Raw genomic sequence first — 72,089 nt, 5'->3', positions numbered from 1 at the left:
CTCTAGCTCATTATGCCATCCAAAACTTATGGGACAGAGAAAAAGCAGTGATACAAGCTTACCTCAGGAAGAAGGAAAAATCTCAATTAAACAACTTAAACTTACATCTAAAGCAACTAGAGAAAGAAGAGCAAACAAAACCTAAAGTTACTAGAAGAAAAGAAATCCTAAAATCAGGGCAGAAATATATGAAATAGACAGTAGAAAAGATCAATGAAAGAAAAAAAATGGTTCTTTGAAAGGATTAAAAAAACTGATAAACCTTTAGTGAGACTAATCAAGAAAAAAGGGAGAGGACCCAAATCAATAAAATCAGAAATGAAAAAGGAGATGTTACAACCAACACCACAGAAATACAAAGGATCATAAGGCGTTACTACAAACAACTCTATGCCAATAAAATGTACAACCTAGAAGCAGTGACCAAATTCTCAGAAATGTACAATCTTCTAAAGCTGAACCAGGAAGAAATAGAAAATATGAACAGACCAATTGCCAGTAATGAGATTAAATCAGTAATTTAAAAACTCTCAACAAACAAAACAAACCCCTCAAAGTCCAGGACTAGATGGCTTCACAGGTGAATTCTACCAAATATTTAGTGAAGAGTTAACACCTCTCCTTCTCAAACTATTCCAAAAAATTTCAGAGGAAGGAGCACTTCTGAACTCATTCTATGAGACCAACAGCACCCTGACACCAAAACCCAAAGATACCATAAGAAAATAAGTTACAGGCCAATACCACTGATGAACATAGATGCAAAAATCCGAACAGAAAACTATTAGAACTCATCAAGAATTCATTAAATTTGCAGGATACAAAATAAATACACAGAAATCTGTTGCATTCCTATACACTAACAAAGAACTATCAGAAAGAGAAATTAAGGAAACAATCCCACTTATCATCACATAAAACATAATAAAATACCTAAGAATAAACCTGCCTAAGAACGTAAAAGACCTGTATTTGGAAAACTATAAGACACTGAAAGTGAAGACAACACAAACAGATGGAAAGATATACTGTGTTTTTGGATTAGAAGAATTAATATTGTTAAAATGATAATACTACCCAAGCCATCTACAGATTCAATGAAACCCCTATCAAAACACCAGTGGCATTTTTTCACATAAGTAGAATAAATAATTTAAAAGTTTTTATGAAAACACAAAAGAGCCTGAAGAGCCAAAACAATCTTGTGAAAAGTTGGAGTTATCATGCTCCCTGACTTCAGACTATATTACAAAGCAACAGTAATCAATACAGTATGATACTGGCACAAAAACAGACACATAGATCAATGGCACAGAATAGAGAGTCACACACTTAAGTTCAATTAATTTATGACAAAGGAGGCAAGAATATACAATGGAGAAAAGGCAGTCTCTTCAATAAATGGTGCTAGGAAAACTGCACAGCTGCATATAAAAGAATGAAATTAGAACATTCTCTAATACTATATACAAAAATAAACTCAAAATTGATTAAAGACCTAAATGTAAGACCAGAAACCAAAAAATCCCTAGAGGAAAATATAAGCAGAACACTTTTGACATAAATAGTAGCAATATTTTTTTGATCTGTCTCCTAAAACAAAGGATATAAAAACAAAAATAAACAAATGGGACCTAATTAAACTTAAAAGCTTTTGCACAACAAAGGAAATGATTGACCAAATGAAAAGAGAGACTACTGAATGAGAGAAAATATTTGCAAGTGGTATGACCAATAAGGGGTTAATATCCAACATATATAAACAGCTCATACAACTCAACATAAAAAAAAAAAACTTAATTAAAAAATGGACAGGAGAAATGAATGGACATTTATTTCCAAAGAGGAAATGCAGATGGTCAGCAGTCACATGAAAACGTGCTCAACATCGCTGATCATCAAGAAAATGCAAACTGAAACCACAATGAGATATCACCCCATACTTGTTAGAATGGCTATTATCAAAAAGAACATAAATAACAAATGTTGGTGAGGATGTGGAGAAAAGAGAACCCTCATACACAGTTGGTGGGAAAGTAAATTGGTGTGGAAAACCATATGAAGGTTTCTCAAAAAACTAAAAATAGAACTACTATATGACTCACCAATTCCACTCCTGGGTATATATATGAGAAAAACAAAAACTCTAATTTGAAAAGACACATGTGGGCTTCCCTGGAGGCACAGTGGTTAAGAATCCACCTCCCAATGCAGGGGACATGGGTTCGAGCCCTTGTCCAGGAAGATCTCACATGTTGCAGAGCAACTAAGCCAGTGCACCAAAACTACTGAGCCCATGTACCAAAACTACTGAAGCTCGTGTACCAAGAGCCCATGCTCCGCAACAAGAGAAACCACTGCAATGAGAAGCCCGTGCACCACAATGAAGAGTAGCCTCTGCTTGCTGCAACTAGAGAAAGCCCATGTGCAGCAATGAAGACCCAATGCAGCTAAAAATAAATAACGAAAAAATAAAGGAAAAGAAAAAGAAAAGACACATGCACCCCAGTGTTCATAGCAGTGTTATATACAATTGCCAACATATGGATGCAGACTAAGTGTCCATCAGCAGATGAATAGTTAAATAAGAAGTGATATGTATATATACACACACACACACACACACACACACACACACACACAATGGAATACTATTCAGCCATAAAAATTAATGGAATTTTGCTATTTGCAGCAACATGGATGGACTTGGAGGGTATTATGCTAAGTGAGATAAGTCAGACAGAGAAAGATGAATACTATATGCTATCCCTTATATGTAGAATCGAAAAAATACAACAAACTAGTGAATATAAGAAAAAAGAAGCAGACTCACAGTTATAGAGAACAAACTAGTGATTACCAGTGGTGAGAGGGAAGAGTGGAGGGGAAATATAAGGATAAAGGATTAAGAGATACAAACTATTATGTATAAAATAAACTACAAGTATATATTGTACAACATGGGGAATATAGCCAATATTTTATAATAACTATAAATGGAATATAACCTTTAAAAATTAGGAATTGCTGTATTGTACACTTGTAACATATTGTACATCAACTTAACTTCCATTTTAAAAGAAGCAGTTTTTTAAAAAATGGACAAAATACATGAATAAACATTTTTTTCCAAAAAGCACATACAAATTGCCAACAAATACACAAAAATCTATTCAATGTCACTAATCATCATCAAGGAAAGGCAAATCAAAACCACAATTAAATGTTACCTCAAACCTTTTTGAGTGACTATTATCAGAAAGGCAAGAGATAAATTCTTGCAAGGATGTGGAGAAAAGTGTACTCTTGTACACTGTTATTTGTTATAGCCACTACAGAAAACCATATGGTGATTTGTCAAGAAACTAAAAATAGAACTACAATATGATCAGGCTTTTGGATCCCACTTCTGGGTATTTACCCAGAAATGAAGTCATTATTTTGTAGAGATATCTGCAGTCCTGTATTTATTACAGCATTATTTACAATAGCCAAAACATGGAAACAACTTAAATGTCCATCAATAGATGAATGGATTGAAAAAATGTTGCTACACATACACACACACACACAGACACACACACACAGTACATTGGAATATTATTCACTGTAAAAAAGAATGAAATTCTGGCATTTACAATAATATATATAAACCCGAGGGTATTATGCTAAGTGAAATAAGTCAGACAAAAAAAGAAGACAAAGATCGTATGATCTTACTTATACATGGACTCTAAAAAAGCTGAACTCAGAGAAATAGAGAGTAGAATGGTGGTTGCCAGGGGTTAGGGATTAGAGGTAATAGAGAGATGTTGGTACAGACTTCCATTTATAAGTTCTAGGGATCTAATGTAGACCATGGTAACTATAGTTAATAATATGATACTATGTACTTGAAAGTTGCTAAGAGAGTAGATCTTGAATGTTCTTACCGTGACAACAACAAAAATTGGTAATTATGTGAGATAAAGTATGTACTAACTAATGTCTTTTAATAATCATTCTGCAATATTTATGTTTTTCAAATAATCACCTGTCACCTTAAACTTACACAATATTATATGTCAATTATATCTCATAGCTGGAGGGAAAAATTTGGTATGTACATACAGTGGAATATTATTCAACCTTTATAAAGAAGGAAATCCTGAATATGTGACAACTTAGGGGAACTCAGAGAGCATCACGCTAAATGAAATAAACTAGCCACAGGAGGAAAAATACTGCATGGTTCCACTCATATGAAGGATATCTGAATAATCAAACTCATAGAAGGAGAGAGTAAAATGGCCTGGGGGAGTGGGAAATAAGAAATTGTTGTTGAACAGGTACAAAGTTTCAGTTATGCAAAATGAACAAGTTCCAGAGATCTGCTGTATCACAAAGTGACTATAGTTAACAATTCAGTGTTTTCAACACAATATAAAAATGTGTAATATTTTAAAAAGCAGAGCAGGAGGGAACTTATCATGGATGTATTATATTAATAATGGATATATTTATGTCCTTGATTGTGATAACAGTATCTGGATGCATGCATATCTCCAAACTCATTAAATTGTATACATTAAATATGTTCAGGGTTTTATTTGTATATAAATTATACCTCAATAAAGCTGTTTAATTTTACTTAATAAAATTAAATTTTTAAATGAAGAAGGCTGTTTCATTTTCTATTATCTTTTCCTACATTTTGTTTTTGTTGTTGTTTTCTGGCTCTATATAAAAATAAGTTATCACCTTGGCAGGGGATGTTAATTAGGACATTATTATTTTAAGTAAAAAATTTTAAACCCATGTTAAAAAAAGAAAAACAAACTAAAAATGTACATGGCAAAATATGTTTACTCCATCATACTTTGCTGAATGCTTCATTTGTGTTATCTCATTTAATCCCAATGACAGCCATCTATGTTAGATTGTGTGTGTTTGTGTTTCCATACTTATTATACACATAAGAAAATAAGACAGAGTGGTTAAATAACTTGTCTGAAGTTACATAGTGAGTGTAGTCTTTTACACTATGTAATATTTTCTTCTAACTTCAGTGCCGGCCCTTTCTTTATAATTCACCAAACATATTTTGGTCTGTGAGGTCATGCCAAACAACCTTAGCACACAGGGACTCTGATTTACCTCGTGTAGTACAAGTAGGGCTATTCTCCTCTCATCTGACTAATCTGATAAATCACTGTCTGATTCTTGGCAGTCTTTTCCCAAAAAGAAAAAGCTTCAGTTGCTGGTTTAACTATATAATAGATATGAAACATCACGTATAACTCTGAGGAGGTAAATCAATAATTCTTGGCGCTTACCTTCTCCCCTAGGCATACATAGGTTCATATCTGCTTAGTGGGGAGATACACCTGGACTTTGCACCCCTCACAGGCACTTGTAAGGTGCCCGATTGTTACTTTTCCCCACCATTCTTACCTAATCATAATAATTATTTGACTTCACATCAAATTACTAGTCAATACCAGCAAGATCATTTATATAGAGAGCAAAGGAATTAGAAAAGTAATTTTATATTTCAAATCAAAATTTACAAGTGTTTGCTTCAATTATTTAAAATTTCTTCTTTTTTAAAAACATCTTTATTGAAATATAATTGCTTTACAATGGTATGTTAATTTCTGCTTTATAACAAAGTGAATCAGCTCTACATATACATATATCCCCATATCTCCTCCCTTAAAATTTCCTAAGCAAAAATAAGTGCAATTGTCTAAATTATTTCTGTATTGTAATGATCAGACTATCTTTCATGATAATTCTCACTATAAAATGTACCTTTCCTGATTCACATACCATCTTTCAATATATTCCTTCATTGACTTGAAAGATTCTCAAAAGTATCATGACACATAACTCTGATATTCCATACTGTTTAGAAAATTATTTATGATTTAGGGAAGGAAAAACTTTTTCTTGAGCCTCTTAGAGGCCCTGGCTAAGTCTGAAAATCAAACCGAAAAAGAGAAATTAACAGGAAAAAAGCATAAACATTTATTTAGTGTAAGTTTTACATGACATGGCAGCCTTCTTAATGAAATGAAGACTTGAAGAAAGACTGACCTGAGTAATTTTATGCTAGGTTTGATGATGGACTCATAAAACTGCTAGGTGGACATCTGTGGAGGATTGTGATACTTTGAAATTAAGAGGTAAGTGTAGTAAACCAGAGGAAATTTAGCGAGGTCTGTTAAGATTCTTCTTGTCCTCCCTTTGTCTTCTGAGATAAGGATATTTCTTTCCTCTGGTTATAAGGAGGGTACCTCTCACAGAAGAGTTTTATGATGTGTTTTGGGGAGAAAGTCAAGGGGAAGTCAGAGTAATCTTCTTGCTTCTGCTTTTCCTCAAACTCCTTCAACTTAAAATATGCAGTATGCCAACATGTCATATTTTGCGGTAGCATGTCCTGAACCCCATTACTGTGAATGTTTAAACTTACCTTGCCATATAAGGGAAATTTGTCTCTAGAAAATCTTCTCAAGTTTTAGCATTTTCCATTCATGACTCAAATATAAATTCATTTTTTTAAATGTAAGAATTCTCTTCAGGAATCATTTTGTTGTTATCTACTTTAAAAGAAAAAAGAAGAAATTATCAATTTTGTCAGTTATATCATAAACACACTCTACCTACTTGAAATCTCTGTTGGATAAATTTGCTGTTTATTATTCACATTAGATGAATATTTCTGAATACTCACATATGTGGTACACAAGATAATATTAAAGGTTCTGTCTTTGTGAAATTAAAAATAAAATGTTTCAGATCACACATTTCCTCTCATTCCTAGTGGTATATTCAGCTTTTTAATTTCCAGTCTTTCAACAACCCCTTTTCTTCACCACTTCCTACATCTACCCTTTGTTCTGCCAGTATATCAAATTGATTTACAAAATGTGCTTAATATATCTCAGTAATTATCTTAAGTCTACCCTATTTACTCCATCCTCCTTCAGTGCCTTATAATTATTTAATTGAAATATTCCAATGGTTTCCTTATGGGTGTCCCTTCCACTGTTTTCTCTCTACCTCAATTGGACCACTACACTTGTTTCAAATTTATCTTTCAATTAGGGGTAGGACTTTATGCTTTAGTAAAAATAGTCTGAAATCCCATTGCATACAAATCATTGTTGAATATCTAGATCTCATAGTTTTGAAAAACAAAATTTTATAATAAAACTTAAATGGAAATTCAACTTTTTATATTATCTTTATACATATATATATAAATAATTAAATATAAATATATATAAATTCTCTTTTTATATTATCCTACACATTGTCAATATACAAATTCTTATATTTTCTGAATAATTTAGTTTACATACACACATGTATTTCCTTCTTACAACAAAGCTTGTTTTCTCTTTTGAAGCCATTTATCTCCATCTCAACACTCTCAAATTTCTTTTACATTCTAACAATTATCAAACTTGCAATCTTGCTGAAAAAAAATTTAATCACACCATTCTCCTACTTGGTAAAGGAAGAAGAAAAAAATGGGTGTGAAATAAGGGGATGGGGAAAAGAGTTGAAGGGTGAGGGAGGGCTTCTCCACTTCAAAAGATAAAAAAACTTCCTGTGTTTAAAGTCCTTACAATTACTTTTTTTTTTTCTACATTTGGCACAGAATGGAAACATCTTAAGCAATCAGGGTATCTTCTCATGGTCTTACTGTCATAGACTTTCTCTTCCAACCCCTCCTTTTTTTCCCCCTAGATCTAATCCTTCCTCTTATGTTAAACTTTTTCTCAGTACTCCAAGCCCTTTTCCCTTTTTTTTTGTGAGAGACTCTATTGTTCATAGTGGATTCTAGTCCCAAGTCTGCTCACCTCTGAACAGAGAACCCTTCAGGCTATTCTGGAATTGAAATTACTCATAGTTCCTTTTAGCTTCTGGTATCACCTTGCTATTAGATAATCTGTAGGAAATAGAAGTGGAATGAAATGAGCTAGGCAGGAGACCTCTTCCTTACCTATAGAAAGATCTAGAAATACATTCCTCCCTGTACTTTTGTTTTTTAAACATTTAGTCGAAGTTATATACAAATTATTACAGAGTAAATGGTGGTAGCAAACAGCTTAAATATAAATGCTTGATTGCTCATTTGTCGTTTCTTGTTTTTACCAAACTTAATGAAAAAGTTCTTGAAGACAGGAATATTGTCTTATCAATTGAGGTATACAAAAACTAACAAAATATCTCTTAATTGAATCATAATTTTTTAAGGCTGAAAATTTAGATACCTAGCTACTCAGTATTTTCTCCATGGAATGTTTATATGAATTTTTCTCATTATCAGTGTTGTAACATTTCAAGGCTTAAACTCTTATAATACCATTTCATATGTTTGTTAAAATATTTATATTTATTGTGAAACACTTATTTGTATATTTTACACTGCTCAATAAAACTATTGATGAACTATTCATGGAAAAATTTGAAACATTAACCTGTAATATTTATGCCATTGCTGGCACTATAATTGAACTAAAATGTGTATCACAAAGCCTTCCATTTAGTCAACTATATTTTAAAATACTTTAATATGAAAGATCAGGTTTTCTCATACACTCAGTATTGAAATTGCAGCTTTAGGTAATGAACCTTATAACTAACAATGGTTTATGCAGTACTAGGGTTACAAAATAGAAAGATGTAATTTTTAAAAATTTGGTAACTAATAAAATGGAAGATATGATTCTAACAATTTAGAGCTTTCATTTTAGGAGATTTCATGGAGAAAATGGTTTTAGGTACCCAGCTCTGTTTTCTAAAAAGTCATTTATTTTCATTTAAATTCAATCTATCTTTACCATAATGACAGTGCCAGTGGCTATTTTATGAAGTTTCTTAGATTCAAATTACAATGTAATTTTCTAATTTAAAAGTTTAATTTCTTTTTAATAATAAAGAATAATTACGGTATGTGAGCTGTTAAAAAAAATCTTAGCTGTTTCCATACATTCACTCGTTTGTTAAATTCTCAGCTTTAGAAAAACTTTGATTAAGTTGATGCCAAGAATGCATGTATAGATTCCTGCATTAAATAAAGATTATTTCTTTGTAAGCTCAAGGAGTATTGTTCTTGGAATTTTACATTCTTTTTCAAAATAAAACAGCTTGGGAGGGAATGTATATATCAACTTATTCATACATAGTGATACCAGGAGTTGTTTATTTCCAGAAAGTTTTAAAATATTTTGAAAACTTTCTCTTTGAAGTTGTGGATTGATGAGTCTAAAGAAGTTCTCAGTAGAAAATTGGTCTCTCTGGCAAGGGCACATTTAGTTCCACTGATAGAATAACATCTGTCATACTTCTAATGACACAAAATAAAATGTCAATCTGGATTAATGTATACAAGTCTCTACTTGCTCTCTAATAGTTTATTTTGTACTACTGATGAGAGTACCTTTATTGTTTTCCCTTTATTAATATGATATACTGTAATATTTAGCAATTAAAATACACTTCAATTATATAGAGATAAGATTGTTTACTTTTTATATGGCAATTATAATTGATCATACCTCAAATTCTTAAATGTGTTAAAACAGACCTAGTGAAAACAGAATCAAGAACTGAGACTACCAAGGTAGTCCCTGTGTGAGCGAGAGACCTGGGTATAGTTAATAAGGAAATGTTCAGGTTCAGTTAATAAGGAAGTGATATGGAAACAGAGGTAACTGACAGCCTGGACATAAAGTAAGCATAAGTAAGTTCCAAAACAAAGAAAAGAGGTTGTCTGAGACAACCATAGCATAGCCCAACAACAGTGAACTAAGAATGATGATGTCAGAATTAATCAGACAAGCAGTTTTTCTAGCATGATTTCATTAACAATTAGTGGCATACATTAGCAATGTCCATCTGAAACTGGCTTACAACACAGCCCAGTGTCCTTCAAGTGAGAAAGGAATTGATGATACTTTAAAGCATTAAAAACACAGAAAAGAACCCAACAATAAAGACATGAAGTCACATCGAAGCAAGTAACATTTATGGTATATCATTAGTCTCAACATAATGAACAAAATCTCTCTTGTGCAAAATCAGTTTTATTGGGGGTTTACTGGTATAGCAAAAAGATTGATTCAAGGGCTGGAATTCAGACAAAGCCTGATCATTTTTATTTTATAAGAATGCTTCCCTGAAATGTCTGCTAAAATTTATCTGGGAAAGCTTAAAAACTAATGATTCTTGAGCCCCTTCCTTACCAGATCCATTGAACCAAATTTCATGAGACTTTTTTTTTTTTAATGATAAAACCTCTGCAGTTGATTCCTATGCAAACAGCTTTGAATGTATTGTCTATGGACCAACATTTAGGAATCATTCAATAGCCTTTATTTGATTAGTTTTGAAAAACAGGTAGAGTTGGTATATTATTTTCTTTAAATTGAAATGAAATTTAGTAATATATATTTTCTTTTGTAAATATTTTTGAGAAAACAGAATGAACAAAATGGCTATTTTGTTTTTCAAACCTACATAATATTTATAGAAAATTTTATGGGAAACAGAAAAAGTTTCCCATAATTCAATAACTACAGTTACCTGTTGATGTATCATTTTGATATTTGTATGAATAAATGTATACATATGATTAGATTGCATAATTTTTCTTGTAGGAACTATTATGAAAGTTTTTTTTTGTGAAATCTTTCCTCATTTAAGAAATGCTTAAAATGGATAAAACCCTGTCAGATATAAAATATGCATTGGCATGAATGTACAAACCCATAACATATTATTCAACCAGTCCTCCTTGGCCAAAGGAGAATTAACATTTCTAATAGAAAAAGAATTATTTTATCTATATTTCTAGTCCCTGGGCATAAAACCAATAGCTATAAACAATGGAAAAAAATGTTCCATAAACAGTTAACGCAAGTTGGTGAAATCTCTGTCTACCCTATGAGAGTGATTTTTAAAATGTGCACTCACTGATAGAGACTTCTAATGATTTTCAGGCTTCCAGGCAAATCGCCATGATTTTAGAGGCATAGATCTGAATGAAGAATATTTGAATACCAAAGTATTGTGGAAATGAATCACTTCTTCTAAACCAATGATGAATAGGAAGAATGAAAAGTTTCAGCAAGTTGGAAATTCATGAACCAGTTAGAACTAATTTCTAAATATTATTCTGTAACATATTAATGCAAACAATACATTTATACAGATATTAATAAGTTCAAAAACTTTTGTATATGACTATACATGTTTTTCATTTAAAGGTCCGATTTAGAATTTTAGGCCCTTCCAGGCTTCAATGTATAACAAATATCTGTGAGTTTAGTGATGAGTATTATGTAAGGGAGGGAATCTCACTGCATCCCTACCAAGCATTATTATTATTAATAAATTTACAGATTTTATAAATGCTTATCTCATTGCCATTTTAATTTATATTTCAAATGATTATTAATATAATTGAGATTGAATGCCTTAATATTTTACTTTATAGTATAAATTATCTGCTTACCTTGATAATTTTCTTTTTAATATTTATATGTTTGTCTTTTATTGAATGTGTTATATCCATATACTTTATTACATATACTTACCTTTTTTAGCAAAGATTGCTTTTAAATTTCTCTACTCCCTCTTGATCTTGGATAAACAATATTACTAACATAATGTGTGTCTTTTCTTCAGATTAATCTAGTTATAGTGAAGTAATATAGCTATAAATGTGTATGATATAAATACTAACAAATCAAATGCAAGTGTAAACATAAATGTAAATATAATGTTTGTTTCATTGAAAACAGATCATATTTTCAGTATATTGCTTCTTACTCTAAAAAGTTCAACATTAAATGCATCTGTTTACCTGGAATGGAGTTAAGGTATTCTTTTAAAATTTGTAGATTTTTCATGAAATCAATGTCCCTCAACTTATTCAAATTTCTTCTCCTGATTAGTATTCACTATTAAAAATTTTCTCATATATAAGTAGCATTTCACAAAAAAATCTTTTATTGTACATATAACTTTATGTATTAATGCATTTATTTATATGGGTTAGATTCCCAAAAAGAATTTGGTAGGTAAAAGTGTGTTGTCTTTTTTTACACATATGTTCCATATTATCAAAAAACTATTGTAATTCACTTTATTACCAGCTTTGAGTTTGAGTAAACTTTTACTTCATATTCTCACCAGCAATAGATGTTTATATTATTTTTAGTTTTATAAAAAAGTTTAAGGTGTATAAACTGAAATAATATCTCTAAGTTAATGTAATAAACGTTATTAACATAGTAGGAAATTTGGTCTTTTATTTGCCAATAGCTATCTGGATTTGCATTCTTTGGAACTGGCTATTTAAATTTTTGTCCATTTTCCTAATGGTTTCATTGAGTTTTATTTTTAAGCAGCAAATTTTTAATATATTATAGACATTAATATTAGGAGTTTTAGAATCAAGCACTGAAAAATATCTGGTTGAATTAAAGATATTTCTGGTAGAAAATAAACTGAAAATAAATGTGTAGGAAGTATTTTGAGTAGCTCAGAATTTTAAATGTAAGTGTGGAGAAATGGGCTCAGAGAGAATAGAAGGAACAGGGGAAGCTAGATATTTCAATAAATTTTTCACTGTGACCTGCCAGGCTGACAACACTGCCACTGCCTTTGAACGGCAAACTTAGAATATATAACTTGACCATATCTGAAACTGGACAGTGGCTATCTGGTCATGTTGCCAGCACAGTTTCTGGAACTTCTTTCATGACACTCTTAAAAATGAGATTTTGTTATTATAACTATCCTCTAAATGATCCATGTATTCATTGTATTATTAGATTCTTGTTCTGCACTGATTGAATATATCAGATCCATCAAGTCTAATTCATACTCTTGTGTCTGAACTTCCAAGTAGATGTAAGATTTTGTTCCAAGTAGAAGTTTTTAAATGTATTGCTCTCAATGTTGGAATGACCGATTTTATAAACCACCAGTACTCATTGGGTGGAGAATTATCCAATCATATAACGGGTATTCAAGTATCGTGCATATTTGATATTAAAAACATCAAAATGTTAATCAGAGATATTAACCTTTTCCTTGTTTCTGAGTTGTAAATTATTTCTCTGTATTTTATCATTTATCCTTGTCTTTTTTATGGCTTAAATCAATGGATTTCCTGAAAAGCTCAATTTCTAAAAACTGAATTAAATAATTTGTGCATAAAGAAGTAGAATCATGGTTTCCAAAGTGCTTCTGGGTTGTTTTCAAGCTTCCACTTACCTCATAGATATTTCTGACTTTATGGTAACAATTTATAAATTTGTATTATGAAAACACATTACAACTTTAAAATGAGCCAGGAAAGTTACTTGAGCAATATGGAAATTTATTTCTTTTTGGCATATTTTTATGTTATCATTTTATGTATCAAAATGCAAAGGATGATGTATGTTTTGACATAAATAAAACCTATGCAAGTTATCTACAATTTGTTATAAAAATAAAACAATGAAGTGCATTTTGGTAGATTATTTAGTGAGTTTAGGAGAAAGCTTACCACACAAAATAGAGCAGAATCAAACTTAATTTTCTCTGGCCATTGTCATTTTGAATCAATTTTTCTGTTATTTATATTGAGCAGTACAGTGTTTTAAATTTGCCACTAAAAGGTAAAAATCCACATCTTTTCCTAAACTATAATGGATCACACCATATAACTGCTTTTAGCAGATATCTACTTTTCAAAAAGTGTATTTGTACATTTGAAGCAATGAGTCACATCTCTGCTCCACTGACTAGCATTGCTTTAAATCTCTTGGATCCCATTATTTTGTGTTGTGTCAAATCACACTGGATTTTCTACGTGACAAAATATACAGTGATGAAAGTTGACAGAAGAAATGTAATACAATATGACACATCAGAAATTTAAAGGGTAATGAGATTAGCTATTAGATGTCAAATTAGATAAGGAATGCCAAATCCAAAATGAATCTGGCAGTGCTAATGGAGTGAAAGGTACATTGTTCACCTTATCTATGCAACAATGAATTCTTAACTTTATCAGCAGATATTTAGCCAACTCAGATACATGCTCAGGAACATCAGAAATTATCTTGGAAGATCATGGACCATTTCAAGGTCATTTTATGATTACACTAAAGATGATTTGACCTATATGATTCTTCTACAGAGAAAGCTAATATTATTGATTGTTGTTGATAATGCACATTTTTTTGCTGTATTTAAGAAATTATGTTTTTTTTTAAAGAGAAAGAGTAATACAATGGCATTATACTATGTTATACTTGATGTCTTTTTGCTATACAAACAAAGAAAAGCAATTTAAACTATTTGGAAAAGGACAAAAAGAATCCTTATACTCATGATAATGAAGATCTCTGAAGATTTAGTTTTTACCTTTTGGTATCTAGATTAAATTAGTAAGATCCTTGACATTAAAGGAATTTGACCCAGAAAAAGGACTGAAAAAAAGTTACAGATTTATTTCTTGCCATTTTAAAGAGGTCACAATAAGTGAGAATTAAACAAATACTAAAGAGAAATCATCATTTTTCTAGTCTCCTTGTTGGTAATATTTAGTAACAATGAATGCTTGTCATTTACCTGGTTTTGCCTGGACTGAGGACAATAATTTTCCTTAAATAAATCAATAAAATGTTTTGATTAGAAATCATACTTTTGTTTCTTTACCATATTATAGTTTACCATTTACAACTGCCAACTCTTTCCATTATAATACTTTGGAATAAAGATTATGAGGGAAAAAACACCCTTCTGTGTAACTGGTATTCACTTTCAAAGAATAATAGAAAGTATAAGAAAATGTTCAAATATTCATCAAATTTAGGAAAAACAGTCTATCTAACTCATCTTTTACTTCATCTTCCCCCTAATTTCTTTTCATGCCTTCTGGATTGTTGATACAAAACAGATGCTCTCTAATGGTCACCTTTAAGCATTTTTAAAAGACAGGATGACGCTGAAGCTCTGATAATAAACTGCAGAAAACGTTAAACCATTTGTTTCATCACCCTCCATAGATTAAAGGTGCTTAGTTCTCTCCAATGTGAAAGGCTAAAAGAATAATCTAAATGTAAACACCTAGAATGATTACTTGCAAATCTGCTACTTCCGTCTTCTATATTTTGTTACTCTACGTGAGTTTTTTTTTTTTTCTTTTGGAACCAGGGAACTTGTGAAAGGAAAGCAAGGATATAAGGTGATCTAAAGAATAATTAATTGATTTCTCTGTCACTCTGGAAGAATAATTGTTTTTAAGGCTATTAGAATGAATTTATTAAAGATTAATGAAGGGCATTGAGAGAATTAGAGTTTAGATAGACTATTTAAATTTTTCCTCCACTCTTCATCTCAAAATAAAAATATAATAAAAAAGTCACTATATAATTAAAACCCTTCTCATACCTTTCTGTCTGTGTGTTTCATAAAGCAATTTACCAAACAAGATTTACTAATAGGAGATTAAAAACTGTCACATAAACTGTCAAATTTTAAAACTTCCAAAAATAATATAAAAACCTCTTATCCAAGATTTCATTTTCAGCACTGCCAAATAAATTTCTGCAAATGTAGAAAATGCAATCTAAGAAATGTATTTAAAAACTGGGAAATTATTAATTTTTTAATATTAAAAATCACTTGTTCTTGTATGGCTGTTTCTCAATTTCAAGTTACATTCAAATAGTATTTTTGTTCATACTTACATTTATAAAATGTTACTTTGAACTTACCTAAAATTAATTATTCAAGCATTGTTACATTGTTTGGATATATATAAACAACTTACTCTGTTTATATATATACATGAAAGTTATACATCCATTATTTAACAATTTGTTACCAGGTAAAATATTTAAATGAAATCCAATCTTGGACCAAATTCTTCTGTATGTTTAAACATTTATATGGGTGCAGTATAAAAACAATAAACAAATTTTCTTAGTAAAGTACCTAGTACGATATGTTCTTCCAAGTGGCAAAAATGGCTTGACTTTTAGAGATTACAGATTACAAATAGGGAAACCTCAGATTACCCAGAAGACCCTTGTGAAGTGGGAGCACACAGGTGCAATGGAATATTAACTCTCACATTATATGCTGAAGGTATTTGGCTGCAGGGCTGGCGTGATTCAAATGTCTTGTTCATTAAATGAAGTTTGGCCCAGACAATCTTTCTGGTTAGCGGGTGCCTCCATGCTTGTCCCATCTTGTGGCTTTGTCATCCTGTGAAGATCATCTTATCATCTATGCTTGCAAATCAGAAGAGAAAAGAGAAAATGCAGACCTACTTTTTATAATCAGAAATTAGAGAGGAAAGAGAAAAGTCAGAGAATGTGAAAGTACTTTTTGAAATGTACCTTTGGCACAAAAAAGGTAGATGTTAATTTTTCTCACATTCCACTGTTTGAAAATAAGTCAGAAATTCAGACCAGAATGTGCACTTGTACCTACCTCCACAGAAACTGTATACTATGGCAGTGGAAGCATGACTTTGGTAGGCAATTGTCCATCTCTACCAGACCAGTCAAACACATCCATGAAAGCCTTACTTCTAGCTTCACTTGTATTATTTAACAAATGCTTGGGTATAGGTTTTGACAATTATATTTGTAGTGGTTAAACAACTACATCTGGTCTTGTTTATCCTTGATATATTAAAAACTAACTAACCACTAGCATAGTATAGATTTATAATTAGAGTAATGTACATCAAACTGAGTCTGGGATGTAGATTTTTAAAATATGCATACCTATTTCACCCTATGTATACTGAAGTAATTTTAATATAAATTCCAACTTAGTAACTTGACAAATACAATATTTACATACAATGTGCTCTTCATCTAAAACTTCATAAACATACTGAGTTATGCAGTAAGTAAATATTATATACTGATATTTCTTTAAATTTCATAATGAATGTGGAAAAGGCAATTAATAGCGTGAAAGAATCAAAGCTAACTTTTATCTTTTTTGTGGAAAAAAAGAGCTTTGGATTATAAATATGACTCCAAAGGGAGGGTACTTTCAAATGGAGCCCTGTTTATAACACATTTCAGAAACCCATAGAACCTTTTTTAATTCTACCATACCTCTACCTACTACATAGTGAACTAAAAATTTAAACTATTGCAATGTCTGTAATATAATTTTGAGTTAAGCACCAAAATCTCAACTGAAATAGAAGATTCTTCCAAGTATATCATTACAGCTTGATCCAAATTATACTCTAGTTTTTCAAAAATGCCATTCAAATATTCTTAAAAGCATTATTGCTTTTCTTGTTAGACAGATAATATATGATTATGTAACTCCATTAAAATAATTTCAGCCAAACTTAAGGCCAAGCTTTTTATAATGATTTTTAACTGGCATGTCATATATCAGATAATAGTCTACCTACCCCAGAGTTCCCAAAATTTGTTCTCCAAATTTGAAATATGTTAACAACTTCAGAGCTTTGAGATAAGTTAAAAATGAAGGAAGCCCATTGGTAAGTTTTATTTTAGAGGATTAAAAGACATGAAAGGGGGCTTCTCTGGTGGTGCAGTGGTTGGGAATCTGCCTGCCGATGCAGGGGGCGTGGATTCGTGCCCCGGTCTGGGAAGATCCCACGTGCCGCGGAGCGGCTGGGCCCATGAGCCATGGCCGCTGAACCTGCGCGTCCGGAGCCTGTGCTCCGCAACGGGAGAGGCCACAGCAGTGAGAGGCCCACATACCGCAGAAAAATAAATAAATAAATAAATAAAATAAAAGACATGAAAGGTCTTAAACATGTAGTCAACCCAAGCTGAAAACAAAAAGAAAAAACTGAGTTGAAGGCCAAAATTCACATGATCTAAGCGCGAGTAATTAGTGCATCCCTGAATAAAACTATGGAGATAAATTCTTTCTGGAATTCATTAAAATCAATTTCTTATCCGATAATTGAAAAAAATACTGAGAGTAAATGTATAAACCAGTTACTTAAAACTATAAATATTTATTTTCATAAAAATGGGGAGGGTTAAATTGAAGGCAGAATTGCAGGTATATTTTCAGTACACAGTATATTTTCTATTTAAAAGATATACATATATATCCTTAATTGCTGCATGTTCATGTATAATTATAATCAACATAGAGAAATATAGTTAGAGAATATTTAAGGACACCCTCTATAATAACTGTCAGTACTTGATAGTTCTGATCCATCTGAAGTAATGAGATGATTAAGCTGAAAATAAATATTGGGTACAAATTTGGCTAAAGTTTGCTTTCAAAAGGATCTGAATGTGTATTTCATGTGTTCTAAAATTTACAATGACAGCATTTGCTATTTATTTATTATCAGACTATTTTAAGTTGCTTTGAAAGGGTTCGTGAACAGCCCATCTGCCAGTGAGATGGGAACGTTTGCCTACAAAATTATCATTTTATGCACTCATTACAAAGTGGATAGTATGTCACACTTATCACTTGAATGAGGATATAAGAGGCTGTTAATCTAGACTATGTTTCAAATACATGTAATTTATGTAATGTGATAAAGTTAAATATTTAAGATACAGAAGGCTAAAATGGATTTTAAATCATTTTAATTTTCCATTATTTGGGCAAGTGAGGTAGTCCTAAGGGGCTTAGATACCTTGAAATTGATTTTGATTACAGTCATTATGATCCTGCATTGAAAAGTGACTTTGTTTGAGAGCATACTACCATCTATAGTGATTTTAAATGTAATTCCAATGGACTGGGTCATAGCAATACTAATCAAATCAAATAGATATTTTAAAATATATTATCCATCATTTATAGATGTTAACTAAATGTATGCTAATGGATTTTCTGTTTCATTGTGTAAACTGACATTTGTAAGGCTATAGTGAAGACGCAAAAATGATAATTTCTGAGCAATTATTTATTTTAGGAAACTAGTAAATCAATTAGGCTACCTGACACTTCATCATCTAATGAAAAAATGTATGTTTCTTTGTCATAAAAATAAAATGTATCATGGAAGATGCTAAAATTCTTCTCAAATAGCTAACATCACTGATAGTCCACTGTTCAAACAGTAAAAGGACATTTTGAACTTCATGTCAACAAAGGCAATCAAGGAAAAGTCAGCATATGCTTTTTATATTTCCCAAATATTTTTTTAACCTTTTTTAAATAGAAAGAAATGCAAATGTTAATGCTATGGCTCTCTGCAAGACAGGATTATATGTTGTTATAATATAACAAATATCTTTGGTTAACCAAAGATAAGGTACATAAACTTTCTTTTCTTTTCTTTCTTTCTTTTTTTTTTTTTTACTAAACCACTTGTAAAAGACCCATTAATAAAATTGCTTCTGACAGTTTCAGCTTCATATCAGCAATTTTAAAGCCTTACTTGTCACAAAACAGAAGAATCTGGGGAAAACAATATAATAAAGAGAGGTAAAAATAGGAAAATAGAGTTCAACATTGAGATTCAATTTATAAAGACCTTGAAAAACTAAGGTTTTGTTCATGATTTTTGCACCCTGTTCTTTCTAGACTTAACCTTTTTGCAATAACTTTCTTTTAACTTATGGTGAATCCATACCTTTTGATAGAATTTGCTAATTATATAGTTATATAACAATATATTGTTATATGCTGTAGTACTTGTTCATTTATAGAAAGGAGTGGCAAGAATCCGGTTGTAATATCTCAAATCATCTATTTTAGGGCACCTTTTTGAGAAATTAAGGGCTTGGAAAATACATTTGTAACCTGAGTTTTTGTTTCCAAAGTAAATTTTAAAGTATTTATACAGATGACTGATTGATTACATTATTTTTATAACTGTTTATAGGACTGGTGGTATTATTGATTATAATTATTCAATAACAATACAGGTCAAAGAATATTTTCTGATTATTTTAAAATGTTTTTATTATTAATAGAAGTGAGATGAACACATATTGCTCCAGTATGGGTCATTTTGCATAGAAAGCTAATTTTCTTTTTAAAATATCATAAATAGATAAAATTGTTTATATTTTATTTGTCTATTTAAAAATAATTTGAGTAGAAAATGAGACATTTTTAAAATATAGTCATACTTACTCACACAATACTCATGGTAATAGGAGGTCTTTCTCAGAGGGTCGGCTCACTTGATGTTGTAGTAAAGTGGCAAGAAGGACTTGCAATATAACTAAATCCTCTCAGAGCACTAATGAAAAATACTATACAGCTAAGCTTTCTGCCAATCCTGTATCTAGGCTCTCAAAGTATGTTCTAAGTTGAAATATCCCTACTCTCAATTTTTCTTAGTTTATTTTAGTATATATGTTCATGAGAAAGTGAGAACCTTCAAGAAGCTATATATTCTTTTATTTATTATTTTTATTTACGGAAATGTTTCCTTTACTTTCATTAACAAATATCTTTTCAATTTTTAGATATATGAAGCATAAACAATAAACTTTTGCATTTTTGTAATCTGGTTTGCCTCACCAAGTCCTTGAATTACACTGTTAATTTATTTGATAAAATAAATTTTCACATATTGAGGTATGGGGAAGTCATTCTGGCTTATACATGAGTTATCTTGAATTTTATTCTAACTAGAACAGCCTGTTGGTCACCTATCAAATATAAATTGTACATCTGCTTTAATTATTAAAGAAAAGAGCACACTGATCAGAAGTAAAGAATGTCCACATTAATTAAAAATAAAGATTAAATGCCTGCCTTCCCAGCACACCAATGTTAGTACTCCTTAGATGATAAGATTCTCTTTCCAGGTGCCACAGTCATAGTGATTCTCTGTGTATGTACTGATTTTTTTTTTCTTTCTTTTCTTTTTTTTTTTTTTTTTTGAAGTCTTGAAGGAAAGTATCCCTGACTTATGTGATGTTCTTTGCTCTAACAAGACATAAAGCTGTGCTGAAAACCATGTTTCTCGGGAATTGTTCCTCAGAGTTATTTGAGAGGCTGTAGTCCTCAGTTCGGTTCAAATAAAAAAGTATTTTCTATTCCTATTATAGATTGTTGATTTTTTTTTTGTCAACACATCTGTTTATTTCATAATTTATTTATTTTAGCTCAAAAATTTATGATAACATGGATTCAGTGATAGTATACACTTCCTATGTTTCTTGGGAGAAAGCTTAGTTTTACATTTTTGTTTTTAGCATCAGTGTCCTGAGTTGCATTTTTATAATATTGACAGTACTTATTACTGTTGTACTGCACCATGCCAAATATGCTGATACTGCTGAGAAAGACCTTCTGTTATCAAACTGATACTAAATTCAAGCTGTTAGAAGCAGTTTTTTATGTAAGTGTAGTAAATTGAGCAAAGAGTTTGAGTGCCCAAGAGTCATGAAAGGTCAGAAAGTGTTCTGACTATTAAATGATATCTATTAATTTTGCTCTGGAGAACAAAGCTATCCAGGTAGGCAGTGATAGAAATAATTGCTTTGACTGTGAAGCCATGAGGCAACTTTTAAGGAATTTTGGCAGTGGAAAGTGTATGACACCTAATTAATGCTTTAAGGTAAACATTAGAGTTCAAGTGAGAGGCAAGAAAACTCATATATATACAATTTTCCTATGAGACAAGCTCTTATAGAAAATTAAAGTCCCACCATTAAAAATATTCTGATTTATTTGCTTAAGAAACTGTGCTGTTTGACTTTTTAAAATGTAAAATAATGACTTGTAAATTGTGCCAACTTATTGAAGACAGATATTTCTTAATTTGAGGGATCTTTTCATGATAGAACAAAAATGTCCTTACAAAAATGTAGATAACTGAAATTTCTCAGGTAGTACAACTTTTAAATTTTATAACTTTCTTTCTCTCATGTTTTTCACTGTGTACTTTAAACCTGGTAAATCATTTCTCTTCCTCATCACTTGCCCAAGTCCAATAAGTCTTTAGTGCCCATCCCAAATGTTATGGTTAATCTTTTTCTCACTGTTTCAATTGCAAATGAACACCCTTTCCTAAAATTAGCTAACATTTAATGATTATACCATACTACATGTATGTTATGTATCTAAATTAATGTTTCTTTTTGCACATGCACATGTATATCATGTTTTCATTAGGAAGCATTGAATGGCTCTTAAATATGTTGAACATCATGGTGCAAAATTAGCTATGGAAACTAATCTATTTTCTCTGGTATCCTGAGAATATTTGGAGTTCATGGAGATGGTTTCAGAAGGAGAGAATGAGTATACAACATAGGAATGTGAGAGAAGTATAGAGACTCAGAAAGGGAATGAAAGACTATAAATTATATATATATATATATATATATATATATACATATATATATATATATATATATATATATATATATGTATTTTAAAAATCCACTCCTAAGGAGAATCTAAAAATTGTAAGCAAAATACAGTGGAGAAAACGTAGTTTTCTCTCTACCATTTTAGATTCTTGGCAGAGAACCCCCATCCCCATTAATAAGAAAACAGATTAACCAGGGAACAAATTTAAGTATGTATGTACACACATATACATGTGTCCCACAAATATATTAGACTCAAGGAAATGACCAAAGCAGGAAGCTTTTTGATAGTTTTAGATAAAGAAACAATAAACCTGTGATGAACTGATAAAACAAAGGGTAGTAAAATGTGAAGAAAGAACAGGTTTGTTTACACAGCCTTCTTGGTCCTACATTCCCTATCTCTGGTGATAAAGATATCTTCTACCTCCCTGTTACAGGAAGGGTTCATTTCACATGGGAGATTTTTCTCTTGCTTTCAGGGGGGCAAAAGAGGTTCAAAGTATCCTTCATGCATGGACTCTTTCTCAAGTACTTTCACTTCAAAATAATCAATATACCAAAGTGACATATTTTGAGGTGACATATTCTGAATCTTTGAAAAGTCTATTAAACTCAAAAACTTTCAATGAGACTATTTTTTTTTCTTTTTTAAACTAGGAAGATCTGAATATTACAACAGAGCTGTTAAGTTAAAGGATAAAGAAAGCTTATAATGAATCCCAGTCAATAAATTATGATAAAATCTAGGGTGATATACATCTTGGAGTTAATATCTTTAGGAAGAATTTGGAAGTCCATCTGCATTGAATAGAATATGTTCAAGGCAATATCAGCCAAATCTATAAGATGACAGAGCTGACAGCTAACATATGGGTTATCTATAAGTGACACATGGTTTATTTTCTTTTTGTGTACAATAACTGTTCTCAAATTGACAACTTCTGAAACTGAAACAGTATTTAAGCCCCAGTATTTAAGATGTGCTCTCAGTATATTAAATGTTAAAGAAGATAATCAAGCTTAGGCAACCATACTACATAATAGTCCATAAGAAGATAATGTATAACAAAGAAACAAAATACAAGTATGACATGATGATGAAACCTGCTACTCTGACCTGATCCATGAATCTCAGGTGAAGTGTCAAGTAAGGAAGAATAAGAGATTATACAGTAAGAGAAGGATGTATTAGAAACTTTAAACATCCTCTGAAAAATATTCCATCCTTCTTACTTCCCTAATAGTGTGGTATGTGGGTGCCTGAAAGAGTCATTTTCTTCTCAGTGAAGGTAAGGTTCTTGTCTCAACCCAGAAAGAATTCAGAAACAAGAAGGGGAGATCAAGAAAGTAAAGTGAGAATTTATTCAAGCAAGAATACACTCTCAGAGGGAGAGTGGGAAAGAAGGTGAGTACCTGCCTTGGGTTTCTTTGGCAAGCCAGTTATGAGTGACATACAAATAAAGGACAGAATGTTTATTGGGCAAGGAGGGGCTTAGGAGTTGTATAACCTGGTTTTCATCCCAGCTCTACCTTCCCAAGGGGAGGAGGGATTTTTTCATTATTTAGCTTTGATTGGAAGTGTCATGGCATCAGTGCACGATGGGTACTTCTTATCTGCAAAGCTAATTTTATTGTAATGAGGGCATAAAGAGCAAAAGGTTACACTCAAACACTGGAGATTCCTTTTCCCACTGTTTTTTGTCTGCCTCCAGGACACATCACCCCAAAATGTGTGGTTTCCTGTCAGTATGGAATGTTTCTGCTTTTTTTGTCTGCCCATGGTCCCTCACTGTTCACAAGATGCATGGTTGCCTGCCACCTGGCCTGTATCCCCATTTCTCTGCTCATATCTAGCTACCTGCCTGCTCTAACATTCCCCCCTCAAGGAGCCTGTACACTTAAAATCTTTTAAGGGGCAAAGACCTGATGGTCTGTCTTCTGTAAGTGCTTCAAGCTGAGCACAGGTGTTGTCCCTTCCTATGGGTCCAGGTCTCCTTGCTGTCTGTCAGAGATAGGGGTCTCAGGATTGTTTACAAGTGGCAGAGGTGGAGAGTGGGGAGTAGAAGGAGGCAGCAACCTTGTTCAGTGAGTGTTTATGGTCCTCATCTTCAGGTGGGATAGGTCGAAATCCCTGGAGTAGTATTGTTTGAAGCTGACGTTGTATTCTAGAGGACAGAAATTTAACTGAGCAGTTAAAAATACAAGGACCAAAGAGAAAGATGAGAAATGTAGTGTCTATGGAATCTAGAAAAGGGAGAAACAAAGTATATCCTGGAAACCATCCCTTAATTGTCTCGGTCCATTCTTGCTTCCCTGTGGAGCCAGGAAGCCTGTTTGTAGATTTCTTTAACATTTATTTGTACTTCTCCTGTGTTATTAATATATGCACAACATATTTTATTTTTGACAACCCAAACCCAACCCCCTCCCCCATTGGCTTGCTAGGAGATAGTCTAGGGCTCAGCAGTTGTCGAAAGCCACCCCTGCCAGGGAATCTAGGAATTTTTGCAAGATTGTGTCTCCAGTTTTCTTTAGTGAGCTATCTAAGGAAGAGGTTAGACCCCTCAAGGTTGCCTCATGGTAGGCAAATCCTCCCCAAGGGGTAGTTTCATCTACGGTCCCCATAATTCCTGCTAGCACCAGACAAAAGTCCCTTCTTTGTGTGTCACATGGGTTACACTGAGGATGGTTATTTGGGCTGGAGTCACAGTACCCAAGATGTAGTCCCCATAATGAAGTGTGTTATCTACGTGTGAGAGAGCAATGGCTTTGGTCATTGTGAAGTAGTTTTCTGGGATTCCACATAGCCATAATAATACAGATGGTGATGGTAAGACAGTGTGATTGGTTTGATTACACAGTTGCAGAAAAGTTCTGGGAGTTGGGAGACAGTTGCAGAGTGGTCCTATCTATATTTTGGATTTGGTCCATGGTTTGGAGTGTCAGGGTGTCTACATTCAAGGAGAGGCATTATCAGAGGATGTCTGACATAACAGCTGGCACAAGAAGTTCTGTTGACATTAGTTTGTGAGCTGTCATAACATACATGTGTGTTGTTAAGGGTGCAGGATGAAGTGTAAATAGGCTGGCCCACTATATCACTCCAATGTATAGGCTTAACTATATCCAGGACAAGCTTAGGTTTCTGCTGGAGAGAGCCTCAAGGACTAAAAAGGTATCTATGTTTCCCCTGTGCATATTGTTGTGACAAGGGGTGCATCCTAGGGTTTGATTGCAGATTAGGGAGGTTTTGGTGATATTTATATCCCTTGAGTAGGGAGGTGTGATGTGGTAACAAAGCAGAGATGACCTTTCTTATGTAACACTTCAAGAAAAATCTTGTTGAGAGTAATTAAAAGAAGATTGGTTAAAAGCTGAGAATACAGAGTGGTTGTCGACAGTGGTTGTCGACAGAGTGGTAGACTTTGAGGGTGATACTTATGCCTCCCAGGGTGGTGGGTTGGAGATGGCAAACCCAGCAGAAAGAGAGATTTTCTCCTTTAGTAATAATCTGGGAGTTATTCACTATTATGTTAACTTTTCATTTTAAGTCTTGGGACCAAAAAGATTGGATAGATAAGATGAGAGCAAGTAAGAGTAGGGGTAGGGCCCCCAGCATCTTTTGGAAACAGAAAAGAGAAAGCATAGACGTGTGGGGTGTCATATCAAACCCAGCATTGACAGAAGTGTTCCTTCTAGGCTATTAGGTGCAGAGTTAAAGCAGCACTCATAAAGGATTCCAAGAGCAGAAGGAGAGTGAGGAGGGCAATAAGTATCCAAATCGACCTGAGCATATTAGTTATTTTGTGGGTGGACCTGGGTATCAGAAGGCAAAAATGAGAATAACGGCTATGGGTACCCACCCTTGGATCTGTGAAGTTTCTTTGTCCTTTTTGAGTAAAATCCTCAGGTCCTGAAGAGGCTTGCTCATCTACCTGAGCTATTCTGGCTGTCCAAGTTTCTCCAAGTCCTGTGAAGACTCAGAGGGAGCAGCAGGTTTAATTATAGAAAGGTGCACCCAACTAGTGATCCCCTGTAGTTTTACCATAATAAGAGTGCTGAGATAAATCTGGTAAGACCCCTTTCACCTGCGCAATAATTGATGAGACCGGGACCCTTTCCTCCATGTTTTTAGAAGGTCAAAATCTCCCAGCTGAACCTGAATGGGGACATTTTCCTGGCTGAGAGCTGGAAAAACCTCATTTCCATATTCTGAAGTCACCTTTTAGACTTGTCCCGGATTAATTAGGTACTTAAGCTCATTGGTTTCAGTGTCCACCAGAATATCAGAGGATAAAAAGGGCTCACTATAAGTCTTTTCAAAGGGGATGAGCTTTAACCCCATTTTAGGTGTCACCCTGATTCTCAGGAGGGCTCTGGATAAAAGCTTTCTCCAGTGTTCTGATGTCTCTTGACAAAGCTTAGTCAGAATTCTTGTTAAAGTTTAATTTGCCCTTTACACTTTTCCCGATGATTGAGGCCTCCAGGCAGCACGGTGATGGTAGCAAATGCCTAGGGCAGTAGAGATTTGCTGTGTTATCTTAGACACAAAAGAGGGACCATTATTACTTTGTAAAAACCATGGAAGTCCAGGCAGGTAGCTAGATGTGAACAGAGAAAGGGGAGCATGGGCCAAGTGGCAGAAAACCACCCATCTCGTAAACAGTGGGGATGTCCATGAGCAGACAAAGAAAAGCAGAAACCTCCAGACTGACAGGAAACCACACATTTTGGGGTGATAAGTGTCCTGGAGACAGACAAAAAACAGTGGGAAAAAGGAATCTCCAGTGTTTGAATGTAACCTTTTGCTCTTTATGCCCTCATTACAATAAAATTAGCTTTGCAGATAAGAAGTACCCATCGTGCACTGATGCCATGACACTTCCAATCAAAGCTAAATAATGAAAAAAATCCCTCCTCCCCTTGGGAAGGTAGAGCTGGGATGAAAACCAGGTTATACGACCCCCAAGCCCCTCCTTTCCCAATGAATATTCTGTCCCTTCATTTGTATGCCACTCATAACTGGCTTGTCAAAGAAACCCAGGGCAGCTACTCACCTGTCTTCCCGCTCTCCCTCTGAGAGCATATTCTTGCTTAAATAAATCCTCACTTTACTTTCTTGATCTCACTGTCTCATTTCTGAATTCTTTCTGTGATGAGACAAGAACCTTACTTTCACCAGGAACATCTTGAAGACAAAGCCAGCCAAGAGAATTTGGTAAACCTCAGCTTCTCACCTCCCTTGCACTTGAGAGGCATTGCCTTACTTCCCGCCAACTCTCCCTCTATCCCTCTCTCTCTCTGTCTGCCCTTGTACCCTCACAGATTACAAGATTCATGGTTTTCTGCCACCTGGCCCATGCCCCCTTTCTCTGCTCATATCTAGCTACCTGTGTGCTGTAACAATTTAATTGTTTGGAATGTAAATTGAAGTGAACCTGTGACTATAAATCATTCAACAGTCAACAAAAAACTACTATGTATTTAGCACAAAAATTAAACAATGAAGCAGTGAAGCAGTCTTTCTCAAGAGCACATAGACAATGCACATCCATGTGCCTCTATTTAATAATGTTTATCATAATGTAGTACACTCCCTCACTTTTTAAATAAGAAAGATGAAGCTTGAGGAATTTAAATAAATTTCTCACTGTATTTTAGTCATGAAGAAGTGGAACTTGGATATGAATTCAGTTAGTCTAGTTTAAAATCTATAAATTTAAATTCTCTATTACACTGTTTATAGTGTGGGGGTATGTCTCTTCTCCACCCCGAACAATTCCCCCACCTTTTCTGCTCATGGATCCCGTGTCTCCTGTCCTCTCCATTTATTTTTGTCTTCTCCCTCCATCTCCACTTTCTTTTTCTCCCTTTCTGCCTTCTTTGCTTTCTTCCATTTTCCCCTTGTTCCTTCCTTTCTTTTTCATATTTGTTTTACATGTTTCTCAGAAACTATTTTAAATTTGTGATGGTTAGCAAAAGCTACAAAGTAATCTAGGTACCCTAGAAACTTCAACATCTCACAGAGGAACCCTTAGAAATGTTATACAATGTCCTTCAGCCTCTTTGGGAAGATGGAAACGAGAGCTCTTACAATTGTTAAATATGCTTCATGGCACAGGAATGAAAACAGGAAAAGGAGAAATCTGCTACACCCTACATTAACTAAGGAGGAGTACCTTAACTAAGATGTGAAAAAGACAATGGATGTCTTTCTTCAAAAACAATAGATAATTTCTTGAGGATGAGGAGGAATAATTTTCGGTGTTTCTACTGGTAACATTGCCGTGATTTTTGTGTATGAGAGTGTAGAGGGTGTTAAATAATAAGAAGAGGTTTTGTGTAAGAATCTATAAAGGTTAATAGGAGAAATGACTCTCAGTGATGTTTCAAACTATGTCACCACATATGTCAACCACAAAATGACTGGGTGAGAAGTAATCCAATAGAAAATTACAACCACTAAAATGAATGTTTGCTAATAACATTCAGTGAAACCTCATGGACATTATGGGAAAAGGAACAACATTTTATGGCTTGGATCATTAACTTTAATTAATATTAAATGTGTTTTTATTGCATTGCTTGAATGTCCTCAACAAGGAAATTGTAGAATGGAAATCAAGTGTTATATTTCATAAAAATTCTTCTAATCAGAGACTTAGAGCCAGTACATGTTAGATACAGAAAATGCAGAATCCTGTATTTGCCAAAGGGTAATCTCTAGAGAAATCAAAATATGTAAATGACCATCTGATAATGTAAAATTTGTTTTTTGTAAAGGTGTGATTGACTTTATTCTGTACTTTAAATGCAATTGTCAAATGAAGCTCTGTATTGCCTCCTTGAATAATATATTTATCATAATATCTTTGTAATTTTGCATATGCTTAGTTAACTGTATGCATTGTAAATGTGTGCATTGAGATTTTTAGTTGTATTCCCTGCTGACATATTTTATTATTGGTTGTGATATATCTTACTGGGAGTTAATTATTCTGTAAAAAGACAGGAACTTCTTGGAGTATACAGAGGAAACCATCAAATGCTAATACAGAAAATCAGTTTTTAATCCCCTAAGTGAATTCTAGTTGCTTCTCAGGGGTATATCTTTTAATGTCTTATCTCAGGCTATGGCGCTATTATCTCCATGGTGTCACATAAAATTCCCATGAAAACAAACGAGGTTGTTGAATTAAGCAGGAAAGAAAAAGAAACAGGTCAATGCTCAGAGCACCAGTTTCCCTCTTCTCTCACAATTTCAGACTGTGGTGTAATAAATGAGTTGTCATAGTTCTCCAAATTTCAGTTTCTTAGGAAAATTTTTAAATGCTAAAAGGAACATTTGTAAACTAATTTTGTTAAAAGTTACATCTTTTTAAATAACTTTATATAGTTGTTTTATTCAATAGTTTAGATATGAATAATATTTTTCTTAGCCATTTTTTAAAATCCTAACTTAATGAACTCAATTCCATGAAGCTTGGGCATGATTAAATGCATTTTGTCAGCACCAGGATAGTTTGCAAAAAATGTGTTTAGACTTCTCACCCTTTACAACTGTTCTCTTTGCACTTTGTAATTAAAGTAATACACTTGAGGCAAGGTGACATCAGTCAAGACATATTTATAGAGAAGAGAGAGTTCCCTGTGTTAGAATTTCCAGATGCACCATTCAACTTTAGCTGATGCAGAAAGCACACTTTAGTTTTTTTTTGTCTTAAATTATAAAATATGTAGAATAATTTTCTTATTATATCAAAGTAATCACATCCATGCCAGTATAACTCAATATTCTAAATCGTAGCTCAGGCACACAATAATTAAACCAATAGACAATAAAAGCTGCAACTTTTTAAAAAGTTTCTATACTTGATTAGCTTATGTAAAAATAGGGTAGAAATCACTCTAGCTTTCTCTCAACTTTCTCTCTTTCCCTCTTTCTCCTCTGTCTCCATCCTCCTGAACTCAGTCAGTGTCCATGTCAGAGCTATTTAACTAAGGCATAATAAGAGATATTGGTCAGATAATACACAGGAAGGCTAAAATTTTATTTTAAAAATATCTTGTATGTGTGAGAAAATTTGTATTATTACCTAGGAGTGTAAATACTTTTAAAATTATAATTTAATAACATTGGCAAAGGTTTTTAATTTGTTTTTTGTTTGCTTTGACCAGCAAGCTTTACACTGATATAAATAGCCTGGTCAAAAATACATATAAGGCAAGAAATAACCTGATATCCATCAATATTGAAATAGTTAAGTAATAAAACCCCCATATTATTGAGCAATGAAACATAATGAGGTAGAGATTTATATAAGAATATGGAATTAAAATTTTAAAGAGAAAAAATAAGAAGGAAAGACAAGAAGAAAGACATGTATCAGAACACTTTGTAAACAAAACAAAACAGAGCTCAATATTTTGGCTTGTAAGGCCTTATGCTAAATTGTTAAATATCCAATCATGTCATTGAAGAGAGAAGCTCTGACATTTATATTTACTGCTTTACTTTCAGCTTATTCATGAATGTGAATCAAGAACATTCATGTCAGAACTATATCTGAACTATATGTGCTTATCAATTGTAACCATATAATTGCTATGGATACTAAAGTTCAGTAAAAATCAATAAAGGTTTTCTAGGAAAAGTAATTGGCAATGTGAAATTCACATACACAAAAGTTTTATATAAACGTCATTTATGTCAGTGAAAACAAACTCATCCCCCAATTTGTTTTATTTTGGGTTTTTTGTTTGTTGGTTTGTTTTGTAATTTCTAATTCATCTTCTGCCACCTAAAATATTACAGTGACTTCACAGTTGTTCTCTTCTCTTTTCCATGATTGACCAGTACGACTGCATGGTCCAATTAACTTCATACACAAGGAGAATCCAGGGCTTGGAGCTTGAAGCAGAAATAGTGTATAAGTGGAATAAGTGCTTGTTCTAAACTAACATGTTTTTTTCAGTAAGTAGAAACCTATTTTATTGCTTCCTGCAAATTTTCTATATATATCATCACACCTAAAGAGATGTTTACTTTTTGTTAGCATTTAGTAAATACTGACTACTGAATCCTGGCCAATTTCCGGTCTGTAAAATCTATTCCATGTGCTAACATTGTTGAATTAAGAAACTTTGGGCATGTTTGAGTCAAGTGTAACTCCCGTGGCTCTGCTATAAACTTCCTATTAACATAACTTCTGGATTAGCTACAATTCACTATGGCCAGTTGAGAAACATATTCACATTTTATCTCTCCCTATCACATTGCTAGACCACAATCACAGCCCTTTGCATTTAATTGGAGTCACATGACTCTCACCAAAAAATGTGAGTGAAAGTGTTGTGTCATCAGCACATGAAGTGAAAACAGGTAAGGACCTAAAACTAAGCTTTGAGGAATCTGAATAGGTAATAGATAAGCCTACAAAGGTAACTGGAATTTAGCGGCCAGTTGGTAACTGGAAAGGTAACTGGAATTTAGCAGCCACTCAGGAGAGGAATGCATCATAGAACTCTGAGCAGGGAGTGTTACAAGAGAAGAAGATGTCAACAGTGCTAGATACTGTTTAGAACTCAAATAAGACAAAGTCAGAAAGTTCTCATTAAGAATTACCAAGGATTCATATCTGACTGGGAAAATCCTGGCTTATGTCTATTGCCTGCCTTGATTACTATCATTTCTTTCCACTTATAAGAATGCTTGATTTTGATGATGCATCATAGAGTCAATGTAGTTATTACTGACTTCAGTGAAAGCTACTTTGCATGTGCTATCGGACTGAAAGTCTAATTTGTATAGTTTACTGAGTGGAAAGTGAGAAAAGGAGCTAAGTGTGAAATTACCATTAATCTTGGTTGTGCAAGAGAAAGAGATTATTACATTCTACTAGGGGGATATTATTATTAATTCTTTATATCACTAGGATAAAGGATTTCTATGTTTCTAGGATTTTACCATCTTGCTAACTCTTTTTTATTTCCTCTGATCTTAGGCTCTTTCTCTTGTGTTCTTCCCATCTCTCAAAATTAAAAACAATTTCCTTTCTTTTCATTAAGGAAGGGAAGCTATATTTAGCTTTTGCCCCATCTTTTTGTCACTTGCTACCTTCATACTCTGATTTCCCTCTTTTTAGTTTTCAAATTAAGAAAAAAAATGTTAATATCTTCTGGTGTTAAATGATACATTTTTAAAATGTATATTTTTCCACACTGTGCTCCACTGTTCCATCCCCCTCCTCCCCCCATGTTGGAAACTTTGAGGTGTATAAGGCATGGTATTTTTTTCCTGCATAACTTAGAGTTTTATTCATGAAAAATCAACAATATATATGTAACTGTTACCAAATCAAACTTGGGTCAGTTTGCCCTTGCACACTAAAGCCAGTCTACTGACTCCCGGTTATGGTGAAGGAAAGTACAGCATTTATTGCAAGGCCAAGCAAGGAGTTAAGGCAGCTAATGCTCAAAAGACTGAAACTCCCCAGTGGGTTTCAGGGAAGGGTGTTTAAAGGAAAGATGAGAGAGGGAAGTTGCAGAGTGCATGATCAGCTTGTACCTAATTCTCTGATCCGATCCGTTTGATGGTGAGGTAACAGGGTGATGGGATTAACAACATCATCAATCCTCAGGCTCCAGCCTGCCTGGGAGCAATGTGTTCATGGTCATCATGCAGTTAGTTTCTTCCATATGGTAGGGGTTTTAGTATCTGTAAAACAACTCAGGACTGTGTATCAGACACTGTTTTCTATGTCCTTCAGGGAGGAAATAAAGATTCTGTGACCTTACTTTATGGCTGATCCATTGTTTAGACTGTTTCCAGTTCTCCTGGCCCAACTGTTATCTTTTGTTAGTACATGTTTACATTTTTCCAGTCATTAACTCTTGAGCCAGCCTTTTGTGACTCAGGAGAGGCCTAGGAGACAAAAGTTTTCCTACAAACAAAAGGCAGGCTGAGGGCATGGTAGGGGAGAGAAGGTCTTTCCTGGGAAGACCTCCATAGGATCCTGCTCGGTTACACAACTATGTTTCTAAAATTGTTACTTCTTCTTAAATAGTGTCAAAAGGTTCAGGTCATAGTAAATGATAGAACCCAGTGTTTGCACTGCAAATGAGATTATTCTTTCCATAGAGATAAACAGTATTTTGTGGTTCTTATGTCCAAATAACTGACTAATGCTCTAGCTCAACACCATCTATGACACTCCCTTATTTCATTTCAAAGTACATTTAGAAAGTCTAGCTCCATGGTGACTAAACTAAATGTTAAAATATAGAAAGCAGAAGTTGATTCAATATGATTGTTTATAAAGAGGTAAGTAATGTCAGTGGAGCATACTCCTTCAAGACCATAAGAATGACTACTGTGTGTTCTCTCATCAAAATATAAATGTGCCCTTTTATATTTTCATAATGCAAAGTCAACAGCTACTCTCAAGAATGAAACCAGAATAAACTCCTACTAGTTACTGTGAGAGAGGACGATATAATATCAGAAGTGTGTTTCCTCATGCTCATATAATTAATTAATATATATTCTTATCTTCAGTGATATACACAGCCTTCTTATTAACTTTACTTAATCTTTTGAAATACCATTTTTTCTTTCTGTTTACTCCCAATACAGAGCACATAAATTGTAATAATTTGAAGTTAAGCAATTTATGACTGCCATTTGTTTGTAGGTCTCTATGGTGAGGTTTGTTAATACAAATCTATTTCATTATATATGTAGGAAAATTGATTTTATTAAATTCAATTCAACTGAGTATGTTCAGTTCAAAATAGAACTGAGTTTAAAACAGAACTCTCCTCCTCAGTTTTCTTTTCTGATTAACTGAGAAATTACTCTTCTTCATACAATTTATATTAAAATATCCCTACAAAAATCCAGCTCCAAACTAAAGGAACACTCATCATTACTAATTTTATAAGGTGAGAAATAATAATAATAATAGTAGTAATAAATGGCAGTTTCTATTTACATATTTCAAGTAGAATGAGAAGCATAGGGTTTGGATTTGGAAAACACAATTAACCTCACTTTTGTCACTTATTTGTGTGACATGAAGGCAAGTTTTTAATTATTACTTAGCCTCAGTGTCTTGATTTGTAGAGTGTATAATGTTATAATTTGAGCATAAAGATTTACTGAAAAATGTTAGAGGAACATATGCTAATATTGTTATTATTGATCTGTGTATTTCCTATTGTGTAAAGTATTGCTACACTGTGATTTAATTGAAATGTAATGTGACCACAGTATAAAATTTCTATTTTCAAAAATACAATAAATGTGTCTACACTTGTGAAACATTCTAAGCAAGAGACAATAATAAAAATACTTGCAATGCTTAAACAGCTTACACCATGAAAGGCATTATTCTATGTGCTTCACATGTAATTACTCATTTAACATTCACACCAAAAATATGTTTGAGCATGGGTAGGCTGAACTTAAATTCTGGTTCTTGGTGACAACATTCCACTTTTCCCATTTATTACTAACATTTGTTCTTTTTGTATAAAGAGCTAGGTCTAGAAAAACGTATAGATTTTTTTTCAATCATTTTGCTGTCCAATTGAGAGGGGGAAAAACTGTATTCAGAGGAATTTCTTTGTCTGAATGGGTATTTCACTCAGCCAGCTCCATTTTAATAGCTATATAAAAATACATTTTTTAACAAATAAAATGCTCTAAGTGCTGGTTTATTTGACCTAGTAATTTCAAACATCATCTTTTAGTTGTACACCACATTACCCTTTCAAAACATATATATTCTTTTCAAAATAGAATTTGCTATGGTAATTAAGCATTATTTCTAAATTTTAAAATAAATCATATAATAAAATTTGCCCACAGGATTATTAAGATGATTTTGCAAAAGTATTCTGCTTTTAACAATTTAAACAATTCATGTGAAAATTTAACATTATAAAATTATTTTACTCTACTTTTCTGCCATACTTTACATTTACAACCATTTTATGATACAAAGAGAAGAGATACATGAGAGGAAAGAACAATAAATTCTCTTCCATAGAAGGGTTGCACTAATGTGCATTTAAATGGTGCATTAACATTCAATGAATTGGGGCTAAGTCAATTATTGTCTGCCAGCCACAACAAAGGAAAAACATCTGATACTCTTTTTCCCTTTTCAGTTTTGTCTTAATTTACTCATTGAATACTGGAATTGAGAAAACATGCTTTTAGGAACTTTGTTAGCTCATTAAGCATAGACTATTATTGTAAGTCAGAGTCAGAAATTCTTAAATATAAATCCTTTGAGCCATAAATATATTATACCCTTAGGAAGTTTGCTTTTAGTATGTATATGCATTTCTGTTTTCAGTGAAAATACAAAATGCTATCTTAATTTAAAGCTATGGTGATATTGTTTCCAACATCTTAGCAAGATTTGATCAAAGGTTTTAAAAAACATCAGATAAGTCTGAGTGCAGAAATGTCTCTGAGTGTAGCTAGACCACTAAAATTTCATGCTAAGAAATATAAACTTCAGTATATTCCGTTAAAGAAGTATTGTATCATCCATTAATATTCATGTACTTTCCTTCTAATGATCATTCTTAACATTTTACATACTTTAGTAATAATATATCTATTAATCTATTATTGAAATCATTATAAATTTTACTAGGCACTGACAATACAATAATTAATTTAAGAGAAATGTCAATATCCTAAGACATTAAAAACTATTGGAAAAGAACCACAATTGTCATATGTGTAATGCTATGACAGACATGTACTGAATGCTTTGAGAGCACTCATGTGGACAACTCCTTGCCATTTTGTTCAATGATATAATGTGCACGACTGCATTCGATGGGTTTTGTTGACATTTTCAGTGTATTATGCAAATGTAATAAATGTTATTTATTACTCCCTGTGGTTAGATAAAATTCTAAAATGACTCAATAACCCACACCCCAGTCAACCCTTTACTATGGGCAGGACTTTTCTTTTTTCTTGCAAGTAAGATATGGCAAAGCTGATAGGATATTACCAGTGTGATGATATTGCATTATGTGGCAAAAGTGAAGCAATTTCTCAGATGTCATTAATATCTCTAATCAGTTGACCCTAAGTAGTAAATCAAAAGGCAGTTTTCCATATGACCCAGCAATCTCACTACTGGGTATATACCCGAGAAAACTATAGTTCAAAAAGAGTCATGTACCAAAATGTTCATTGCAGCTCTATTTATAATAGCAGGACATGTAAGCAACCTAAGTGTCCATCAACAAATGAATGGATAAAGAAGATGTGGCACATATATACAATGGAATATTACTCAGCCATAAAAATAAGTGAAATTGAGTTATTTTTAGTGAGGTGGGTGGACCTAGAGTCTATCATATCGAGTGAAGTAAGTCAGAAAGAGAAAAACAAATACCCTATGCTAACACATATAAATGGAATCTAAGGGAGAAAAAAAAAGTCATGAAGAACCTAGGGGCAAAATGGGAATAAAGACACAGACCTACTAGAGAATGGACTTGAGGATATGGGGAGGGGGAAGGGTAAGCTGTGACAAAGTGAGAGAGTGACATGGACATATATACACTACCAAACGTAAAATAGCTGGCTAGAGGGAAGCAGCTGCATAGCACAGGGAGATCAGCTCGGTGCTTTGTGACCGACTAGAGGGGTGGGATAGGGAGGGTCGGAGGGAGGGATACATTAGAGGGAAGAGATATGGGAACATATGTATATGTATAACTGATTCATTTTATTATAAAGCAGAAACTAACACACCATTGTAAAGCAATTATACTCCAATAAAGATGTTAAAAGATAAAAAATAAATTAAAAAATAATATAAAAAAAGAACACACACACACACACACACACACACACACAGGCAGTTTTCCTGGTTAGATCTTATCTAATCTGTGAACCCTGTAAAAGAGGATCTACAGACCAGAGATGGAATCAGTTAGACACTTTCTCTCTCCTGCAGGCCTTGAAGAAGCCAGTCATCGTAAGTTCTATAGATGCCAGGAAGTTAATTCTGCTAACACCCATAAGAGCTCTGAAGAGGACCTCAGATGGAATCACATTTCTGAGTAGAAACTTTGACTGTTACATTGTTAGACCCTGAGCAGAGAACCTGTTAAGCTGTTTGAACTTCTGACAATAAAATAATAAATACACATTGTTTTGATCTGCTAAATTTGTGGCAATTTTTAAGGTAACAATATCAAAAACAAAATATAGTATAAAATATATAACACTCAGTAAATATTCTTCCCTTTATGTGGTAGACAAGGTTGTACACTGAGAGTTATGAAAGAAGCAAAGTAAATAAGTCACAGTTCCTGACCAGAATGAGTTTATATTCTAATTAGGCAAGTAAGATACTATTTATATGTAATATAATCGAATATGCAGATGAAAGAATAAAAAAATAATTACTCACATATAATATGACAAGTGTTATACAAGTAGTATAAATGAGAAGGTTTGATAAATCCCTGGGAAGAGAGACAATAAGCAACTTGGAAATCAAATTAGATATTATTTTAATTAAGCCTTGACAAACAGGTGATATAAGGAAAGTCTGTGCTGTTGAGAGAAAAGCACTTCAGAAGGTCACAGTAAATTGAGGAGAGGCTTAGAGATGGGAAATCTTCTCAAAGCTCAATTTAAGTCCAAATTAATTAGATTAGATGACCCAAACATGTAATTAATAGAGGTTAATTTTGGAAAGGAAAAAGGGCTCAGATCACTCAGATTCTTAAATGGAAGGCTAACAAGAATAGTTTTTATTGCATAGATAGTAGAGAATATTAAAGTTATGACTTTCCAATTTAAATATTCTATTCCAGCAGAGTATCTCATTCTTTTTTTTTCTGAAGTTTCAATTGTACTTAAGAATTATTTCTCCATTTTTTCCCTCTGGTTATTGATATGCTCCTCATTTGTCAAATCATGCTTAAAATATATGATGACTGAATGATACTATGTTGATTCTTTCTCCTCTCAAGGTCCTTGTCCATTAGTATGACCCTTAAATATATGCTCAACAAGTAATTTATTTTTTTCAACATGAAATAATTTTACAATAGATGTCTATGCATCCAATTTAAATTCTAGCATTCCATGATACTTGTTTTATCACATATCTATTCATCCATATTTACTTGTGTTTATCTTCATCCCAGTACTTTGACATTTATGTCTTTAGCTAGAATTTAGTAAATATTTGCAGTTTTTCATGTAAAATTTATAAAGAAATGCACTTTGAAGGTTAATTTTATGTATCAAACTGCCTAAGCCACAGTGCCCACATATTTGGTCAAACACTAGTCTGGATGTTGCTGTCAAAGTGTTTTTGGATAAGGTTAACATACAAATCTGTACAACTTGAATAAAGCAGATTACTCTTTATAATGTGGATGGGTCTCATCCAATCAGTTGGAAGCCTAAAGAGATGAAAGAGAGATCACCTCCAAAGGAGGAGGAATTCTGCCAGCAAACTGTTTTCTGACTTGGGCTACAATATCAATTATTTCCCAGGTCTACAACCTGCAAGTCTATCATGCAGATTTTGGACTTGCCAGCCTCTACAATCCCTTGAGCTAGTTCTTTAAAATAAATCTCTTTCTCATTCTCTCTCCTATTGGTTCTTGTTCTCTGGAGAACTCTGACTAATATAGGCACAAATTTTAAGTATCTATTTCTTTGACAACTAGTGATGTTGAAGTTCTTTTCATGCTCTTACTACCCATGTGTGTTTCTGTGAAGTCACTGTTCAAATTTTTAACTACTTTTTTTTCTGGCTTTTTATTAATGAGTTATAGGGGTCCTTTCTATTTACTGGATACCAATACTTTATCAGATATATATTTTGCAAGCAAGTCCTCCCAGTCTGTGACTTGCCCATTTATTATCTTAATGGTGATGTTTGATGAGCAGAACTTTTTACTTCTGAGGAATTCTAGTGTATATTTATTTTTTCTTTTCTTTTGGTTTTTGCTTCTTTTTGACTTAGAAATATTTGGCTAGTCCCAGGTTACAAGTACATTCTCTTATGTTTCTTTTAAAAATTTTTTATGGTTTTAGTTTTTATAATTGTCAATGATCTATCTTAAACAACATTTTCTGTATAGTATAAATTAGGGAGTTGAAGTTGCCCCCTGCCCCCCACCCACCACTGCCACTCAGTAAGGATATCCAAATAAACCAGAATCATCTGTTGAAAACCTTTCCTCTCCCATTGAATCATTTTGGTGACTTTGTAGAAGAAAGAAAAAATTGTATGAGACAATTGTGATACAATTTCTAGGTTCTCTGTTATATTTCATTTGTATATTTGTCATTCTTATGGGAGTTGCACAGTGTCTTAATTATTGTAATTCATAAAGGATCTTGATATCACATAGTGAGTTTTCCAAATATTTTGACTTTTAAGGTTGTTGTGGATATATTGTAGTGCTTTAAACTTTATGTAAATCTAAGTAAAAGTTTGTATCAATTTTGGTACACTGTAATTTGTCAGAATTTTGTCCATTTTAGCTAAGTATTGTTGGCATAAAGTTGTTTGTAATATTGTCCTATTATATTTTTTAATGTCTACCTATAGTTTCTGTCTGATAAACACCCTTTCATTCTTGATATTGATGTTTTGTATTTTTTCTCATTTTATTGATCTGTCTGCTTTGAGGTTATCAATTTTGTTTGTCTTTTTTAAGAACAAATTTGTCTTTAATTTTTTCCATTGTCTGCTTTCTACATGTTTATCTCTAATTTTCTTTCATTATCTCCTTCCTTCTACTTTTTTTTGATTTCCTTTGCTTTCTTTTATCTAGCCTTTTAAGGTAGAAGTATAGGTCATTGAATATATTTTTTGAAATATAATCATATAATCAAAAATATCCCCTCAAGAACTCAGATAGCTGTACACAATTAATTTTTATGTTAATTTTCAATATCATCCAGCTCAAAATATGTTCTAATTTCCCTCCTATTTTTTCTTAAATCCAGAGATTATTTAGAAATTTATTATTCAATTTCTGAAATATTTAATATTTTGCTAGTTATCTTCTTGGTATTGATTTCTATTTTAATTTCATTTTGGTTAGAGAAAAACTATGTATGTTTTTAATCATTTTATATTTATTACTTTTGGGCTCAGAATATGGTTGATTCATGGTAAATAGATCATGTTTATTTGAAAAGATTGTGAATTATACAATCGTTGAGTATTTTATTCCAAAAATTTTAATTACAAAATGGTGGTTGATACTGTTGATCAATCTACATATTTGCTGTGTTCTTGTTTATTTCATTGGTTCTCAAAGTGTGGTCCAAGCTGACCATCAAGAATGCTCTACATATCCATTTAGTAATTACAACTAATCTTTAAGATACTAATATTTACCAAGATTTAATGTAGCATCAAGACAGAATATATACAATTACCTGAGAAAATTATGAAAATACTACACTTTTTATAAGTTTTATATATGTATAAGGCCAGATTTTATTCATATGTAATGAACTAAACAACATATTGTAACAGATAGAAGGGAGGAGCTAATATAAGAACCTAGCTGTCTTTTATTAAATTATCTATTAAAAATTATTTTAAAAATGTAAAATAATACCAAGCATCTATACATTTTTTTGAAAATATAGTTGTTATACTACAATATAGCCTCATTTTAATGTGTTGTTTTGATTGATTGATAAACAGATAAATAAACAAATAATTATCTATTTTTACTTTATTTGATAAAATGGTAGTATGAGTAGCAATAACCTAATGAATAAAACTTTTTAAGAATGTAGAGGTTTCCTGAGACCAGTATGTGTAAGAATAGATGGCCAAATTTTTCTATAAATTTATAAGAAACATGTTAAAATCTTCTATTCCCATTTTGGAAGACCTACATATTTATGACTGATGAATTAACCCTTTTATATTTATGATATGTCCCTCTTTATTTCTGTAATAGTCTTTGCCTGGATGTCTATATTTTTGGTATCAGTATAGCCACCTTAGCCTTCTTATTGCTTATTATTTGAATGATGTACATTTTTTCATCCATTTTGTTTTTATTTATATTTAAATCACATCTTATTTAGACAGCATATAGTGTGTGTGTATATATTATACATATACAAAATTTAAAAATATATTCTACAACATATGGCATAGTTATTAATGAGGAAAAATCACAGTCAACCATTTATAATTTGTTTTTGGCCTATATCCTAAAAAATGTCCTCCACCATTCATTGTGTTTTGCATGTCTTTTTGATTATTTCAATATTTTTTAGAATTCATTTTAACATTCTTTATCTTTTTAAAACTAACTTAGATCTTCTCAAAGTCTTTAAGAATTAAAAAAAATGCTGAGTACTTTTGAGGCAATTGTATGGAATTTTCAGTATTCTTTGATAAATTATATATTGTTATAATAATAAATATTCTACTGTGTGAACATGTCATATCTGGGCATTAATTTAGTTCCTCTTTTATGTCTTTCATAAAATGTTAACACTTTAAACATTAACATCTTACAAGTACTCTACTAGATTTGATCATATATATTAAATATATATGATTTAATATATGTTTAATAGCATAATATATTTTTAACTGCTTGAAATAGAATCTTTTTATTTGAATTCATGTTTTAATTCTTTCTCCTTATGTAGGAGGATGTTTTTGTTGTTTATGATGTTGTTTTTTGGACTATTTTTAGCTCAGATAGTTTGTGGAGTCTCTTTGATTTTAAATGGAGATAATTATGGGGTCTGAAAATATAATTATGTTGTATTAAAACCAAGGACAGTGTATTAATTTGCTAGGGCTGCCAAAACAAAGCACTATAGCCTGGATAGCTTAAATAACAGAAACTTTTTTTCTCACAGTTTTGGAGGTTAGGTGTCAGAGATCAAGGTGTTGGAAGGGTTGGTTTTTCTAAGACCTTTCTTCTTGGCTTGTATATGGTTGTTTTCTTCTTGTTGCATTACACAGTCTTCACTCTATACATGTTTATGTCCTAATTTCCTCTTCTTACTAGTATGCAAGTCATATTGAATTAGGACTCACTCTAATGACTACATTTTAACTTAGGTATCTCTTAAAAATACCATATTATCTCCAAACACAGTCATGTTCTCAGATAGTGGGGGTTAAGACCTCAAAATATGAATCTTGTTGGAACATAATTCAACACATAATAGAGAGTACTTCTGCAGTGGAGAAAGAAATAATGATTTTAGCTTTCCAACTTAGCATGATAGTAAATCTGTTAAACAAACAATGCTATGGTTGTTCTGTACAACAACGTACTCATGCACACATCACTTTATTAAAGAAAACTATGTGTCCACACATATCAATGAACAGATCATCCAGATAGAAAATCAATGAGGAAAATTTAGCCTTAAATGACACATTAGAATAGATAGACTTAATAGATGTATATAGCAACAGAAAACATTCTTTTCAAGTGCAAATGGATACCACAGGCTAGGACACAAAATAAGTCTCAATAAATTTAAGAAGACTGAAATCATATCAAGTCTCTATTCTGACCACAATGCTATAAGACTAGAAATCAACCACAAGAAAAAAATGAAAAGGAAACATAAAACAGATACAAGTGGAAGCTAAACAATATGCTACTAAACAAACAATGGGCAACTGAAAAAATCAAAGAGGAAATTTTAAAAATACCTATAGACAAATGAAAACAAAAACACAATTATCTGAAGTCTATGTGATGGCAAAAGCAGTTCAAAGAAGGAAGTTTATAGTGGTACAAGCTTACCTCAGGAAACAAGAAAAATCTCAAATAAACAACCTAAACTTACACCTAAAGCAACTAGAGAAAAAAAGCAATCAAAACACTAAGTTAGTAGAAAGAAAGAAGTCATAAAGATCAGAGAAAAAGTAAATGAAATACACACACACAAAATATAAAAGATCAATGAAAATAATAGCTGGTTCTTTGAAAAGATAAACAAAATTGACAAATATTTAGTGAGACTCCTCAAGAGAAAAAGAGAGATGGCCCAAATAAATAAAATCAGAAATGAAACACAAGTTACAACTAACACAAAAGAAACACAAACTGTCATAAGAGACTACTATGAACAGCTAACCACCAATAAAACAGATCACCTAGAAGAAATTGACAAATTCCTAGAATTGTACAATCAGCCAAGACTGGATCAAGAGGATAGAAAATGTGAATAAACCAATTACCAGTAATGAAATTGAATCAGTAATTTAAAAACTCTTAACAAACAAAAGTCCAGGACCAATGGCTTCACAGGTGAACTCTGCCAAACATTTAGAGAAGAGTTAACAACTCTCCTTCTAAAATTATTCCAAAAATTTGCAGAGGAAGAAATACTTCTCAGCTCATTCTATAAGACCAACATCATCCTGATATCAAAACCAAAGATATCACAAAAAAAGTGACATTTTCCTAAGGACACAAGAATGATTCAATATCACTAGCAAATTGAAGAACAAAAAATCATATGATCAGGCTTCCCTGGTGGCAGAGTTGTTGAGAGTCCACCTGCCGATGCAGGGGACGCAGGCTCATTCCCCAGTCCAGGAAGATCCCACATGCTGTGGAGCGGCTGGGCCCGTGAACCATGGCTGCTGAGCCTGTGTGTCCGGAGCCTGTGCTCCACAGCAGGAGAGGCCACAACAGTGAGAGGCCCACGTAATGTAAAAAAAAAGAAAATATTTGTATGATCATCTCAACAAATGTAGAAAAAACTCTTGACAAAATTCAACATTAATTTATGATAAAAGCTGTCAACAAAGTGGGTAGAAAGTAACATATCTCAACATGATAAAGCTCATATATATACAACAAGCCTGCAGCTAACATCATACTTGACAGTGAAAAGCTGAAAGCATTTTCTCTAGGATTAGGGACAAGACAAGGATGCTGACTCTTGTCATGTATATTCAACATAGCATGTGGCCAGGAAGTCCTAGCAATAACAATCAGACAAGAAAAATAAATAAAAGAAATTCATATTGGAAAGGAGGCAGTAAACAGTGCAGTGTCACTGTTTGCAGATGACACAATACTACACATAGAAAATCCTAAAGACGCAACAAAAAATCTACTAGAACTCATCAATAAATCTGGTAAGGTTGCAAGTTACAAAATTAATATACAGAAATCTTTTGAATTTCTATGTCATAACAATTAACTATCAGAAAATTAAGAAAATAATCCCATTCACAATTGCATCAGAAAGAATAAATACATGGGAATAAATCTAAGAGGGTAATAGACTGTATTTGGAAAACTATAAAACACAGATGAAAGAACCTGAAGATGACACAACAGATGGAAAGATATACCATGCTCATGGAATGGAAGAATTAATATTGTTAAATAGACTATACTATCCAAGACAATCTACAGTTTCAATTCAATCTCTATTAAAATACATTTCAATGAACTAGGACAAATAATTCTAAAATTTGTATGGGAACACAAAAGACCCCCAATAGGCAAAACAATCTTAAGAAAGAAGAACAAAGGAGGATGTATCATGCTCCCCGATTTCAAACTAAACTACAAGGCTACAGTGACCAAAGAAATATGCTGCTGACACAAAAGCAGACACATAGATCAATGGAATAGAGAGCCCAGAAGTGAATGCACACTTAAATGGGCAATTAATCTGTGACAAATGAAAGAACTTATACTGCGGAAAAGACAGTCTCTTCAATAAATGATGTTTGGAGGACTTCCCTGGTGGAGAAATGGTTAAGAATCCACCTGCCAATGCAAGGGACAAGAGTTCAATCCCTGGTTCGAGAAGATCTCACATTGCCATGGAGCAACTAACCTCGTGTGCCACAACTACTTAGCCTGTGCTCTAGAGCCTGTGAGTTACAACTACTGAGCCCACATGCCACAACTACTGAGCCCATGCACCACAACTATTGAAGCCCACACACTCTAGGGCCTGCGTGCCGCAACTACTGAGTCCATGTGCTGCAGCTACTGAAACCCATGTACCTAGAGCCCATGCTCCACAACAAGAGAAGCCACTGCAATGAGAAGCCTGTGCACTGTAATGTAGAGTAACCCCTGCTCACCACAACTAGAGGAAGCCTGCACACAGCAACAAAGACCCAATGCAACCAAAAAAAAAAAAAAAAAAATGGTGTTTGGAAAACTGGAAAGCTACGTATGAAAGAATCAAACTGAACTACTGTCTCACACTTTATACAAAAGTAAACTCAAAATGGATGACAGACTTAAATATAAGAAATGAAACCATAAAACTTCTAGAAGAAAACATAGGCAGTATGCTCTTTTACATTGGTCTTGGCAATATTTTTGTGATTATGTTTCCTCAGGCAAGGGAAACAAAAGCAAAATAAACAAATGGGACTACATAAAGCTGAAAAGCTTTTGCACAGGAAATAAAACTATCAGCAAAACAAAAAGATAACCTACCAAATGGGAGAATATATTTGTAATGATATATCCAACAAGGGGTTGGGGTAGGGGATTAAGAGATACAAACTATGGTGTATAAAACAGATAAGCAATAAGAATACATTGTACATCAGAGTATAACCAATATTTTATAATAACTTTAAATGGAGTATAATATTTAAATTTTTGAATAGCTTCAAGGCCTCAAGAATGGAGCTTTCAAAATGGGAAAACAAGCCTTGGGTCATCAGTCTCCCATTTCCAGGTTGACACACAGCATAAGTACATGTTGATTCTACAAGTCCAAAGAGACTCAAGTTACCCACTGGGCCCTTGGCTGAATCACCTTTTTCTACACCCGCTATTCTGCGTGTAGCAAACTGCCTAAACGAAGGATGCTCGAGGTCGGCAAAGGGGACTGTGCATCTTCCAAAAGCCTGCAGTGTTATACCAAGAACTGTGCTTATGTTTCAGTTGGAACTCACGCTGATCATCTCCTTGAGGAATGGGTGACTTCACCTAAATAATTGGTGTTTGAAGGAATTATAAGCAGAGTGTTTTTCTCACTTTAGATACAGAGCAGAGCAGGATGAGCTTCCAACTAGGAACTAGAAGCACAAGGTTTCTTTCGAGAAAACTCATTTTCTTCTCAGAGCCATGCCGGCAGTGACTAAAAGCCAGGCAACAACAATGCTTTTCAGGTAGCATCAAGGCCACATGAATGGAGCTTTCACAATGTGAAAACAAGCCTTCGGCCATCAGTCTCCCATTTCCAGGTTGACACGCAGCAAAGTACATGTTGATTCTAACAAGTCAAAAGAGGCTCAAGATACCCACTGGGCCCTTCCCTGAATCAATTTTTTTTCTACACCCGGTGTTCTGCATGCACTGAACTGGCTAAATAAAGGATGCGTGATGGAGACTTAGGGCCCTGTGCAACTTCCAAAGACCTGCAGTGCTATACCAAGAACTGTGCTTAAGTTGTACTTGGAATGCCAGCCGACCATCTCCTTGAGGATATGCGACTCTAGGTATGTAATGAGAGAAGGAATTACAAGTAGACTGATTTTCTCAGTATAGCTCAGCCAGGGGAAGGAGACCACATCCATGGCATGGAGAAGAGTCTACAACTGTGTTCCTGAATCCTGTGTAGAGCTGATGGAATCTGGCTCTCCTAAGGAAGAGTACAGTGTGGTGCCCTTCAGTAGGCCAACACTGGGTATTCCGATAATCCTAAAGGGCTGAATGTTGGTTAAAAAGACCAGAGCAGGGCTTCCCTGGTGGTGCAGAGGTTGAGAGTCTGCCTGCCGATGCAGGGGACACAGGTTCATGTCCCAGTCCGGGAAGATTTCCACATGCTGAGGAGCGGCTGGGCCCCTGAGCCATGGCCGCTGAGCCTGCACCTCCGGAGCCTGTGCTCCGGAATGGGAGAGGCCACAACAGTGAGAGGCCCGTGTACCACAAAAAAACACACAAAAAAACAAACAAACAACAACAAAAAAAGACCAGAGCATTCTGTCTGCACTCAGTGTTCTAGTAGGGAAACAGGTGCTGAAGCAAGGTTCCTAGGGGTCCTGAAAAGCTAACTACTGTGAAACTAAAGCAGAATGAAAATGGTACAGAATGTATATTTGTGACTGGTAGGAAAAACACACACACCAAACACACACGCACTGCAAATATTTATTTTCTTCACCACAAAGAAGGAACAGAGACTCTATTCAATGTCCAACAGTTTTTACCATTTTTTTTCATTCAGGGCACTCTCCAATTTGTGTTACTAAAATACCCTCCTAACTAGTCCTCATGCTTCCACCATTGCTCCCTGTTGGGGGTTTAATGTGTCCTCCCAAAAGATACATTCAAATACTAACCACAGTTGTAGGTACACATAAAAATATAACCTTATTTGAAAATAGTGTCATTTGTAGATGTAACCAAGTTAAACATAAAACTATGTTGAATAAAGTGGCAAGAGTGGACATCCTTGTCTCATGCTTTCAGTTTTTCACCGTTGAGTATGATGTTTGCTGTAGGTTTGTTGTATATGGCCTTTATTATGTTGAGGTAGGTTCCCTGTATGCTCACTTTCTGGAGAGATTTTATCATACATTGGTGTTGAATTTTGTCAAAAGCTTTTTCTACATCTATTGAGATGATCATATGGTTTTTATTCTTTAATTTGTTAATATGGTGTATCACATTGATTGATTTGTGTATATTGAAGAATCCTGGCATCCCTGGGATAAATCCCACTTGATTGTGTTGTATGATCCTTTTAATGTCCTTGGATTGGAAGAATCAATGTTGTGAAAATGACTATACTAGCCAAAGCAGTCTATAGATCCAAAGCAAGATATGATTCACTGCAGTCCCTATCAAACTACCAATGGCATATTTCACAGAATTAGAACAGAAAAATTTACAATTTGTATGGAAACACAAAAGACCCCAAATAGCCAAAGCAATCTTGAGAAAGAAAAATGGAGCTAGAGGAATCAGGCTCCCTGATTTCAGACTGTACTACAAAGCTACAGTAATCAAGACAGTTTGGTATTGGCACAAAAACAGAAAGATAGATCAGTGACACAAGACAGAAAGCCCAGAGGTAAACTCATGCACCTATGGTTACCTAATCTATGACAAAGGAAGCAAGAATATACAATGGAGCAAAAAGAGTCTCTTCAGTAAGTGGTGCTGGGAAAACTGGACAGCTACATGTAAAAGAATGAAATTAGAACACTCTCTAATACCATATACAAAAATAAACTTAAAATGGATTAAAGACCTAAATATATGATTGGACACTATAAAACTCTTAGAGGAAAACATAGGAAAAAAACACTCTTTGATATAAATAACAGCAAGATCTTTTTTGAACCACCTTCATGATTAATGAAAACAAAAACAAAGATAAATAAATGAGACCTACCTAAACTTAAAATCTTCTGCACAGCAATGGAAACCATAAACAAGATGAAAAGACAACCCTCAGAATTGGAGAAACTATTTGCAAATGAAGCAAATGACAAGGAATTTTTCTCCAAATTATACAAACAGCTCATGCAACTCAATATCAAAACAGCAAACAACCCAATAAAAAAAATGGGTGGAAGACCTAGGAGACATTTCTCCAAAGAAGACATACAGATGGCCAAGAGGCAAATGGAAAGCTGCCCAACATCACTAATTATTAGAGAAATGCAAATCAAAACTACAATGAGCAGTAGAAATGCAAATCACAACTCACACCAGTCAGAATGGCCACCATCAAAAATCTACAAGCAATAAATGCTGGAAAGGGTGTGGAGAAAAGGAAACCCTCCTACACTGTTGGTGGGAATGTAAATTGGTACAGTCACTATGGAGAACAGTATGGAGGTTCCTTAACAAACTAAAAATAGAACTACCCTATGACCCAGGAATCCTGCTATTGGACATATACCCTGAGAAAACCATAATGCAAAAAGACACATGTACCCCAAAATTCTTAGCAGCACTCTTTACAATAGCCAGGACATGGAAACAACTTAAATGTCCATTGAAAGATGAATGGATAAAGAAGATGTGGTACATATACACATTGGAATCCATTAGAAGTTATTACAAGATATTGAGTATATTTCCCTGTGTTATACAGTAAGTCCTTGTTGGTTTTCTATTTTATATATAGTAGGCATTTACATATTTTAGGTAAACCAAACTGTCTTTGTATACAGCAAGTAAAAAAATTTGCATCTTAATTTCGAAAGTAATGTTTCTATGTTTTTTATTTATACAACCTTGCCTTACACCATAAACTTAGATTTAAAATGTATGTAGTAGATGAGTTATGCTTCTGAAAGGGCTTGTGATCATCTGATAAAATGAAATCTTAATAGTTATCTCAAAATACTTCAAAAGTTAGACTATTATATGCATGGAAAGAGAAAATGTGTGTTATATTTGAACAGGGAAATCAGAACAATGTCATTTTATCTTCACAGTCCCTAAACTAATGTACTGTGATAAAGAGTTCATTGATTTTGGTATTATGATGGTACAAGTGAGTGTATTTTTCTGTGTGTTTGCTCTGAAGTTTGGTCTATGGCTAATCTTTTGACAATGAAAAACAAGAGCTAACTTATGTAGACAATCTGGGTCTGTCCCTTAAAACATTGTTATCCACACTCTCATATTGTATTAACTTTCCACAACCTTGAAAGTGGACAGTGGAAAATCCAGTTTTGACATCATAGACAAAGTCACTGCCAATGCCCTCTTTGTTAGAGCAGCTTAGTTTTTAATCCACTTGGTAATATTTTGCCTCTAGAAAATGTCTCAAAGAGCAGAGAAAATAGAAGTTTTTAACAGTAGTTTATTATGAATTATTTGCTATCTCACATACATATGCACAAAAAACAGATTATCATAATTCCACTAAGACCATTCACTCTTTCTGAAAACATTATTCACCCACTCTCAATCACTGTAGGGTGATCAAATTATTCAGATTCTACTTCCATAAAGGAGCCTCACATCCCACTAAGAACTAAACATGGTCAGTTGTGTGAATGTTCTATTTCCATGAATTTCAATACAATGTGTTCTAAATTTGAGCCTGTTTGTTCAAGAGCTTCTATAAGAGCTTCTTAGTTCAATAATACCCGCTTTTACCAAATCTTCTTTCTTTACTTTTACAACTCTAATCAGACAGTACGTCATTTGAAGGGCAGCATATCATAAAGATCAAAAAAGGAGTTTGACAGCCCTTAAACTCCAGGCATAGGTTCCATACTCTATGTCCTTGGGCAAGTTATTTTCTTTATCTCTATTTTACATGAAAATGAGAACATTGCCAGCACCTCACCTACAGATTGGTTCTGGAGAGAGTGATTTGTATAATTTGATAGAGTAATGTTTGATAGAGTAATATGTGTAAAATTTTAAGCATAGTGGCAGACCCAGAAAATTATTTATTATCCTATTTGTACACATTTCCAAAAATAATACAATTTACTATTAGGTTGCCTTTTAACCCAGTGAATTGTTAAGAATTCTTGATAAATTCTCTTGTTAAATGGAATTGAAAAAAATATCCTACTTGAGGCTGCTCAGGCTGCTATAACAAAATACCATAAATTGGGTGGTTTATCAACAACAGAAATTTATTTCTCACAGCTCTCGAGGCTGAAAGTCCAAGTTTGGTGCACTAATTGTTGGGTTCTGGTGAGAAAACCTTCTTCCAGGTTGCAAATGGCTGACCTTATTTTATCCTCACATGGGAGAAAGAGAGCAAACAAGCTCTCTCCTCATTCTTAGTCTTTTTTTTTTTTTTTTTCTAATATACCATTTATGAGGGTTCCACCTTCAGGACTTCATCTAATTCTAATTACCTCCAAAGACCCCACATCCTAATACTAACACATATGAATTTGGGTGGTACACAAACATTCAGTCCGTAACATATACCACCCAAAACTCTTCCTGCCTATGTGTAGTAGCTGTAATTTCTCTTCTGGAAGTCCTGACTCAACCGTTCCAAATTATATTTTAATTTTCTCCCTTCTCTTTTTCCCATCACACTGAATCAATCCTTATGTTATATCTATTATGTATTAGGATTATCTACCAGACTTGTCATGTTAGTCAACACATACTTATTTAACACATAATAAATTATTTGACATACTTGTTGCTGTGCATATAAAAGGAACACAAGACAAACTCACCCTCTAACTCATAGAAATTGTAAGATATAAATTTTTAAAAATCGACATATAATTTTGTGTTTATGTTGCTGATTTTCACCTGATTTTTTGTCATGTTAATTTTGATGAGATTTGATAAATGCATATAATCCACAACCAAAATCAAGATAGGGAAAATTTCCATAATCACAAAGTTTCCTCATTACCCTTTGTAGACAATGATTCACAACCCCGGGAAAGTGCAACCATTTATCTGGTTTTTGTCTGTATATTTTGTCATTTTCTCTAAAAGAGATGGGGAAAGAGTACTATTGCAAGATTCATTGCATTTTTTTTATATGTGTTAGAATGTCATCAATTTCTAACAAATTTCACAAATAATATAAGATAAATAGTATTATATGTCTTATGACATATCTTTCCTATTTGATTTTTTAGGATTTGAAAATAGTAAACTCTGTGATATTAAATATATAATAATATTTTAAAATAATATTTGTCATCTTTGAAAGTATTAATAGACAAAATATTCTACTTCAATTATGTTGGAATTAGTCATATAGAACTCTTGATTTTGGAATTATAATAAAAATAAAATTTGAAAAAGTTTAAAGAAATTAATGTATAAATTTTTAGTTAAAATTATTAACATGTCATATATTGAGGAGAAAGAATAGGTTACTGAAAATTTTCCTTTATTTGTATTAATTTCCTATTGGTGTTATAAAAGGTTACCACAAATTCAGTGATCTAAAACAACACAAATTTATTATCTTAGAATTCTGTAAATCAGAAATCTTCTGGACTAAATTCTTTGCAGACTAAATTAAAGGTGTTAGCAGGGCTGAGTCATTCTATGGAGATTCTATAGCAAATCTCTTTCCTTGTTTTTCTGTAAAGCTACTTGCTTTTGTCTGGCACATGACACTCTTCCTATATCTCTAGGGTCAACAACATTGGGTCAAGTCCTCACACTGCCAAATTCTGACTCTTTTCTCTTATTCTCTCTTCACTTTTAAGGATCCTTATGATTACATTGGGCCCACCATTGGGTAATCCAAGATAACCTATTTTAAAGTTGGCTGATATGCAACTTTATTTTTATCTGAAACCTTAATTCCCCTTTACCATGTAGCCTAAAATATTCATGGATTTTAAGCATCAAGATATAGGGCAGCGATTATTCTTCCTACCACAAATTTTCAACAGAAAAAAAAATTACAAAAATTAAGTGATCATCACAGACATATTAAAAAGGAACTAACTGAAAGTACAAAGCAGTAATATAAGAGTGCTGAAAGGATACTATAAACGGAAGAGAAATACTGATTATTAATCTATGGAGGAGCATAAAACACAAAGAGGAAGCACTTTTCACTCTAAGTATTATGATAGGCTAAAAACATATCAAATAAGTCAATATTCTCTGAAGTTTGAATATGTTTGGATGCATCTATTTAATTACCTTTCCATGGCTTACTAGTGATTACTAATGTAAGGAATAGAGATGACCCTATAGACTCTTATTTAAGATTACTTTCTTCTTATTGATTTCATAATTATCACAGTTCTTCAATTACCTTTTCATTCATAAAATTCTGCATATTTGTATGCTATTGGCATTCTGATCCCTTATTTCCTAACTTCTTGCTCTCTTCCTTCTCAGATTCCATGAAAACACAACAAAAAGAAAAGTCACTTAAATTCTTCAGGTTCTTGTTATCATATCTGTGAACATGGGAGTATCATAATAAATTATCCCTGAATCAGTGAGATTAAAGCAAGAAACATAAAACAAATTCAAAATGGTAATTCAAAGACAATTTTATAAATTGAATAATAGTAAATAGAATACAGTAAGTTCCCTACATATGAATAAGTACAGTAGAACAGTGCAACAGCTGGTATACAGGGGCTGGCATCAAGTGAACATGCAAGAAGTTTTATTGACTGGAGGAGGGAGAGGAGGTGGGAGATGGTAGAGCTGAAGGATCATCAGCAATAAGAGATGGAGGGCAAGCTTCAATTTCACTCACAGCTGACATTTATGACACAGGTTCTTATTCCTTGCTGGATTCAATCCTATCTACCCTCTTAAAAAAAATAATCCGGTAATGTCTGGGTAGTAGCCTTTTTTGTCTCATCATAGATGATATGGTAGAACTGAATTGCATTCTGAATGGCTGCTGCATCCTTCATGTACCATTCTACATTTGGGTCCTGTGCCTCAAAAACTAACAGTGCCTCCTCAAATAAAGAAAATCCCCTTGTTATTTCCTGTGTTGTGAATCTTCAGTTACTTTTCCTCTTGTCTCTTTTCATCCTTTCTCCGGGTCTCCAATTCCCTCTTTTTGCTTCGCTCCACTCTCACAATTATTTTCACTTTCATTTCCATCGTCATCGCTTGGCCCTTCTTAGCAGTACCAGCTACATCATCACTGCTTTTATGCTTGCTTCAGGAATCCTGGGCTTCAAATAAAGATACTGCACTACTGTACACAGTACTGTACAGTAAAGTACACAAAAGCACAAGCACTGGTAGAGGATGCACGCACATGACAATGTGTGCCAGACAGGTGAACTAATTATGTGATTGGACATGTGAATGTTCATTCACACCTTTGAAAGTTTGCAACTTGAAGGTTCATATGTAGAGGACTTACTGTACAGGGAAACCAAAAGTAACACATGACAAGTAGTTTGGGGTGAAGGGATGAAGAAGTAAAAGAGTCTTCATTTTTGCATCTTGGCCTAAAGAGACCACATGACAGCAAATTTGGACATGGACAGATCTGTTGATGGAGAGAACACCTGATAGGACTTCAAGAATATGACTTTAAATCCAGAGTCACAGCCAGCTCTCAGTAGATGAAGAACCAGGGAAATTGACAGTCCCACTTTACCTTCTCTTTAACTGTCTGCAGGTGCTCACCAGCTCCAGCACTTAATGGTATGTGACCTGCACAATTCACTTAACCTCTTTGAGGTTTTAAGTTCTTTTTAAGTTTACTATGAGTTTTAAATATCTGCAAATGATTAAAACTGTTTGGTCCTTATAAGAGTTCAGTAAGTACTAATTACAATTATTATTAGAAGTATTATCATTACATGATTGTTTGTAGCAGGAAATTCATTAAAAACAGAATAATAAAACTATCTTGGTTGGGCATCAGATTGAAAATAGGAGAGGTAAATAAACAGAAATAAATTTGTTTATTTAATGTTGGGTAGTTAATACATGTCAGGAACTTTTCCTAGACATTGCAAATAGTCCACAGTGTTGGGTACACCTTCAAGTTAAAATTCAAGATGGTATACGGAAGAATTGAATTCTGAACATAAGCTTTTAAACTGGAATGTAAAATCATCAATTTTCTATTTTTCTAAGAAAGCTGCAGAAGCAGCTTATGTGATTAATATAATGAAAAACAGAGTCACTTGGAAAAATCAGTTAGCAATGTATATGACAGTCAAATTGCATTCCCCTCTAACAAGAGGACAGTCATTTGCTATTACCAACCTGAGAGGCAATATCTGATAGAAAGCATCAGAAAACTTCAGTAGAAGCAAAAGTGTCATATATTTTTAATGTATAGTTCTTCCTTCAGAATTACCAAAGTTGCTCTATAGCATTGAGAATTCCATACTAAATGAATTCATAAGAAGGGTAAGATATAATCCTTGGTTTCTTTTGTAAGCTATATTGATGAGGGGGATAGTTATACTGACATTGCATTGTTTTACAAATCTCTCATTGGAATATTTCAAGTAGAGTGGAAAGTTTAAACTAAATATATTGTTACTTGAAAACATATCTGAGTAACAAATGCTGTCTTTAGAGTTATAAAGGATCTGTACTGTTTTGTAGGAGAAAGACATTCCTTGATCTAAAAAAAAGCATAACAAAGTAGAGAGGTGAACTCTTCCTGCCTCACCCTTCACTTAGTTCCTGTGGTTTGTGCATGAAAACTGGCTCACATATATGTAACACAGGATTTATAAAAGAGTACACACTGCATTGAATTTTATTTCTTGGAAGTTTGTATGTGGTTATTTGTCAAAGTTATGATGCAATTAAAGAGAAATATATTAGATAGTATATCATAAATTAGTATTATGCAGTATGGAAGAGTGAAAAAAAGAGGTAGCTTAGATATAATCAAGGGTTTTAGCCTTTGTTGGGGATTCAGGAGGTTATCACAGTGGTTTAAATATTTGGATCCTAAAGCTAGATTGCGGAGTTTGAATCGTGGCTCCACAGCCCACAGCCTATGTATAACCAACTTGAGCAAATCACTCATCCTGGCTGTACCTTAGTTTCTTCAGGAATGAAATTGGAGTTCATGGTCAGGATTTAATATAAAATACATGAGTGTTTATAAATAATTAACATGTCTTCTATGGCTGCTGTTATTATTGTTATTAATGATATTATTATTATACTATCCTACTTAGAAATCAGAGTTATAGAGGACCCCTCCTTTTGTCACTAACTGGCTTTGTTCTCTTAGACAAGTCTCATAACCCTTAAAGAATGCTTATCTGTAAAGGGCATGTAAAGGAATTGATAATATTAGTCCTTCAAACTGTCAAAATCTCTAATGATTAAAGATGTGGTACATATATACAAAGTAATATTACTCAGCCATAAAAAGGAATGAAATAGTGTCATTTGCTGAGACGTGAATGGACCTAGAGACTGTCATACAGAGTGAATTAAGTCAGAAAGAGAAAAACGAATATCATATAATATCACTTATACATGGAATCTATAAAAATGGTACAGATGAACTTATTCACAAAGCAGAAATAGAGACACAGATGTAGAGAACAAACTTATTGATACCAAAGAGGGGAGGGAGGTGAGATGAACTGGGAGATTGAGATTGACATACATACACTACTATGTATAAAATAGATAACTAATGAGAATCTACTGTATAGCACAGGGAACTCTACTCAGTGCTCCATGGTGACCTAAATGGGAAGGAAATCTAAAAAAGAGGGGATATATGTATAACTGATTCTCTTTGCTGTACATCAGAAGCTAACACAACATTGTAAAGCAACTATACTCCAATAAAAATTAACTTAAAAATACTAAAATAAAACAGAGACTGTTCATCCTCAGTATTATTGATATTTTGAAGAATTTGTGAAGAAGTTGTAAATCCAGCAAGATACCTATACACCTATCGAAGTCTGCAAATCTGTTGAGAATTGACTTTGTGCTCATAGTAAATTCTTATGCTCTGGTTATTTGTTTATAACTATTTATTCATCTGCTGCTGCTGACCCAGTATTTAAATGGTAATGCCATTATACACACACATGTATGCACATACACACACGAATCACAATTGTTTTGTCTTCGCTGACTTGGGAGGTTTTGTAGAATATTTTATAATGAAGCTGCCCTATTAAAACTGAAAAGTTAAAGGTAAAATGTAATAGTTTGTCATAATTATGTTTTATATTGGCAGGTGTTCTGAACTTTCTGTTTGATAACTAGACATACAAATTTCAATTCTTAAAGCTTTGCAGGCAATTTAAAGGCTCATTTATTTCACTGACTGCAAGATGTATGTACAGTCTCACATACTGGATGTCTGGGACCAAAATCAGCACTTTGTTGTTTGCTTGTCTCACAGGGAGTAAATAATAACAATTTTTCAGCATAGGCATACTAACACAATGTGTGTAGCAAATAGATGAGTGTAAGATGACCTATAGTGTCCTGAAGATTCATAAATAATAAAATGATCTATAGATTGTTAGCAGATGGCTGTAGCACAGGCTAATTTGCAGCCAGTGAAGCTTTGCAGGACAATTTATAACTTTTGAAAATTTAATAACTTCATCAATTTTAACCTATTTTTTAACCAATATCATCTGAATAACACTTTCAACTATTTTTCCTTGTAAGAAAATATCTAAGACACTTACATGTTTTGGTTATTGAAATTAAGGTTGTTTTATTTAGATTTCATGATTGTTTTAAATAAGTCAGAAAATAATAGAGGAGGAAATTTTAGTGGTTGTCTGTGTTTTGTTTTAATAAGAATTTCATGGGAAGAACCTTGGTACACAAAACTATCTATGTAGTTTGATACTATTATTTCAGGGGCCTATCATTTCACTTTTTTTCTATTTCATTTGAAAAACACTTCCTTTTTTCAACATTTTATTTTTTTATTGGAGTATACTTGATTAACAATGTTGTGTTAATTTCAGGTGTACACCAATATAATTCAGTTAAACATATACATATATCTATTCTTTTTCAAATATTTTCCCATGTAGGTTGTTACGTAATATTGAGCAGAGTTCCCTGTGCTATACAGTACGTCATTGTTTGTTATCTATTTTATCACTCTTTTTAAAAATTTTATTTAGTTTATTTTTGGCTGTGTTACATCTTTGTTGCTGCTCGGGGACTTTCTCTAGTTGGGGTGAGTGGGGGCTACTCTTCATTGCTGGTGTGCAGGCTTCTCATAGTGCTGGCTTCCCTTTGCTGTGGAACATGGGCTCTAGGCACACGGGCTTCAGTAGTTGTGGCACGTGGGCTCAGTAGCTGTGGCTCACAGGCTGTAGAGAACAGGATTAGTAGTTGTGGTGCATGGGCTTAGTTGCTCCATGGCATGTGGGATCTTCCCGGACCAGGGCTTGAACCCGTGTCCCCTGCAATGGCAGGCAGATTCTTAACCACTGCGCCACCAGGGAAGCCTTATCTATTTTAAATATAGCAGTGTGTACATGTCAATCCCAAACTCCCTATCATTTCACTTTTGACAACTTTTTCACTTTCTGCCTAGGATGAATTATTACCTAGGGTCTTTCAGGCCTTCCTCTGGAATGTAAAGTGATTTTATCTTAGAAATTTTATTTCATAGTCCAAATCTCTTTGAAATAGGGATTTTTCAGGATGTCAAAATTTTTTGGACATGTTTGTGAGGTTTTTTGTAACCACATGACTATAGATTTCACTTTATGGGATTTCTAGGTAGGTGGCCAATGCTTGGTATTCTGCAGAGTCATTATCTATAAAACTAAAAACCCTGCATGTAAAGGTTCTCCTGTCTGAATACCAGGTAGAATACATCTATCCTGCCATCCCAGGCTTAGACTCATCCCATAGACCTTGGCAATGACTTCCAAAAAGCAGGCAAGTACATGTCAGGGTGCTGATCTTGCTCTCTTGCTTGGCAAGTCACCATTTTCATCCATTCTACGTCTTAGCTGAGGACAAACTTCTGACTGGTAAGCATGTAGAGTAATTGGAGCTGGGAAAAAAAGCCTGTCTACTCTAAAATGTTTTAAATATTTCTATTCTGATTTGAGCATACAATGAATTTTTAACATATACACTAAATTTAAAGTGGAGGTAATTTGGCAAGAAAAAAATGACCGTTGGCCTTTTAGAATAGGAGATTACAGATGCACTTATGAAGCTTTTGCTAGTTATTGTCTCCCCTTTTGTTTCTTACAGAACCTTTAAAAATGTAAAATCCATTCTAATCTTTTCATTTTGAGTCCCCTAACTCCCTACTCTTGGTAGGCATAAGGTCAAAGTCACAAGAGTCAATGTGGTATTGAGGTATTTTAGTACCTAAAACCTGGGATTGACTGATCATTACTGCCTTTATTCTACGTTAACTTGAAGTTCCACATTTTGAGTTTACTAATGATCATCATGCCATTTTTAGACATAAATTTATGTTTTTAATAATAATTACTTTTGTCTTAATAAGTGTAAACCATACTCAAAGTGGTATAAGGTAAAAAAGAAACTGTATGCTCTAATTCAATGGAAAAGGGAAAAAATGCAGGGTGACCTCCCTGAAAACAGAGAAGAGGAATTTAAATGCCCACAGGCCTCACTGTATCTCTTTGTGAAAGAGTCTATTTCACTTTTGCTGTTAGAGGTTGCTTTAGAATTACTGTTTATTGATTGTTGGGTATTAATTTGTTTGCTCTAAATCATTATTGTAATTAGGAATTGAGGATGCAGTAAATACAACCAATAAAATCTGTTGATTGTATTTTTATGATTTTTTTTGCTTTGTTCTCTAAGTCAGATTGAGTTCTATATGTTTTCTCCAATGTTCTCTAAGTTCCCAATTTTCTTATCTCTTTTATTTAAAAAAGTATTTTTATTAGACAATTGATGAACACATAATATTTAAAGGAGCTTATAAGTATGTTCCATCTCCAAATGGTATTAATAGTTTTAACAAATTTCTTTAAACTTGTGTGTATAAATGTACAATCAAGAGCAATTTAATAAAATAAGTGTTTAAAATAACATGTTAATTTGTATATAATGTGCATATATAAAATTATGGAAGTTGCAACATAAGTTTAGTTACTATTGCCAGAGATGAAAATATGTGCCTTTTACAACTAAAATGGTTTTGTTACCTGACAAATGTTTGCATAATAAGTACATCTGGGGGAGGGGCAAATACTGTAGCGCTAGAATGAAAAAAGTTTAAGGGTGCTGTTTTGAGCTATTCAAGTAACATCTCTTTGAGAGGCAACATTTAGTTTCCTTAATTGCAGGATAGGCTAATTTTATTTTGTCCACCTGTCAAAATAATCAATTATATCTCCTAGTCCAGAGGTTGTCAATTTGTGTTATTTTTAAAATTGTTCACTTGTGTCCCAAAATATTAATCTCCTCAGCTTTCCTGTCTTCTCTGCAGGCCCTGATATGGTTGCCTGTCAATTGTAAAAAATTCAGTTTCCCACAACCTGGTATATAAATATTATTTTCTATGTGTAACCTGCTTCTCTTCCTGTACTCCCCGACCTAAAAATGTTGAGGATCACCTTCTTAAAGTATGTCTAAAATGAATGACACTGAAGGACAATTTTGTTAAGATTGCTAAAGTGGTGTCACAGGATTAATAAGAGGGAAGCGAGATTCATCAATCTGTTTGCGGATTTTGTGTGTTTGCATTTGTGTTTGTATTTGTGGAAGAAAGCATTAAGGAGCAATTGCAGAGTAAAGTAAGCCATGTTAAATATCTTTTATAATACTAATGACACATATTTTTTTGTTCAACAAATGTTCTTATTTTTACCTTTCTATTTCAAATAAAATTTATTACTTCGTTTGGAAGCTTTGGTGAATGTCGATGTCTGGGCAGAATCTTGGTGCAGTTGGTGGCAGTACAGCCTCCCATATTTAAGTGCCATGTAAATTCTGCCTCCTCTAGAAGTTGAATGGAGAAAATGAATTTGTTGCTCAACAGGCTAAATCTAATATTTGCAAAATGATGTTTTCCCTGAGCCTGGATCCTATTCTTTTGCTCTTTAAAAATTCTTGGCTAGAAGCTAATTCAAATTTTAAAGTTTCACAAATTTTCTGATTTGTTTGTTTGATGAATTCTTTGTTTAGCTCCCTTTGACAATCTAGGCCCTGGTTACTTTAGGTACAACAAGAATACTCTTAAAAGCTTAATATCTGTTAGTATTATAGATAATTTAATGGATTACACTCAGAAAAATTAGCAATGTTCTTAGGATTATTATTGGAACCTTCAGTGTTTTCATACTGGTCAACCATATTAATAACACAGAGATAACAAAATATTTTTTAAAGTTTTTATCTTATTTGAATGTAAATAAGTTATAGAGGTTCAAAGTGAGGATACATGATCAACTTTCCCCGTAGCCACTGTTTTTGGTGATCTACCCTGCCCAAAATGCTGTTGGGTACTCTTGTTCCCCAGATGATGTTCTTCAGTGGAATCCACTTTTGTATATCTATAAGTTGACTCCTTACATTTGAATTCATGCTTGGTGTCTGGGATACACAAAATTTTGTCCTACATTTGATTAGGTGTTATTCACCACCTATGCAACTACCTGTCTTTGTTCTGTCACAGAGACAAAAACTCCAAACATAAACTTTCTACTTTAGTATACCTAACACAGGAGTTATATTTATATATATATATTTTATATTCCCATATCTGAAGTCTCCATGTGGTCCTTCTCATGGGCTTGAAGGAGTAGCATCATTCTTAACTTTCATTGAAGGGTGGTGAAAAATACACTGTGACTCTTTAAACTATGGGCACTTTCCTCAAATCTTCAACCATCATTTTTTCTATAGTCAGACACATATAGTCATGTGAAAGCTGATAATTAACATAGGTGGAAAGAATTTTTCAATCTCTTACCATGCCCTGGTGATTCTAACACTTTCCTTTGTAATGAGATGACACTTGACATCTATTTATTTTCTTCAATGCATTGGATTTAGCTGAAAGTGAGACTGAAATTGTTATATGTGTAAAATGATAAATTACACCATAAGCTGTTAATATTTTAAAGATCACTGTACTGAATTGTATGTAGTTTTAGAAAACCCTCATAATATTGTCTTCTTTCTCAAGTCTGTCATTTCCCAATAAAAGACCTTAACCTTGAGATCATTATACTATGTTACAGAAAAGAAAGGAGTTTTTACAGTGTAGTCAACACTCCCTTCCTGGAGAAGTCTGTATCAAATGATTGTTTGATACAGGGGTATAAGAACAAGGCCTCCTTGCCTCAAGTTAAAACAGAAATTCTAAGATGCCATCCCTTAGTTGCAGAACATAGGGTCAATTTTGAGGCCTTAAAGGAGTGGTCTACTCTCTGCCCAATCCTGTTTCTTTACTGTGCTGTCCTCAGAAGGGCATCCCAAGCATCCTCCCTAATAAACACTTACTTGCTAATATCCACCTCAGGGTCTGATTCCCTAATAACGCAGAGACAACAGTTAGCAGCCACAAAGCACAAACCTTACAATACTACTAGGTTAGTTCAAAGAAAACCCTTAAGTGATCTGTGAAGAAATATTTGATATTATTCATCAGAATGGGTACTGAGATGAAGGAACTCACTATGCCTATCTATCTTAGAGGCTTAACATGCATCTTTTTTCTAAAAAGTACACTGAAAACAAGCATGAACAATTTAATATATGAAATGTGAGAGATATTTTCCTAAGTTTCACCAATTATTTCAATGCTAAATTTGTGAGTATAAATTTCCTGCCATGGATTTTTAAAGAAGTATTATAATCAGTTCTGGAAGTAAAAATTGGCTGTACTTACATTAAAAAGAAAAACACACTAAAACTTTTAACATATTACAGTTGAATACATGATTTTAATGAATACCAACAATAATGTCCTTACCTTGGATCATTCCAAGTAAAGAGAGCTCAGGAAAAACTAAATCACTGTTGTCTATTGGAGTCTCCCTTTTAAAGTGAATGTTCTCTTTTCTTTAAATTCATTTATGGTTCCAGATTTACATGTTTAATGAGATTAGATCAACAGTGGAGGTTTCTTTTTGGCTGCGTTGGGTCTTCCTTGCTGCGCACAGGCTTTTCTCTGGTTGCAGCGAGCAGAGGCTACTCTTCGTTGTGGTGCATGGGCTTCTCATTGCGGTGGCTTCTCTTGTTGTGGAGCACGGGCTCTAGGCACGCAAACTTCAGTAGTTGTGGCACGCGGGCTTAGTTGCTCCGCGACATGTGAGATCTTCCCAGACTAGGGTTTGAACCCGTGTCCCCTACATTGGCAGGTGGATTCTTAACCACTGCCCCACCAGGGAAGCCCCAATAGTGCAGATTTTTAAAAGTAACTTCTACTGTTTTTCAGTTATGTCATGATTCCAGATAAATTAAGAAAACAGTTAAATTTATAAAATGAAAATTAACATAGAAATAGTTAAACTTCAGGGACTTCCCTGGTGGTCCAATGGTTAAGACTCCATGCTCCCAATGCAGGGGACTTGGGTTTGATACCTGGTCAGGGAACTAGATCCCGCATGCCACAACAAAATATCCTTCACGCTGTAATGAAGATCCTGTGTGCCATAACTAACACCTGGTGCAGCCAAATAAATACATTAATTAATTTAAAAAGAAGAAATAGTTAAACTTCATCTGCTTGCCAAGCTTAAGGTATCTGTGGCACTCTTTTTAGAACTGACAAAATGAGTTGAGAGTAGAAGAGACAAATTATAGCCAGTCTATTCCCTACTTACATTCCTTCACTTCATACCTTCAATAAAGCAACTCTGAGGAGAATCATTTCAGTAGTGGTTTTGCAAGGTCATATGAAGAAAGCAGACAATACACACATGAATAAAAATTTAAATACAGCTAATTTTTGAAATGGAACAAACAAATTTAGCTAATAGGAGCTATTCAGGTTGAAGTATCATGTAAACTGTGTTGCACATAATAAGTACTTTAAAATGATGTCTTCTATTACTTTACTACTTATTTACCAACCACTCCTGGAATGGTTTTAGATTGAACAGTGGCCAACATTGACAAATGCCTTCGCACTCACACCTTGTTTTTGCTGTACTCTAATTTCACAGAGAGACCTATTCTTTATTATTCCAGAAAAATTGACAATTCTTTCAGCTGACCTTAAATATTACAGCCTCTACTTTTAAAGTTCTTTAAGTCATCTAAATTTAAGCCTACACATTTCAGTTAAAATTGTTAATCTGGGTACATAAATCCGATGCTCAAATGTTGGAATATTATCATCATTTCTTCTAAACTACCCTAGAGCAATCTATCATGTTTGTATTATGGTATTTGATGCTGTATACATATATAATATTATATGCTTTAGATACTGTTTTTTCAAAGTGCCTCTTTTCATACTAATTGCACACTATAATTTCATTATATGAATATTATATGAACAAAGATATGACAAAAAGAATCCTGTATATATTTACGTTAGATTTTTAAAGTAAATTAAGAATGATATTTTTTCTGAATATAAAAATAATTGCATGAAAATTGTAAAATAAAAAAACATAAATCACTATGAGAATATAGATATGTTCTTATATGTATATATATATGTCACATTGTACATATTGTTTAGTAAGTTTTTTGTCATTAATAATATATTATAATGTATTGTAACAATTTTCCATACAATGGCGTACTCTTGTTAAACACTTTACTTTTCCCTTAATGAGGATATGCCATATTTTCTCTAAATTGTTCACTGTTTTTATTAAAAATCTGCAACAAAATGTTGTATCTATTTTCTTTGGAAATTTATGTAAAACATTCAGAGTTTACACAAATGTCTATGGAAGTTTTATAGAAGTGATTTTTTTTTAATGTTTAAATATTTTCAAAGATAGATAATTTGGAGGAATAATGCAAAGGACTTTGGTATACTTTTGCTTAAATTTACCCATAGTTAAGTCTGACCCCTTTATTTTCAGCTTTACCTCTATTATTCTCATATACATATACATATATATATATATACTTTGCTTATATATAATATATATCATTATATATAATATAATATATGTATCACATAATACATATAATAGGTATATTTTATATTTGAGATATCTTGACCCCTTATCCCTAAACAAAATACCTCAGTGTACATTTCTTTTTTTTTTTTAACATCTTTATTGGAGTATAATTGCTTTACAATGGTGTGTTAGCTTCTGCTTTATAAAAAAGTGAATCAGCTATACATATACATATGTTCCCATATCTCCTCCCTCTTGCATCTCCCTCCCTCCCACCCCTCTAGGTAGTCACAAACCACCGAGCTGATCTCCCTGTGATATGCAGCTGCTTCCCACTAGCTATCTATTTTATGTTCGGTAGTGTATATATGTCCATGCCATTCTCTCACTTTGTCACAGCTTACCCTTCCCCCTCCCCATATCCTCAAGTCCATTCTCTAGTAGGTCTGTGTCTTTATTCCCATCTTACCCCTAGGTTCTTCATGACCTTTTTTTATTTTTCCTTAGATTCCATATATATGTGTTAGCATACTGTATTTGTTTTTCTCTTTCTGACTTACTTCACTCTGTATGACAGACTCTAGTATGGAGGTTTCTTAAAAAACTAATAATAGAATTACCATATGACCCAGCAATCCCACTACTGGGCATATATCCTGAGAAAACCATAATTCAAAAAGAGTCATGGTGTTTCCCTGGTGGCGCAGTGGTTGAGAGTCCACCTGCCGATGCAGAGGACACGGGTTCATGCCCCAGTCCAGGAAGATCCCACATGCAAAAAAAAAAAAAAAAAAAAAATGAAGAGTCCTGTACCAAAATGTTCATTGCAGCTCTATTTACAATAGCCAGGACATGGAAGCAACCTCAGTGTACATTTCTTTTCTTTTCTTTTCTTTTTTGCGGTACGTGGGCCTCTCACCGCTGCGGCCCCTCCTTCCATGGAGCACAGGCTCTGCACGTGCAGGCCCAGTGACCACAGCCCACAGGCCCAGCCACTCCGTGGCACGTGGGGTCTCCCCAGACTGGGGCAATAACCCACGTCCCCTGCATCGGCAGGCAGACTCCCAACCACTGCGCCACCAGGGAAGCCTCAGTGTACATTTCTTAAAACACATTCTGTTACATAACTACAGTAGAATTATTAAAATGTGAAAGTTTAAGATTGGCTTCATGCTATTAGATATTCCATAGTTTTAATTCATTTATATGAATTACCCAAATAATGTTACTTAGATCCCTTTTTTCCAAGTATGAATCTGATAAATGATCACACATTGATTTTAGTTGACATGTCTTTTATTTGGCTTTAAACTGGAGATGATTTTTTCTGATTCCTTTACCTTTCATGACTTTTATATTTTTGAAGAGTCCTGGTCAGTTATTTTGAAGAGCATCCCATAATTTGATTTTGTCTGATGCTTTCTCAAAATTGCATTGAGGTTTTGCATTTTTGGTAGGTATATCAGGTTAAAGTGATTTCTTCAGGTTTCTGCATTGTAAAATTACTGTTTTTCCTTTGTAATCAATAAGTACTTAGTGATCAATACTGAAGAATATGTGAATATCTTAATAGTATTCAAGTTTAACCAGTGATACTAATAGGTCATTTTTGTGAAGGAAATGAAATAGAGATTTTTCTATGAATGAAATAGAGATTTTATTTACTTAGTATTACTTCTATATTTTTTTGGCATTTTACTCTACAGATGTGCCATTGTCATTTTTAGATTTTATTATTCATTTATTTACATAACTATGGAAAATGGATTCCTATTTTTAATGAGTTAGTTATTTAGGTAATTTTAGGTTATTTGTTTGGATTGCTCAAGGTAAGGGGAGTAGGAGAGCAATTTCTAGGTCGAAAAGGAGAAAAGTAATTGCTACTAGGAAAAATTTTATGGAGAAAGGTAGGCGAGCAGATCCTATTGGGTCAAAGCCACATTCGTAAGGGCTGGTTTTTTCTGCATAGACGTTTAGTTGGGGGAGTCAAAAAGCGATAAGTATAAGTAGTAAGGCTAGGGTTGTGTTTGTCAGTAACGTTAGTAGAAAGTTTATTGTTCTTTTTCGGGGTGTACCAAAACTAACTGATTAGAAGTCAGTTGTACTTGTTAATACTAAAAGGACTATGAACCTCATCAATAGATAGACACAAAGAGGAATAATCATACAACGTCTACGAAGTGTCAGTATCAAGCAGCGTCTTCGAAGCCAAAGTGGTGGTTTGATGTGAAGTGAAATGTTAATTAGCACATGAAGCAGACAATAAGGAAGGTGGATCCGATGATGACGTGTAATCCGTGGAAGCCTGTGGCTACAAAGAATGTAGATCCGTAGCTTCCATCTGAGATTGTGAATGAGGCTTCATAGTATTCTGATGCTTGAAGTAGGGTGAAATAGAGGCCGAGTATGATTGTGATGAGGAGAGCTTGGAGTGTATGTTTGCGGTTGCCTTCTATGAGACTATGACGGGCTCAAGTGATAGATACACCGGAAGCTAATAATACAGAGGTATTGAGAAGCAGAACTTCTAGTGGATTTAGAGGGTGGATACCTGTTGGTGGTCAGGAACCACCTAATTCAGGAGTAGGGGCAAGACTTGAATGATAGAAGGCTCAGAAGAAGCCTGTAAAAAATAGGACTTCTGATAGGATAAATAAGATTATACCATATCGAAGTCCCTTTTGAACAGTTGGTGTGTGGTGGCCTTGGAAAGTGCTTTCTCGAACAATGTCTTGTCATCATTGGTATATTGTTAGGGTATTTGTCAATAAGCTTAAAGTTAGTAGGATTATTGAGATGAAATGGAATCATATGATTAGGCCTGATGTTATAAGAAATGCTGAGAGAGCTCCTGTAAGGGGTCAAGGACTGGGGTTTACTATATGATATGAGTGGGTTTGGTGGGTCATTATGTATTGTCTTGCAAGTATAGGCTTACTAGTAAGCTGAATACGTAGGCTTGGATTAAGGTTACGGTGAATTCGAGGATAATTAATAGAGTAAGGATAGTGAATGTGATGAGGGCTGTGAATAGACTAATATCTATTAATGCAAGAGTTGCACTTCCAATTAAATGTAGTAATAGGTAACCTGCTGTGATGTTGGCTAAAGGGCTGAAGGTTGAATAAATAGACTGATAGTTTCAATTATCACTAGTATAGGGATTAGGAAAGTGGGTGTGCCCAGTGGTAAAAGGTGAGCTAGAGATATCTTTGTCTTGTTATGGAAACCTGTAACAATAGTGCCAGCTCATAGGGAGATAGCCATACCTAAGTTTATTGAGAGTTGAGTGGTGGGTGTAAATGAGTGGGGTATTATTCCAAGAAGATTTGTGGAAGCAATAAACAGGAAAATTGAAATAAGTATAAGAGATCAGGTTTGTCCTTTGAGGTTATGCATAACTATCAGTTGTTTTGATGTGAGCTTGGTTAATCATTGCTTAATAGCAACTGTATGGTTGCTGATTAATCAATTTGGTGTTGGGCATAGTATGGTGGGGAATATGATAATTAGAGTAGTGATAGGAATACCTAGTATTATTGGGACTATAAAAGGGGTAAATAGATTTTCGTTCATGTGTAGTTTCAAGGGGTTTGTTGTTTTTGTAATTTGGCATGCATTGGTTTGGGGTAAGGAGAGTAGAAATGCTTTGAGATTTTTAGTTGAAGTAATGTGAAGAGGGTAAAAACCATAGAGAGAATGGTAAGAAGTCATGTGGATGTATCTAGTTGTGGCGTATCATTAAGGGGAGTGTATAACTCTCAATCTTTAACTTAAAAGGTTAACGCTAGTTTAGCTTCTTAATGAGATTATAATATGGATGTAGATCATTTTTCAAAGTTCTCTAAGGGTACTAATTTGAGAACGGTTGGTATAAAGCTGTGATTTGAGCCGCAGATTTCTGAACATTGTCCATAGAATAGACCACGTCGTGTTGATATTAGGGTTGTTTGGTTTAGACGTCCAGGAATTGCATCTGTTTTTAAGCCTAGGGAAGGGACAGCTCATGAGTGTAATACATCTTCTGAGGAAACTAGTATTCGGATTGTTATTTGTATGGGTAGAACCATCCGATTATCTACTTCTAGTAATCGTAGTTCTCCTGGTTTTAGGTCCGAGGTTGGAATCATGTAGGAATCAAAATTTAGGTCTTCATAGTCAGTATATTCATAACTTCAATATCATTGATGTCTTATTGTTCTTACAGTAAGAGAGGGGTTGTTAATTTCGTCTATTATGTAAAGAATTCGTAGAGAAGGTAGGGCAATTATAATTAAGATAATGGCTGGGAGGACAGTCCAAATGGTCTCTACTTCTTGGACATCTATTGTACTGGTATGTGTTAGCTTGGTTGTAAGCATTAGGGTAATAATATAGAGGACTAGGGAGCTAATTAGGAAGACAATTATTAATGCATGGTCATGAAATTGTAGGAGTTCTTCTATAACAGGTGATGTTGCGTCTTGTAAGCCTAGTTGAAAAGGATATGCCATGGAGATATACAGGATTTTCACTTGTGATTTAACTTTGACAAAGTTACGTAAGATTTTACTAATACCTCACTCATAAAGAAAGACATAATGGTTACGATGTTGGCTTGAAACCGATTAGAGGGGGTTCGATTCCTTCCTTTCTTGAACATTTTGGGTTAACATACACTGGTTCTTCAAATGTATGGTATGGTGGAGGACATCCGTTTAGTCATTCAAGGTTTGTGGAGGTGAGATCTACTGCTAATACTTCCCGTTTAGATGTGAATGCCTCTCAGATAATGAAAATTATCAGTATGACTGCTGTCAGTGAGATGAAAAAGCCTATTGATGAAATGGTATTTCATGTTGTGTAGGCGTCTGGATAGTCAGAATATCGACGAGGTATTCCAGATAGGCTGAGGAAGTGTTGTGGAAAGAATGTTATATTTACACCTACGAATATAATTACGAATTGAATTTTTATTCATGCTGGGTTGAGTGTATAGCCTGAAAATAGTGGGAATCAGTGAAGGAAACCTCCTATGATGGCGAAAACAGCTCCTATTGAAAGCACATAGTGAAAGTGGGCAACTACATAGTAGGTGTCGTGGAGAATAGCTAGGGATGAGTTAGCTAGGATGATACCAGTAAAACCTCCTACTGTGAATAGGAAAATAAAGCCTAAGGCTCATATTAGAGCAGGAGATCATTTGATATTTCCTCCGTGAAGTGTTGCCAGCCAACTGAAGACTTTTACTCCTGTAGGAATGACAATAATTATATTGGCTGATGTAAAGTATGCTCGTGTATCTACGTCTATTCTGACTGTAAATATGTGATGAGCTCATACAATAAAACCCAGGAAACCAATAGAAACCATAGCTCACACTATTCCCATATACCCAAAAGGCTCTTTTTTCCCTGAATAATAGGTTACGATATGTGAGATTATTCCGAAGCCAGGCAGAATTAGAATGTATACTTCGGGGTGACCAAAAAATCAGAATAGGTGTTGATATAGGATTGGGTCGCCTCCTCCTGCGGGGTCGAAAAAGGTTGTATTTAGGTTTCGATCAGTTAATAGTATGGTAATTCCAGCTGCTAGGACAGGTAGTGATAATAAGAGTAAGACTGCTGTAACTAGGACTGATCATACGAAGAGAGGTGTTTGGTATTGGGTCATAGCGGGTGGTTTTATATTAATAATAGTTGTAATGAAGTTAATAGCCCCAAGGATTGAAGACATGCCGGCTAAATGTAGAGAGAAAATAGTAAGGTCTACTGAGGCTCCTGCATGTGCTAGATTTCCGGCTAGAGGGGGATATACAGTTCAGCCTGTACCTGTGCCGGCTTCAATTATTGAGGATGCTATCAGTAGCAGGAAGGAAGGGGGAAGCAGTCAGAAGCTTATGTTGTTTAGACGAGGGAAGGCCATGTCAGGGGCTCCAATTATTAAGGGGACTAGTCAGTTTCCGAATCCTCTAATTATGATAAGTATCACTATAAAGAAAATTATCACGAAGGCGTGGGCTGTTACTAGTACGTTGTAAATTTGGTCGTCTCTGATAAGTGAGCCAGGTTGACCTAATTCAGCACGAATCAACAAGCTTAGATCAGTACCTACTATTCCTGCCCAGGCACCAAACAGTAGATATAGAGTACCGATGTCTTTGTGATTTGTAGAGAATAGTCATCAGTTTATGAACATAGGTAAAATGGCTGAGTAGGCATTAGACTGTAAATCTAAAGACAGGGGTAGAGTCCTCTTTTTGCCAGGTCCTGTGGTGAGTAATCATTTTGAATTGCAAATTCAAAGAAGCAGCTTCAATCCTGGCGGGACTTCTCCCGCCTTTTTTTTCTCGCAGCGGGAGAAGTAGATTGAAGCCAGTTGATTAGGGTATTTAGCTGTTAACTAAAAGTTCGTGGGAGATGTACCCCTCCAATCTAGTGAGGATTTAGCTTAATTAAAGTGTTTGATTTGCATTCAATTGATGTGAGATATGGTCTTGCAATGTTTATTAGGCAGGGGTTAAGTAAAATTATACTTGCTTAGGGCTTTGAAGGCTCTTGGTCTGATTTAACCTAAACCCCTATAGTAGAATAAAGAATGCTGGTGTAAGAGGTAGGAGTATTGTGGATAATACGATTGCTGTTGGTAAACGGGTTATTTGTTTTGTGGAGTGAAATTGTCATTTTATTTTCATGTTATTGGTAGAGGGGAATAGGGTTAATGCTGTGGAATAGGTGAGGCGTATATAGAAATATAGGTTGAGTAGAGCTGTGATGGCTATGTCTCAGTCCCTTTCTTTTTGTCTTCTTCTTCTGGAACCCCTATAATTCGAATGTTGGTGAGTTTAATGTTGTCCCAGAGGTCTCTGAGACTGTCCTCAGTTCTTTTCATTCTTTTTTCTTTATTCTGCTCTGCAGTAGTTATTTCCACTCTTTTATCTTCCAGGTCACTTATCCGTTCTTCTGCCTCAGTTACTCTGCTATTGATTCCGTCTAGAGTACTTTTAATTTCATTTATTGTGTTGTTCATCATTGCTTGTTTCATCTTTATTTCTTCTAGGTCATTGTTAACTGTTTCTTGCATTTTGTCCATTCTGTTTCCAAGATTTCGGATCATTCTTACTATCATTATTCTGCATTCTTTTTCAGGTAGACTGCCTATTTCCTCTTCAATTGTTAGGTCTGGTGCATTTTTATCTTGCTCCTTTATCTGCTGTGTGTTTTTCTGTCTTCTCATTTTGCTTATCTTACTGTGTTTGGGGTCTCCTTTTTGCCGGCTTCAGGTTCGTAGTAGCCACTGTTTTTGATGT

The sequence above is a fragment of the Phocoena phocoena genome, chromosome 18, assembly GCF_963924675.1.
Source record: "Phocoena phocoena chromosome 18, mPhoPho1.1, whole genome shotgun sequence".
In the NCBI taxonomy this organism is placed as follows: Eukaryota; Metazoa; Chordata; class Mammalia; order Artiodactyla; family Phocoenidae; genus Phocoena; species Phocoena phocoena.
Note: the sequence above shows the minus strand (reverse complement) of the source record.